Source organism: Lolium perenne, chromosome 3 (genome assembly GCF_019359855.2).
Source record: "Lolium perenne isolate Kyuss_39 chromosome 3, Kyuss_2.0, whole genome shotgun sequence".
In the NCBI taxonomy this organism is placed as follows: domain Eukaryota; kingdom Viridiplantae; phylum Streptophyta; class Magnoliopsida; order Poales; family Poaceae; genus Lolium; species Lolium perenne.
In genome coordinates, this window is record NC_067246.2 from 125,956,336 (window position 1) to 126,028,424 (window position 72,089).

Below are 72,089 nucleotides of genomic sequence, written 5' to 3' on the forward strand. Positions count from 1 at the left end.
GAGATCAAGACACGCTGCAAGGGGAGTCTCCACATCCCAATCTCTTTACTTTGTTTTTGTCTTGCTTAGTTTTATTTACTACTTTGTTTGCTGCACTAAATCAAAATACAAAAAAAAATTAGTTGCTAGTTTTACTTTATTTGCTATCTTGTTTGCTATATCAAAAACACAAAAAAATTAGTTACTTGTTTTACTTTACTTAATATCATGCATGTTTTTATTTCACTAGTTAAGCATAATGGAAAACAACAAAAATATGAGAGATCTTTATGAACTTTATCTTGAATTAGGACATGATGTGTTTGAAGAGAGAATTAAAAAACCCATGGAACTTTATATGCATGCTAATGGGAATGTTATTACTACGGATGTTTTGAACACCATTGTTGCTAATGCTATGGAAAATTCTAAGCTTGGGGAAGCTGGCTCTGATGAGCATGATCTTTTTAGTCCCCCAAGCATTGAGGAGAAAATTTTCTTTTATGATTACAATATGCCTCCTATATATGATGATAGCCACTTTGTTGAATTTGCTCCCACTACAACTAATAAAATTGATTATGCTTACGTGGAGAGTAATAATTTTATGCATGAGACTCATGATAAGAATGCTTTATGTGATAGTTACATTGTTGAGTTTGCTCATGATGCTACTGAAAATTATTATGAGAGAGGAAAATATGGTTGTAGAAATTTTCATGTTACTAAAACACCTCTCTATGTGCTAAATTTTTTGAAGCTACACTTGTTTTATCTTCCTATGCTTGTTACTTTGCTCTTCATGAACTTGTTTATTTACAAGATTCCTATGCATAGGAAGCATTTTAGACTTAAATGTGTTTTGAATTTGCCTCTTGATGTTCTCTTTTGCTCCAAATACTATTTCTTGCGAGTGCATCATTAAAACTGCTGAGCCCATCTTAATGGCTATAAAGAAAGAACTTCTTGGGAGATAACCCATGTGTTATTTTGCTACAGTACTTTGTTTTTATTTTGTGTCTTGGAAGTTGTTTACTACTGTAGCAACCTCTCCTTATCTTAGTTTAGTATTTTATTGTGCCAAGTAAAGTCGTTGATAGAAAAGTTCATACTAGATTTGGATTACTGCGCAGAAACAGATTTCTTTGCTGTCACGAATCTGGGCTGTTTTCTCTGTAGGTAACTCAGAAAATTATGCCAATTTACGTGAGTGATCCTCAGATATGTACGCAACTTTCATTCAATTTGAGAATTTTTATTTGAGCAAGTCTGGCGCCTCGATAAAATTCGTCAATACGAACTGTTCTGTTTTAACAGATTCTGTCTTTTATTTCGCATTGCCTCTTTTGCTATGTTGGATGAATTTCTTTGATCCATTAATGTCCAGTAGCTTTATGCAATGTCCAGAAGTGTTAAGAATGATTGTGTCACCTCTGAACATGTTAATTTTTATTGTCGCTAACCCTCTAATGAGTTGTTCTAAGTTTGGTGTGGAGGAAGTTTTCAAGGATCAAGAGAGGAGTATGATGCAACATGATCAAGGAGAGTGAAAGCTCTAAGCTTGGGGATGCCCCGGTGGTTCACCCCTGCATATATCAAGAAGACTCAAGCGTCTAAGCTTGGGGATGCCCAAGGCATCCCCTTCTTCATCGACAACATTATCAGGTTCCTCCCCTGAAACTATATTTTTATTCCATCACTTCTTATGTGCTTTGCTTGGAGCGTCGGTTTGTTTTTGTTTTTTGTTTTGTTTGAATAAAATGGATCCTAGCATTCACTTTATGGGAGAGAGACACGCTCCGCTGTAGCATATGGACAAGTATGTCCTTAGTTTCTACTCATAGTATTCATGGCGAAGTTTCTCCTTCGTTAAATTGTTATATGGTTGGAATTGGAAAATGATACATGTAGTAATTGCTATAAATGTCTTGGGTAATGTGATACTTGGCAATTGTTGTGCTCATGATTAAGCTCTTGCATCATATGCTTTGCACCCATTAATGAAGAAATACATAGAGCATGCTAAAATTTGGTTTGCATATTTGGTTTCTCTAAGGTCTAGATAATATCTAGTATTGAGTTTGAACAACAAGGATGACGGTGTAGAGTCTTATAATGTTTTCAATATGTCTTTTATGTGAGTTTTGCTGCACCGGTTCATCCTTGTGTTTGTTTCAAATAAGCCTTGCTAGCCTAAACCTTGTATCGAGAGGGAATACTTCTCATGCATCCAAAATACTTGAGCCAACCACTATGCCATTTGTGTCCACCATACCTACCTACTACATGGTATTTTCCGCCATTCCAAAGTAAATTGCTTGAGTGCTACCTTTAAAATTCCATCATTCACCTTTGCAATATATAGCTCATGGGACAAATAGCTTAAAAACTATTGTGGTATTGAATATGTAATTATGCACTTTATCTCTTATTAAGTTGCTTGTTGTGCGATAACCATGTTCACTGGGGACGCCATCAACTACTCTTTGTTGAATTTCATGTGAGTTGCTATGCATGTTCGTCTTGTCTGAAGTAAGAGAGATCTACCACCTTATGGTTAAGCATGCATATTGTTAGAGAAGAACATTGGGCCGCTAACTAAAGCCATGATCCATGGTGGAAGTTTCAGTTTTGGACATATATCCTCAATCTCATATGAGAAAATTATTAATTGTTGTTACATGCTTATGCATAAAAGAGGAGTCTATTATCTGTTGTCTATGTTGTCCCGTCTAAGTTGAGAATAATCAATAGCGAGAAATCCAATGCGAGCTTTCTCCTTAGACCTTTGTACAGGCGGCATAGAGGTACCCCTTTGTGACACTTGGTTAAAACATGTGCATTGTGATGATCCGGTAGTCCAAGCTAATTAGGACAAGGTGCGGGCACTATTAGTATACTATGCATGAGGCTTGCAACTTGTAAGATATAATTTACATGATACATATGCTTTATTACTACCGTTGACAAAATTGTTTCATGTTTTCAAAATCAAAGCTCTAGCACAAATATAGCAATCGATGCTTTTCCTCTATGGAGGACCATTCTTTTACTTTCAATGTTGAGTCAGTTCACCTATTTCTCTCCACCTCAAGAAGCAAACACTTGTGTGAACTGTGCATTGATTCCTACATATTTGCTTATTGCACTTATTATATTACTCTATGTTGACAATATCCATGAGATATACATGTTACAAGTTGAAAGCAACCGCTGAAACTTAATCTTCCTTTGTGTTGCTTCAATGCTTTTACTATGAATTATTGCTTTATGAGTTAACTCTTATACAAGACTTATTGATGCTTGTCTTGAAGTGCTATTCATGAAAAGTCTTTGCTTTATGATTCACTTGTTTACTCATGTCATATACATTGTTTTGATCGCTGCATTCACTACATATGCTTTACAAATAGTATGATCAAGGTTATGATGGCATATCACTCCAGAAATTATCTGTGTTATCGTTTTACCTGCTCGGGACGAGCAGAACTAAGCTTGGGGATGCTGATACGTCTCCGACGTATCGATAATTTCTTATGTTCCATGCCACATTATTGATGTTATCTACATGTTTTATGCACACTTTATGTCATATTTGTGCATTTTCTGGAACTAACCTATTAACAAGATGCCGAAGTGCCAGTTGCTGTTTTCTGCTGTTTTTGGTTTCAGAAATCCTAGTAACGAAATATTCTCGGAATTGGACGAAATCAACGCCCAGGGTCCTATTTTGCCACGAAGCTTCCAGAAGTCCGAAGAGGAGACGAAGTGGGGCCACGAGGTGGCCACACCCTAGGGCGGCGCGGCCCCCCTGGCCGCGCGGCCCTGTGGTGTGGGGCCCTCGTGCCGCCTCCTGACCTGCCCTTCCGCCTACTTAAAGCCTCCGTTGCGAAACCCCCAGTACCGAGAGCCACGATACGGAAAACCTTCCAGGGACGCCGCCGCCGCTGATCCCATCTCGGGGGATCCAGGAGATCGCCTCCGGCACCCTGCCGGAGAGGGGATTCATCACCCGGAGGACTCTACGCCGCCATGGTCGCCTCCGGAGTGATGTGTGAGTAGTCTACCCCTGGACTATGGGTCCATAGCAGTAGCTAGATGGTTGTCTTCTCCCCATTGTGCTTCATTGTCGGATCTTGTGAGCTGCCTAACATGATCAAGATCATCTATCTGTAATTCTATATGTTGCGTTTGTTGGGATCCGATGAATAGAGAATACTTGTTATGTTGATTATCAATTCATGTCTATGTGTTGTTTATGATCTTGCATGCTCTCCGTTATTAGTAGATGCTCTGGCCAAGTTGATGCTAGTAACTCCAAGAGGGAGTATTTATGCTCGATAGTGGGTTCATGTCTCCGTGAATCTGGAGGGGTGACAAGAACCTCTAAGGTTATGGATGTGCTGTTGCCACTAGGGATAAAACATTGGTGCTATGTTCAAGGATGTAGTCACTAATTACATTACGCGCAATACTTAATGCAATTGTCTGTTGTTAGCAACTTAATACTGGAGGGGGTTCGGATGATAACCTGAAGGTGGACTTTTTAGGCATAGATGCATGCTGGATGGCGGTCTATGTACTTTGTCGTAATGCCCAATTAAATCTCACTATACTCATCATAATATGTATGTGCATGGTCATGCCCTCTTTATTTGTCAATTGCCCAACTGTAATTTGTTCACCCAACATGCTGTTTATCTTATGGGAGAGACACCTCTAGTGAACTGTGGACCCCGGTCCAATTCTCTATACTGAAATACAATCATCTTGCAATCTTTGTTCTCGTTTTTACGCAAACAATCATCTTCCACACAATACGGTTAATCCTTTGTTACAGCAAGCCGGTGAGATTGACAACCTCACTGTTTCGTTGGGGCAAAGTACTTTGGTTGTGTTGTGCAGGTTCCACGTTGGCGCCGGAATCTCTGGTGTTGCGCCGCACTACATCCCGCCGCCATCAACCTTCAACGTGCTTCTTGACTCCTACTGGTTCGATTAAACCTTGGTTTCTTACTGAGGGAAACTTGCCGCTGTGCGCATCACACCTTCCTCTTGGGGTTCCCAACAGACGTGTCAACTACACGCATCAACTTCCCATCGATGTTCATAAATTTCCCAAGCAAATTGTCACATATGTTTTTCTCGATGTGCATTACATCCAGATTGTGCCTCAACTTCAGATCTGCCCAGCATGGGAGGTCCCACAGAATAGACCTCCGGTCCCAACATTGACCTTCCTCCCGCTTCCTTTTCTTTTGATTCTTTCCTGGTCTGACATCTTTCACCTTGTCAAGTTGCTGCTTGAGCTCTTCTTTAGTAAACTCCGCCGGAGGGTCACGTGTTTCAGTATCGCCATTGAACTCTTTGCTTTTTCGCCAACGATGGTTCCGAGGAAGAAAACGGTGGTTCCCTATCCAGCATAACTTGTGTCTTATTCTCTTGGAGCACGGGTCCTTGTCACAACGCACACATGCGTGATAACCAGCCGTGAGCCTACCCGACAAAGTGTGCAGCGCCGGGAAATCATGGATGCACCATATAACCGCAGCATGCAGATTGAACTTATCGGGACTCAGGGCATCATAGGTCTGCACACCATTCCATAGCTTGAAAAAATCTTCAACGAGGGGCTCCATAAAGATATCAAAATCCTTTCCTGGAGAATCTGGACCCGGGATCAACAAAGCCATCATGAAGTTGGACTGATCCATACATGCCCATGGTGGCAGGTTGTACGGCATGATGAATACTGGCCACATGCTGCACTTCCTGCTCATGCCAAAGGGGTTAAAGCCATCTGTGGCAAGGCCGAGTCTTATGTTCCTCGCATCAGCGGGAAAGTCTTTATGTTGACTGTCAAAGTCTTTCCATGCCTTTTCGTCAGGTGGATGGCTAAGCTCATTATTCACAGGTTTCCGCTTCAGCTTGTGCCATTGTACTTCTTCAGATTGTTTCTTTGAAATAAACATTCTTTGCAGCCTTGGAATAATTGGAAAGTGCCTCAATACCTTCTCCGGTATATGCTTCCTGCCATCCCCATCTTTCCACCTAGAGGCATCACATTTAGGCACTTGTCAAGCTTGGCATATGTCTTCCGAAACAAGACACAGTTGCTTGGGCAGATGTAATATCCCAGGTTTAGAGACGATCAAGGGGTAGAATTTAGAAAGGGTTGTGCATTGCATCGTAAAATCTGGGGAAATTTCGCGCTTTTAAAGAAAAACTGCATCAAAGGGGGACAAGTTTCTCTCTCGGCACCTTACAGGGTTAGGGTTTCGAGAGTGCGATAAACTTGGACCTCAATTAACTCAATTAGGGATTTCGAGAAGAGAGGGAAACATATGTCATCTCAATTTAAGTTGCATGATTGAATTATAACATTATGTGTTTGAATTTCAAAATTCAAACATTAAACAAGAATATAATAATCCAATTATGGATAATTCACTCAACAATTAAATAAATAAGATATTGGAACAATGGAAATTATAATTTAAGCTCATTAGAGAAAACCTTGAACTTTATTGATAATCACATAAGATACATTGTCATTTACATTATCCAAATTGAATTATGAATATTACAACACATTTCTGAAATTGAATAAACGAAAAATAAAATGAAAATTACAAAGATATATAAGTGGCTAAACCACTAGCTAAATTCTTCAAGAATTCTTGGTCAACACTTGCTTAATCTCCATTTGATCATCCATTTGATCCTTGCAAACAAAACATCAAAAATGAACAAACCTTAGGCCAAGTGGCAAAGCCACTTGGCAGGTTAGTGTAAAAATGATCACATTGTGAGGATAATATCAACACTGCCGGGGAGGCCAAGCCAAAGGACCAAGTCCCAACATGTGAAGCACACATGCAGCTCACAGGGTGTGCTGCATGTCTCACAGCACACACAACCAGGGGTGAAGTACCCAGGAAATGGAGTGTTGTCGACCAGGGGAGCAAGGGGAGGCAGTATATAAACTTTTCACAGCCAAACCCTAGAAATCCATCAACAGGATCTCCAAGGGTAAGCACAGCCAGAGCCTTAGAACATGAAGAACAGGAAGAACACCAAAGCTCTTCCATCCAACCAAAAATCATCAAACCATCCAGAACAGTTCCAACGGGAACTGTGCTGTTGAGCAAGTCACCAGAAGTAGCATCACAAGCCAGCGGGAGGAGCAGGGCAAGCCTCACAAACCAACCAGAAGCAAATCCTCTACATCAGCAACTTATCTAGGAGCTGGAGTGAGGTATACACATAATAACCTGAGCAAACACATGTTTTGCTCATCAATAAGCATACACATGCATCACAGAAGCAAAAAGGGTAGGAAACCCTGGTTGTATCATCACTTGGTTGCAAAACCATTTGGTGCCAGCAAATAAAAGAAAGGCTAGCATGAAAACAACCAAGGGAACACTGGTTGTGTCAACATAGTGACACAACTAGAGAAATCCAGCAAGGATTTAATCCTATTTAGCCACCCAAAGTCACCAAGCACCTAACAGTTTAGCTACACCATCAGAATGGCAGAAATATAAGTTTTCTGCAAGTATTGTCAACATCAAAAAGCTTCTGGCAATCAAACATGATCAGCCAGAGAGCATTTGTCTATACATAGCAAGCCACCTGAGGTGGGAGCTACCAAAACAGCAAGGAATTGCTGTTGAGGCCACCTCAACCACAAAATCATCAAGCCAAATAGCATATCATTACCCATAAGGGTTCAAAGGGAGCTAGGGTCCCCAATAAATGATTGGCATCCCTTTAGCTCTATTAAATCCACTTATATGATCATTACTGCAAAGCAGTTCACATCATTTATCCACTAAATCAAATAAGGCAACACAAATAAAAGATATCAACAAGTAAACCATGCACCAGGCTTTGCAGATGATCCAATAGATCATTGCAAGCAATAGCAGTGGCTTGAGCAAGCACAAGCATACATCAGCACAGGCCAGTGTGTCACACAGACACAAGGAAGAGCATCAGTGAGACACAAGCATGGAACAGCAGCCAATTACCAAGCAACCGATGATCATATGATCATCAGGGCTTGACAGAGCATGCTAGAGCCAAGCGTAGCACCAACACATTAACCGTATTAATTAAATAGCCACAAAACCTGAACAATTGCATCACAGATAATCAAATAAGTTATATATAATTGTATCCAGAAGCACACCATCAAGGGATGGAGATGTCTAGCCAACAACCATGCTCAATGGAGCCTTTCCATGAATTAGAGCACAATGAACAAACACACCAGGGGCACTGGCACTTGCTAAACGCAAGAACTACTCACAGTAGTGAGCCAGGAGGGCTAGAGCAATGACATATAGCACAAGAATTAAGCAACAACAATGGCTAGGACTGGTCAGGTGAGCATCTAGATAGACAGTAGCATGCACAACCACATGAATGACAGAGACAACAAGCCAGGGCATAGAACATGCAACAGAAGGGCATAGGACAGGGCAAGTAGAGCAGCAGCAGCTAGCACACCATGGCAGCAATAGAAGTAGCACGGCACAGAGCACATAGGCGCAGGAGCAGCAGCAGCACAACAACCTAGACACCAAGGCATCCAGTGGAGGAGGAGGAGGAAGAACAGACAAAAGAGAGAGTGGAGCACATACCAGGGCGAGCAGACAGAACTCGCGGCCATGGCGGCCACGGCGGCACACGCCGGGTGCACGGCAGCCAGGCCAGGCCAAGCCACGCCACGCCTCGACCAGCGCTGCAGCACCCAGCACCACTTCGGCGAGGCCCATGGCGGCGCAATAGCGCCAGGAACGCCAGCGAGCACCGAGATCGTCGCGGATCCCGTAACCCTAGCCATAGAGAGGGGGTCAGGGACGAGCGGGGGCCACGCTAGCTCCAGATCTATGCGGAGGAACGTGACCGGCGTCATGGGGCGGTTTGATTGCGCCCCATGGCGAGGGCCAAGACCGCCGGAGTCCGCCAGAATCGGCCGGCGACGGCGGAGGCGACGCGGGTCGCCAGAGCGTGAGGGGAATTAGGGTTCGTCGAGGCAACGCGGAGGGAAGAGGTGTGAGCGACCGGAAGGGTCGGTTGGACCCGAGTGGGTCTAACCCAACCCTTTGGGCTCCACTGACAGGTGGGCCCAAGGGCAAAAATGTCTTTTCACAATTTTGAGAAATACACAAACTTTAAAAAAAGATAGAAAATGGATAAAAACTCTAAAAAAATAATAAAAATCTGAAAACTACTCAGAATCAAATTCTCTATCATAATAAAATATGAATAGGAATTTTGGAGACAATTAAAGATGATTAATATTTAAATACAAATAATTAATCATTAAAAATCAAATCTTATATTTTTAATGATAAAAATAAGTCCATAAATACTTTTGGACTTTAAAAACACCTTGACAACATTTCAAGGTAGTATTTTACCCTAAACAGAGTATCCCTAAATTATTCTTAGTAATTACCTCTTACATGAAATAATAAAGCATCGGGAAGGGGGGAACAAACCCTAAAAGCTAAACCATGCATAATTGCTTCTTTAACCATTGCCCTTATCGGACAATGATGCTATTTTTCAGCAACAGAGGACAAGGGTCAGTCCACACCATCGAACTGCAACACTTTGCAGTCTTCAGGCAAGTTCATCGCTTGCTCATGTCATTTGAGTATTTTTACCAAATTACTTGCAGAGTACTATACTTATCACTCTTGCATGAAAAGCAAAAGTATTACTTTCATAACTATGAATATGACTATGTGGTTGGCAATGGAACCATGGAATGTGTTGACATGGTGGAGGTTCCATTGCAATGGGTTTATATCCATCTAGGATTAAACAACAAATGTCGTCCAATGATTCCTGTGCCGTAAAACTCGTGTTAACCATAAGATCTGGAGTGGGATGGAGTAGTCAATTGTATTTCCACCTCTCGTACATAAACGGATGCGCTTACCGTAGACACTTGATCCAGTTAAGAACAAGCGGTGTGGTTGGGGAACCCTAAGTCCCCACGGTAATGCGGTCTATGATGGGTTGCATCTACCGACGAAGGAGTTTATGGTAGTTGGCCCAGAACTGTCGTCGTGGTCGGGGGCCATCCTTAATTGGTATAAGTACACCGGCGTGGACCTAGGGTCGGGGATTGCAACAAAGGGTGGGTGTGCGAGGTAGCGGAGGAATATGATTGGCTAAGACCTTATACCGGGCCTCACACCAAAGGAAGTGTGGACGGGAAAGCTGCCCGGTTGGCACCATGGTTAAGATCTCTTATGGGTAAAGCAACACACCTCTGCAGAGTGTAATGAATCGTGACCTGTCACTCCCTGTTCCGGGTTTGGAACTGCGAACGCTGCCAAAAAGGAACTCCATGAAGTTCTAGTAAACCGGTGAAGGCTGACGGACATAGTTCTTCCAAATAAAAGCAACCTCTTGAAGAAATGAGTATCAAAACCTGCATTGGTATTAGACTTTCTGGTCTGATATCATAGCTAGTGCATTAAACATCTCTTTTCTATAATGAACTTGTTGAGTACGCTCGTACTCATATCACTCTTAAATCCCCTGCTTAGATTGCCCGAATCGTCTTGAGGAGGACAATGACAACCAAGAAGGAGCAGAAGAAATCTGCTATGAAGAGTCAGACCTCTCCGGAGGTGTAGAAGGTGTAGACTATCTCATAGTCTACGGAGCCGGGAACGGTTCCGAAGGAGAACAAGCTTAGGATAGTGATGTAGTAGTAGTAACCGAGCAGTCTGAACACTTAGTACTTAGCTGCTCGAGGAGAGTAAATGTGTAACCTGCTAAGACTTATATATTGTAAGCTAAGTTGGGTTCACCTCGAACCCAGGAGTATCCATCTCTGGACCCAGGAGGAACTCCGTGATGATATGTACATATGGTTTGTAATAATAAATGAATGAGTTATGGACCTTCTATGTTCTATTGTACTACTCTGAGGGATGTAATATTTGCGGATTGGTACTTCGTGAATGTTATATCAACGACTGGCATACTACAACATGCAGTGGTATGCAGGGTCACCACAGCAGACATGGATTGATTCATAACCAAGCCCCAATCTGCCGATAATACTCAATGCTTCATCGTAATTTTTGGGAATTGAGCTTTTGGGGTATTGGATGGCCAAGAGATGGAGTATTCCGTTCAAGGCGGCGTTGCTCATCCGGTAGAAGGACTTGACATGGAGTAACTTCACGGTGAAAGAAAATCTGGACATTGTCCCACCATCACTAGCTGACCGCTTTGCTTCCTCTATTAGCTCGGCATAGATTGTATTCTGTCCATCACCTTGTGGTTCAGACTCGTAGATCCTTAAACAGGTCAGGGATTCTGTCATCCTCATCCCCATCCTCCTCCACCAAATTAAAAGAATTCTCTAGCAGAACATGATCATCTTCTAGATGCTCGCCGCCTTCATCAGCATGGTGTGCATCAGGTTGAAGTCCAGGTTCAGCTCCAGGTTCAGCTCCAGGTTCAGCTCCAGGTTCAACATATAAAGGCTCCCCATGATGGATCCACCAATCTTAGGTGGCTGCCATCCCACACAACAACAGATGAGACTGTACATCTTGTAGAGTTTGTCGAGTACTGTTATTACAGTTGGGGCAAGGGCAAAGAATTTCAGCAGCCCCCACAACATTTCTGTGAGCAAACACTATGAACTCATCCACTCCCCTTAGGTGTTCATAGGAAAGCCTTCTAACTCCTTTTGTAATCCAGCTTCTGTCCATCTGCATGCAAAGGACCAGAAAATTGTTAGGATTCAATCGAAGATACTAAGAATCAAACCAAACCCGTAGCTAAGCTTGCACTGACATGGTAGTATAATTTTAATTGCTCACAGACTGGCACCACAACCAGCAAACATGAGTATAATTCATCTATGCAACTTCCCAAAATAACCTGCAGCTCCTACCAAACAAGCTAGCTAGGCCACTAAACTAAAGAACATGGGCTGAAATCTAAACAATGGGGTAGTGAAGAAACCTGACAATTAAATCTACATAAATCTTATAGTACCTAAAATATTCTTGTAACAACTAAATCATAACATCTCCATGCAGTTCCATGGTTCCCGATCCAAAAATGCACATTTTTTTTCATGTCCAGGAGAGGGGCGAGAGGAGAGAGGAGATGACAGGAGAGGGGTGCAGACCTCGAGGGGTAGTCGTCTTGGCCGAGGAGAACGACGAAGAGGAGTCCTTGCTGTGGCCGAGGCAAACGATGACGAGGAGTCCTTCCCGTGGTCGTGACCGCCGCTGGCTCATGCCGTCGCTGAGGCGAACGACGACGCGCGCCTTGCTCGACCACGGCGGCGGAAGTACCACCGGCATCCCCTCCGCCGGCCGACACCACGACCACCTCTGCCGCCCGATGCCACGCCCACCGCCGCCGCCCCCGCAGGTCGTGGGTCTAGATGGGGATTTGAATTTCTTCCTCCTCGTTACATGTCACAGGAAGCCTCGGGGGTACATGTTAGAAGGCAATCAGATAGAAAGAACCCTATATTATCCCTACCTTACGCGGAGACATCAAACGCACATTACTGTCGCAGTCGTAGGACTACACAACACCATGCGCCAAGTCGTGGGTTCGAGTCCCCGCTCCGCACAAAGTTTTTGCGAAATAAAATCTCACATGCCACCATGTCTGTCAGGTCGTGGGCTGGCCCATTCCACCCTCCCTATGCTGTTATGTATGGGCTGGCCCATTCGGTTGAGGATAATGTCAGCCCAGAAAATAATCAGTGAAAAAAACATTGGCCCAATAAGTAGGTATAGCCTGTCAATAGGTCCCACATGTCAGTGGGTTCAAAGCAAGTCTATATGGTGACACGTAAGGAAAAAAAAGACACATTGGCAGTGACACATAGGCGAGATTGCTGAGGTGTCTGCTTAGTCATGGAAACACATTACAATTTAAGACATTATTATTGGATCATGCGGTCATGACCAATTAAATTGGTTACAATAGTCTGAAATTAAGGTCGTGGATTACTTGTGTATATGTTATGACCAATTGGTCTAGTCAAATTATGTCCTTCCCGATAGAGAAGGTCATAATGCTGCAGGGATTGGACTCTCCCATATGGCTTATCACCAACTGGCTGGAGATGGTCGTAAATATATGACCAAGACTATCATGGTCCTTAAGATAAAGGTCATTAGTTAGCATATTTCTTGTAGTGGTTGTGGATTTGCTCCAAGAAAAAGTTTGTGAGTGTTTGAATGCTATAACTTAAAGTCTACCACGAGTGAGCGAGCTATTCCTTCGTGGGATAGGTCCGGAGAAGATGGCGAGCCTTCGTGGTGTTGGGACGCCTTTCGTGGGATCCCACACCTCTCCAACTTGACGTACATTTTCCCCAAGGAAGAAAACACGAGAATATATATCTTCGTCTTTGCGGGCTTTGCCTAACTGATCTCTTCATCTAGGTCTCATCGCCTAGTTTTCATTAGTCTTACTTACTGTTCCACGAAGCCTAAAATTGCAAAAGAAATTAAAGAAATTTTGTAGAAAATAGTTTACCTCATCTAGGTTACCATCTCTATCCTTTCACTAGCACCCCCTCATGCCGGAAGGCATGGACGAGAAGGAAGCGGTGAGGCTGGCCTTGAGCGCCTCGCAGGAGCAGCCGCCTCCGCCGCAAGTGCCACCGCGCTATGCCGTGACGATCATGCATCCTGGCCTTTTCGAGGAGGAGGCCCTGAGGGTGGCCATGGAGGCCTCGTGTATGCCACCACCTCCATCGCGATGGGACCAATGGTTGGCATCGGCCGAGGCCTACCCTCCGCCTCCACTACGGCGTATCCGTAGCCGTCCTAGGCACCCAACTGCCCCTGGGCGTAGCCGCCGCCGGCTGCACCGACCATCCCTCCTCCTCTACCGCTGGTCACTAGTGGAAAACAGGGCTTTTGTGGCGGGTGGTAAGGGCCTTTTGTTGCGGGTGGCCGTCCGCGACAAGGAAGGCGCGATAAAAGGTATCTTTTTGTCGCGGGTCGCTTACCACCCGCGACATATAGTCCACCACGTGGCAGGCACGGGGCGTGTAGGGGACAGGCCCTTTTATCGCGGGCGGTATTACCACCCGCGACAAAAGGCCCTCTACGTGGCGCGCGCACAACGCTGCTGCTTTAGGGTTTGAGGGGTGCAGCACCCCCCCACCACCGACCGCCTGTTATTTCATTTTTTTCATTCGAAAATAAAAGTTGCATATTTTTGTACGCTACTAGAAGTGGTACACGTTCATTCATTATATATATATAGATCGATCAAACAAATATTGGAAGCAAAAGTCGATTCCCCTTACATATATATATACATGGAGCTCACGATCGACAAGCGGTACTAACGACCGTCTATTTGGAGGTAGAGCATCTATTTGGACTAAACAAGCCTTTGTTGTTTAATACTTCTCTAACCAAAAGTCCCGCCAGTTCCTCCGCAATTCCTAGTAGGTGTTCCTTTGGTTGGAGTCTGTCCCGCATGAAGTCGACCTATATACGAAAATGAGATGAGTATGACTATATCAATCTTGATAACAAAATATTGATGATAATAAATAAAGTTGTGAATGTTATTGCTTACGTTGAATTTATTTTTGTTCTGCTTCTCAGTGGTTAACATGCGAATGGACTCGCAAACGTAGTATCCACATAGATTCGTCCCTTGTGGCTGCTGGGGGCACGGTACATGAGTAAATGTTAGCCTCTCTGCCCAGGTACCTTTATGATGTTTCTTGAAAGCTATCCAAGCCCTGCCAGGCAAAAGAATGATTGAATGAGTGGATAATTAATTGATATCTCACGAAAGATATAGCGCGGCGATGAAGGAAATTACACTTGGAGCAACTTCTGCAAGTCGCGGAACCCGTCCACGCCTCTACTCAGTGGGTCTCTTACTTCAACTATTCCCTTATCAGCTTGAATGTCTAGTAGAATCCAGTGGAAGCTGCACATGTTATGTATATACGTCAGGAATTACACTTAACATCGAGTAAGAAAAATTGAATGTGCATAAAAGATCATTAAGACTCTCACTCGTAGTTGTAAGGAAACAATATTGAATCACAGAAATATTGCTCCCCCAAAAACCTTAGTAGGTTTCCCCCCGTTTCTGAGCCTTTATGCTTTACCGTTTTAACATGTACTTTATCTGGGTCAACAAACTCAATATTGATAATATTATTACTTTTGCATTCACTGATCTTCAGTCTGCATAAGAGAACACATAAGATATAATGAGTATATGCAATGAAAACGAACATGAACTGAATGAAAATGAACTTATATGTAGTTAACAACTTACAAGCAATAGCAACTCATGAGAGATTTGTCGAGGGCTTCTAAATTGAATAACTGCCAGAGTTCATTCATCTCAATATGGATCTCCTCCTTTCGGTAGTAATATTCAAATGGTATATTCACCACGATGTACCTTATGTTCTCCTTGCATGCATCAAGGTACCACTGATGCAAATTCCGCATATGTGTTGGCAGTTTATGCAGTTGCTCTCTGCTGACCAAGTCAGCCCCGTAGACAAATTTAGGAGCTATATCAGCAGTGGGTAGTGCAGCATCTGTTGCAGACAGCAATTCCTCCACGGTAACTGAACAGGCAGCCGCTAGCTTTGCAGCTTCTTCCATATCGAAACCACCATGTTCCTGGTACACCTTGGGAACATTAAACACTTTGAGTGCTGGGATCGATTGTTTGGGCTGATCTCCGAGCAGGGGAACTTCCTTTCTTTTTTTGCCTTTTGTCGTTTGCTTGGCTTTGAGGGGTGCACTTGTTGAACTTGACTTCTTCTCGGCTGCACTTCTAGCTGATGATTTGCTTGTGCTAGCAATATCCTTCTCCTTAGCCTTGTCATCCTTCTTGTTCTTAGCCTTTTCATCCTTCTTCTCGTCAATTACCCTCGCAAGGTGGCGTGTATAGTCATCCTTCTTCTCGTGTAAGTCATACTGCGATGGTGTGTTCAGAAAACTAACAACATATTCTTTTTTGCTTCTCTGTGTATGGCTCTGGCGCTGGAGGTTTTGGCTTATGAAAATGATCATACGTGTGTTTCGCAACAATGGCCGCATTTTCCTCGACAGTACGATCGTAAGGACGGTGGGGGGAGGAACCTTTGGTACTTTTGGGAGGGGCGACATCTTGCGGACAGGACTCTTGAAACGCTTCCGGCTGGGTGCATTCCGAGTCTTAGTGGGCGGAGGTGGCGGCGCTGGAGATGGAGATGGACTACAGATGTCGTGGTCGATGTCGTACCCATGGGGTGATGGTGGCGACATGTGATCAGTAGGAGGAGGTGATGGTGGCATGCGATCACCTGGAGGAGGTGATGGTGACCTGCTGGGACGACTGGTACTAGGGGCTACCCAGCCTGGCAGCCTGATGTTCTTCTTTTCCCAAAGAATGATTTCTCCCAGCACCTCTCTGAGTGTAACCCCCCATCACCTCCAGGGATTTCGAGCTCCAATGTCTCCCACGACGGTACAACTGAATCCACCCCGACACGAGCATAGCCAGCTGGAATCTGATTGCCATGCCATGTTGCCGGCTCACCTTCAGGTCCAAATGCAGGTAAGATATAGCCGACCGCCACCTTAACAGACATGTTCCTGAACACCTCATGGAGATCACAAGGTGTTTGCTCCTTGATTCCATCCAAGGGGTCGCTAGGACCGGCATCTATCATCCGTGTAGGCAGGGCCTCCGAGTCGGCCACGCTGCTATCTCGCCGCTGAGATATGCCGGTATTATCTGGCTAGCGATGTCCTTTAAGTTCATTAATCTCCCGATGCTGCTGCTGAATCTCCCGCTTCTGCTGGTCTAGTTGCCGTTGGAACTCAGCCATCCGGTCATTTTGCACCTCCAGCTCACGTTGTTTTGCTCTCGCTCGGCTTCTATAAGTCTCCGCGTCATTCGGAAACCCAAGCGCCCACGGAACACTAGGGTCGTAGCCTCTTGTTCGTCCTCCCTTTTCAGGATTACCGAGGACAAGCGTCAGCAAGTCTTTCTCTCTATCGGGAGCAAACTTTAGTTTTCCCGCTTTAATATCAGCCGTCACTTCAATCCATTTTTTCCTGGGAACCCTAACCTTGCTGTCACTTTCAACAAGGTTCCCTGTCTTCATGTCATACTCACAGCCATGCCCAAGGAACCAATTTCAAGCCCTAGTGTCCCATCCTTCTCGCTCTGGTTCTGGAGTGATCCCATTCAGCTTCATCTCAACCTCTTGTGCATCCCACTTAGGCATGGCTACTTCGTAGCCCCCTCGGCCCGTATGACGGTGATATTTCTTTTCGCTTGCATTCTTCTTGTTTTTCTTTGACAGGTTCACAGCCTCCTCTGATTCTTTGTACTGCACAAATTCTTCCCAATTACGCTCCTGCTTCGCTAGATAGTTTTTGAATAATGGAGGCTTCTTCTCGGCCTTATAAGCTGACCATAACCGGTTCTTATACGCTCGGAAAAGTTCCCCCATCTTCTTAAGAGCCCATTTCTTCACTAGCGCCCTCTGCTTGGCATTCTCAGACTCCGATCCCAAATTTGGCAAAGTGAAATGTGCCATGAGGTCATCAAAAAGTGTGTTTTTGTACCTATCGGCAACCTGATCTTCAGACACATTCTTGGTCTTGTTCCATTCTCTAATAGTGATCGGGAGATGATCTCTAACCAGAACTCCGCACTGATTCTCAAATGTCACTCTGACACTCGCGGGTGCCACCGGTTGGCCTTTCGGTGATATAGCTTCAATTGTGAAGTGGTCTTTTTTGCCCAATTTCTTTGCCGGGCCTCGTTTCTCCAACTTATCTTTGGAGGCCTAAGAGAATAAAAATCAGTTAATTTATATACATATGTACATATAGAATTCCATTAATGCCTCAACTGATCGTATACCTCGTCATGACCGGAGCCGTCGGCTTCTCCATCACCGGAGCCGTCGGCTTCTCCATCACCGAAGTCGTCGGCTTCTCCATCACCGGAGCCACGGTCTTCTCCAGCTCCAGAGCCGTCGGCTTGTACATTACCGGAGTCGTGCTCTTCTCGGTCGTCTTCTGGACCATCGCGGATTATGTCCTCGAAAAAGTCTTCCTGTTCCAAGTCTCGATGGATTTCGAATGGATCCATTGTTTCTGCAAAAAATTAAATCAATAAGTACATGGTCTAACCCTAACCAAACCCTAACCCTAATGGAGACGCGTGTTTAATTACGAGAGGGAGAGGGTGTCAGCGACGCGTGTTTGCGAGAGGGAGAGGGTGTCGGCGACACGTGTTTGCGAGAGGGAGAGGGTGTCGGCGACGCGTGTTTGCGAGAGGGAGAGGGTGTCAGAGACGCGTGTTTACGAGAGGGAGAGGGTGTCGGCGACGTGTGTTTGCGAGAGGGAGAGGGTGTCGGAGACGCGTGTTTGCGAGAGGGAGAGGGTGTCGGAGATGCGTGTTTACGAGAGGGAGAGGGTGTCGGCGACGCGTGTTTGCGAGAGGGAGAGGGTGTCGGCGATGCGTGTTTGCAAGAGGGAGAGGGGTGTCGGCGACGGGTGTTTGCAAGAGGGAGAGGGGTGTCGGCGTCGGGTATATCTATCTTATCGGAATTGAAAAACTAAATACATACATAAACTAATTAACAAACTAAATACATACATATACTAACTAACTAAATACATACATATACTAATTAACTTAATACATACTAACTAAACCTAAAACTAATTTAAACTATACTAACTAAACCTAAAACTATAATAACTAAATCTAAAACTAAAACTATAGTAACTAACTAAAACTATACTAACTAATTAAACCTAAAACTAAAACTATACTAACTAACTAAACTATACTAATCAATTAACTATAAAAAAACTGAAAAATCAAAAAAAAAAGGCAACGGCCGAGGCGCGGCGGCGCTACCTTGCAGCGGCCGAGGCGGCGGCCCGAGGCGCGGCGGTGCAGACGGCGGCGCCGGAGTAGGCGAGAGAGGAGCCCGAGGCGGAGCAGCGGCGGCCCGAGGAGCGCGTAGGCGGCAGCCCGAGGCGCGCAGAGGGCGTCGGCGGCGATGGCCCGAGGCGCGCAGAGGGCGGCGGCGATGGCCCGAGGCGGAGCTTGCGCGTGCGGCTGAGGGCGTCGGCGGCGGCGGTGGTGAAATCCGGCAGCCTGGCGGCGCTATTTTGCGTTAGGGTTGGCCTCCAGTGTCGCGGGTCGCGGGTCGCGGCTCCGCCCGCGACGCCCACCTTTTATACCTACCCCCTTTTGTCGCGGGTGGTGGCACGACCCGTGACAAAGGCCTTTTGTCGCGGGTCGTGCCACCACCCGCGACAAAAGGGGGGTCTTTTGTCGCGGGTCGAGCCACCACCCGCGACAAAAGGGGGTATGAGCTGATCCGTGGGAACTGCATCCAACGGCTCCGGCCGTTTGAATCCAACGGCCTAGAGCCGTTGGACGCGGATCAGCCCTTTTCCTCTCAGACCCTTTTCTGTTTTCTATTTCAAATTAATAAAACTACTATTTTAATAACTTTTGAATGGTAACTCAAATACAAATGTTTTATATATGAATATTGATCAGAAAAAGCTAATGAACATGAATATGACATCCATATACCTATTTGCATCTCGCATCATATGAAACGTTGATAGTCGTGTATGTTTCACCCCTGTGCACCGCCGCCGTGCCACACGTGTCGCTTCCCCGTGCCATGTGTCGCGCCCCGTCGACGCCATCGTGCGACGTGTAGCCACCGCTTCCACGTGCCTCGCCCCGCCGATGCCGTCGTGCGACGTGTAGCCACCGCTTCCACGTGCCTCGCCCCGCCGACGCCGGCGTGCGACGTGTGTAGCCGTGGCTTACACGTGCCATGCCCCGCGTGCGCTATATAGAGCGACGAGTGCGGGCGCAACCACACGTTGCCACCGCCTCCGCTCATTCATCTCCGGGATGCCTCCACGTCGTCGAGGGGCATCCGGTTTCCGTGGCGTTCGAGTGCGTCCGAGCGGTAGGTTCTACGCCGAGATACGCGTCGGTGGCTTCCGCCTCACCCTCGGCACGTACAACACGCCGGAGCTGGCGGCGCGCGCTTACGACGCGGCGGCGTGGCACTTTCGGCGGCCATGGCGCGACATGAACTTCCCGGATGTTGAATCGCTAGAGGAGGCGGAGTTCCTCGCGCCACCGCCGTGCCTCGTCGACGACGAGGACCGTCGCCGGCACCGCCAGGTGCAGCGCAGGATCGCCATCGCCGAGCGCGACGAGCAGTTGATGCGCCAGTGGAGGGCGCAGTTCCCCAACAACGTCAACAACACCGACGCATTCTTTGCTAACCTTAGGGCACAACGCAGGTCCAATAGGCGCCACTGTCGGGCCGTCGCCACCTTCGAGCTCGAGAACCCGAATACAACTTGGACCGAAAACGACCCTCGGTGGGATGACATTTGGACGGAGACAACCTCCGACGACGAGTAGAGACTAGACTAGTAATTTATCTATTTTATTGTAATTTAAATAAAGTCGTTGTCGGTTCTGTTAGTTTAAATTTAGTTTATAAAGTCGTTGTCGGTTGTTTTTGTTCAATAAAGTGGTTGACACGAAATTTATTACGATTGAACTGAAATTAAAGTACAGAGCTCAACTGAAACTTAAGATACATGGCCAGATTCGAATGTTGGAGCCATTCAATCATAGTCGTGCCTAGCCCTATAATAGTCGCCACTGTAGTCATCATAGTCGCCGACGTCATCGTCGCTAGCATCGAGGTCGCGGTTGTCGAACCTCGGCGGGTGAGCACGCGTGGGCTAGGATTGAGGGTAGCGCAGGCGGGGGCCACGATAGGCCATGACGCTCTGGAGAGTCCGGCCGCGCCACCACATCCGACGGCCGGCCTCGTTGAAGTTCGAAGGAGGCGGGCCGTCCTCCGCCCTCTCGCGTGGCACACCTAGAGGGATAGGAGGGACCGGTACGCCTCCGACGCTCAGCAACCAGCCGGTCGGGACGCGGTAGCCGGGCGGGCAGGGGTAGTTCGAGGCGCAAAGCGCCTCCGCCTCCCGGGGTGTTAGACATACGATGGAAGCCATGGGAGAGAGTGATGAGGTTTGCAGATATGAGTCCAAGCCTACATATATATAGTGGAAAAATGGCGGGAATACGGGAAGAAAATAGGCGGGAACGAACTGGCGCGCGAAACTTTCATCCCGGGTGGAGGCTCCAACCGGGACAAAAGACTGGGGGAGACTTATCTAGGAGGGCCTTATCTGGGGGGCTGATGTGCGGGTAACCTTTTGTCACGGCTGGTGGGTGCAACCGGGACTAAAGCTGTCGGCAGGATAAGGATGTGTTGGTAACCTTTTGTCACGGTTGGTGGCTGCAACCGGGACTAAAGCTGTCGGCAGGATAAGGACGCGTGGGTGGACGCACTACTCGATGAGATAAAGCATGTAGCGCACGACGCCCTGTCGAAGGAACAAAACAAGGTAGAAGCGGTGTTGTGCCTATAAAAGGAGCATCGATACGCCTTGCCAAGCAGATCAACAAGCCAAGCACAGTTTCATTCGCATGGATGAAGGAAAGGGTTGGGAAATCTCCCGTGGCGCAGCTTCTCGAAGATGTCGTTGGTGCACACGCCCTACGGCACCTTCGGAAGCTGCTCCTCGGAAAAATTTCCCTGCAATCCCGTGAAAGACTACGTCTCCTCTAACAGTGTTGGGGAAAGGGTTCTTATTATTACATAAATGTAGAGATTGTCTTGGGAACTATATATGAAGAATACATTCTTACATCGCCATCTACTATTGTGATCTTCTACGCCGTAGCCATGGAGAATCTTCATCATTTAGGAAGATGCTTGGGTCAATTTTCACCGTGAAGGGCGGAATTTCTTTAAACTTATTATAATCTTTTGACATGTATGTCTTGTCATCCACTCCCACTATGTTTCTTTTCCCAGAAAGAACTATGTGGTGCTTTGGCTCCTCCGTTGATGTATTCTTTTGTTGATTTCTTTTTCTCGATTTGCTAGACATGTCCTTCACGTAGAAAACTTGAGCCACCTCGTTGGCTAGGACAAATGGCTCGTCCAGGTACGCAAGATTGTTGGGATTCACTGTTGTCATACTGTACTTATCGTCTATATGTACACCGCTGAGCTTCACCCATTTGCACCGAAACAAAGGGACCTTAAAAGTGGGTCCATAGTCAAGTTCCCATATCTCCTCTATGTATCCATAATATGTGGTGGTCTGCCCATTCTCGTCTTTTGCATCGAAGCGGACACCACTATTTTGGTTGGTGCTCTTTTTATCTTGGTCGATCGTGTAAAATGTATTCCCATTTACCTCGTACCCTTGGAATGTACATATGTTCGAAGATGGTAACCTGGCCAACAAGTACAGCTGCTCTACAACAGTGGTGTCCACTTCGATGGAAAAGATGAGATGTCTTTGCAACCAACTGCCGAAGGTATTCATGTGTTCACGTGTAATCCATGAATGGGGCTTGCCCGGGTTTATTTCTCGTAAAACATTCTAATGTTTCTCGATGTACGGAGCCACCAAGCTGGAATTGTATAGAACTGTGTAGTGTGCTTGATTGAAAGAAATCTTGTCCCTGCACACCGTTGCTTTCCTTCCTAGTGTGCCTTGTCCAGTCAGCCTCCCCTCATACCGAGATTCAGGAACACCAATCGGCTTAAGGTCAGGAATAAAGTCAACACAAAACTCAATGACCTCCTCAGTTCCGTAGCCCTTTGAGATACTTCCTTCCGGCCTAGCTCGATTATGAACATATTTCTTTAAAACTCCCATGAACCTCTCGAAGGGGAACATATTGTGTAGAAATACAGGACCGAGAATTCTAATCTCTTCAACTAGGTGAACGAGGAGGTGCGTCATAATATTGAAGAAGGATGGTGGGAACAACTCGAAGCTGACAAGACATTCGACCACATCTTCCTGTAATCCTGACAAAGTTTCTGATCCATTACCTTCTGAGAAATTGCGTTGAGGAATGCACATATCTTCACAATGGCTAGTCGAACATTTTCTGGTAGAAGTCCCCTCAATGCAACCGGAAGCAATTGTGTCATAAGCACGTGGCAGTCATGGGACTTTAGGTTCTGGAATTTTTTCTCCTTCATATTTACTATTCCCTTTATATTCGACGAGAAACCAGAAGAAACCTTGATACTGAATAGGGCTTCAAAAAAGATCTCCTTCTCTTGATTGGTAAGAGCGTAGCTGGCAGGCCCTTCAAACTTCCCTGGATGATTGTTGTTTCGTCCTTTATGATGTTCCTGGTCCTCCCGTGCTTCTGTTGTATCTTTTGTCTTCCCATACACGCCCAGGAAACCTAGAATATTCACACAAAGATTCTTGGTCAGGTGCATCACGTTGATTGCAGAGCGGACTTCCGGGACTTTCCAATATTCTAGCTCCCAAAAAATAGATTTCTTCTTCCACATGGGCGCGTGTCCGTCAGCGTCTTTCGGAACAGGTCGACTACCTGGACCCTTTCCAAAGATAACATTTAAATCCTTGACCATGTCAAATATATCAGCACCACTACGGGGAACAGGCTTCGGACGGTTGTCTGCCTCGCCATCAAAATGCTTGCCTTTTTTCCTTAAGGGATGCTTGCGCGGAAGGAAACGGCGATTGTACGGGTACACAACTTTTTTGCTTTTTTCCAAATATTTACCTTCAGTCTCATCTAAACAGTGTGTGCATGCGTTGTATCCTTTGTTCGTCTGTCCTGAAATGTTACTAAGAGCAGGCCAATCATTGATGGTTACGAATAGCAACGCTCGTAGATCAAATTCTTGCTCGGTGTGCTCATCCCACACACGTACACCTGGTTTGGCCCACAACTCCAAAAGTTCATCAACTAATGGCCTTAGGTACACACAAATGTCGTTGCCGGGTTGCTTTGGGCCTTGGATATGCACTGGCATCATAATGAACTTCCGCTTCATGCACAACCAAGGAGGAAGGTTGTAGATACATAACGTCACGGGCCAGGTGATGTGACTGCAGCTCTGCTCCCCAAAAGGATTCATGCCATCTGTACTTAGAGCAAACCATAAGTTCCTTGCCTCACCTGCAAAATCCGGGAACTCTCTCCCGATGTTCCTCAACTGCCGACCATCAGCGGGGTGCCTCAACATCGCGTCTTTCTTACGTTCTTCCATGTGTCATCGCAACAACTTGGCATGCTCTTTGTTTCTAAACAAACGTTTCAACCATGGTATTATTGGAGCATACCACATCACCTTCGCAGGAATCCTCTTCCTGGGTGGCTCGCCCTCAACATCACCAGGGTCATCTTTTCTGATCTTATACCGCAATGCACCACATATCGGACATTTATTCAAATTCTCGTACTTCTCACCGCGGTAGAGGATACAGTCATTAATGCATGCATGTATCTTCTGCACATCTAATCCTAGAGGGCAAACAAGCTTCTGTGCTTCATATGTACTGATGGGCAATTCATTATTTCTTGGAAACAGCTTCTTTAATATTATCATCAATTTCTCAAATCCCGAGTCAGTCACACCGACCTCTGCCTTCCATTTCAGCAATTCAAATATGCTACCCAGCTTTCTCTGCCCATCTTCACAACCTGGGTACAACAATTTGTGGTGGTCCTCTAACATCTTGTCGAACTGCAACCTCTCCTTATCCGTGCCTCGGTCTCTTCTTGCATCAGAAATGGCCTGACGAAGATCATCATCAACAGGATCATCTGATGCCTGTTCTTCACCTCCTTCTTCTTCATTGTCGTCCATTGCGGTATCATCGCATTCAGAGAACATAGATCGGTACTGGTCATCATTATCTTCTTCTTCATCGCCGTCTTCCATCATAACCCCTTCTTCTCCATGCTTGGTCCAAACATTATAGCTGGACATGAATCCAAACCGAAGCAGGTGGCTCTTAATGTCTCTTGAGCAAGAGTAATCCTTCTCGTTTTTACATTTTAGACATGGACAGCACATAAAACCTTACTTCGACTTGTTGGCCTCGGCCACAAGCAGGAAAGAATTCACGCCCTCTCTGAAAGCGGGAGCACATCGCTTACCGTACATCCATGGATGACTCATCTGCATCATAAGTACAATTATATATGTATCAGATGCAATCACCTTGCTAAAATTAGTATTGTACGGACTATGTACATATATACGAGAAAATAGTTGCTAACCTTTTAGGATCAAAAAGAGGAGAAATCTTATCAAATAAAATCAAGTGGCATCCCTCTCACAAGCATTCCATCAAACACCTCTTGTGCACATGTAGAAAAAATGAGGTGGGGGGACTGGCTGCGTGTCTATATATAGGCATGGCATTACGACCCGCGACAAAAGGGGTGCCGACAGGAGGCGCCAGCCCTCGGACCCCTTTTGTCGCGGGTCGTAATACGGCCCGCGACAAAAGGGCGCGACAAAAGGTCCTGCCCGCTCCAAATCGCTTCGGAGCGACGTGGCCACCCCATTTGTCGCGGGTGCAGGCGCGCCCGCGACAAAAGGCTCCCACGAAAGCCCTATTTTCCACTAGTGGGTCCTGCCAGCGCTAGGATCGAACTGGCCGTGGAGGATGCCGGAGTTCGTGGACCTCATAGAGGACGAAGAAGAAGACCAGAAGTATAGACCTCGGTCTCGGCCCATTATTTTAAATATTTTTTCTCTTTCTTTAAGCTATGTAAATTACCTCTCCTATCAATGAAAATATTCAAAAAATCCGTTGGGCCGTTGGGGCAGGTCCTGATCCATTTTGTGTCCACGATCACGGACCAAAATAGATACTTTTCATGTTCGAAATGTATCCGGACCGCTAGAGATACCCTAAGACTCAAAAGTCATAGCAAAACTTGTGCTCCATAAGAAAATTAGTAAACCCATAAGTAGCAAAAAAGAGAGGAAATGAGATAGCATGTAAACATGCAGTACATCCAAGCCACACGAATCCTATCCGGGCGGTGTCGCTAGTATGCAGCAGAAGGAAGGAGAACCTACACGCACGCATGCGCCGTAGCCAATGGACCTACCACTCCTACCAGCCGCAGAGAGCGGCTTGGCTTCGCTGGTCACACTCACACCACGGATCATACATTGTCCGTACGTTGCACACCCGACTAGCCGAGACTCCGAGAGAGCCAGCTGAGGCCTGAGGATAGCAGTGGCGCGCGCGCACGCACACGTGACGGTTACCGTGTTCGTCGACCAAGGATCACATGCTGAGGCTGCTGCGCGTCGTTGCTCCGCTCCTCGTCGCGGCGGCCGTGGGATCGGCGGCGAGGAGCGGTGAGATCAGCAGAGACGACTTCCCCAGGAGCTTCGTCTTCGGGGCCAGCACATCGGCTTATCAAGTGAGTTTGCAAGACGACGACGACGAGCAATGCTTGCTACATCGATCACTGACAATCGTCCGCGGCCGGTTTCGGCAATTTCTTTCAGTGGGAAGGCGCGGCGGCGGAGGACGGCCGGACTCCCAGCGTCTGGGACACCTTTGCTCACGCTCACTCCGGTTCCGGTACGCAAGAACAAACACGTTTCGGAACGAACAAAACATGTCGGATTTTTTCTCGGGTGTGCCTACGTCTCAGAAAAGTGCAACTACAGTTTAAAAAAAAGTGCAACTAGATTCAGTTGCACATTTCTGTCAGAAAAGTGCAATTGCACTTTTTTAACAGAAAAGTGCAACTCAAAGCACATTTTTGTAAGTGACTTAGACTTAAGAAAATCTCCGTTGACTGAGACATAGCAAAACCGTTTTTTCTCTACCCATTTTCATATGAACAAACAAGTTGCCTGGCCCCACCGAGCCTCCTCCCGATGTCGCGGCGGCGGCCTAAGTCCTCCACGGGCCACCGGCGAGGCGGCGACAGATCTCTTGTCTTGCCCCTCCTCGCCGTCGTGCTCTCCTCCGCGCAACGCAACTTCACTACGTCACAGTGCGGTCTACCCCAGCCTCCGATGGCGCCGCCCGACCCCCACCATCCATTCTCAGTTTCCCACCCCACCCACACATCCACACCGCAGCGCCAAGGGCTCGACCATGGAAGCCGCAGCTTCCACCTGGTCTCGTCAGGCGGACACGAGCTGTTACGGTAAGCGCGCTTTGTACTGCCTGATTCTCAAACATTTGTTGAACTGGGGATTGCTCCCGGTGATAGCAGGTTAGCAACTACCGCTACAGTGCTCTCCATTGCTTTGCCCAAGATAGAATAAGAATTGGCATGCTCAGCTGTTACAGCTTGTTGCAAATGAGGCATATCACATACTTACTGTTATAATCGAGATGCACAATAAACGAAGAACGAAAAATAAAACACTGCAGGGGACACGAGATTTTAACGTGGAAAACCCTTGCAACACACAAGGGAAAAAACCACGGGCGCCAGCCAGCAAAACTTCACTATTTCGGTGGTGTTTACAAACGCCGTGGGTGTACAATGATGCGACGAAACCCTAGCGGCGGCTTACAGGGAATATATATAGACGGTGGCAACGATCCGTACCGCGGGGGGCGGCAGGCGTCCCTGTAGGGCACGACGTATGGGCTAACTTCTGACTACGCTACGCTTCGGCCCAAGCCTCGCTCCGCTCGTCAGAAGTTAGCCTCCCTTTAGTATATGAATTTGGATCACAATATAACACTTACTATTACCTCCGTTCGGAAATATAACCGTTTAGCTTTCTAAAAAAGGCTTATATTTTCGAACGGAGCTTTCTAAAAAGATTTATATCTTGGAACGGAGGTAGTACATATTATAGAAAACTTAGAGAGGGTTGCAGCTCAGCATCATTCTTGTAAATTTCCTGTGGCCCCAAATCATAGTTGCTCTAGTCGCCATACACAACCGTGAATCTCCTAGGGTATTCGCCGAACCTAGATATGTTCAGGTTTTGGGTTAATTTGGGTTCACGGTGGAAATCGAAATAAGTGGATTGTGCATATAACCTACGAATCACTCAGTGCTCACAAGTTCTTCAATACAGGTGATGATCATGTGAGGTGCGATGTGGCAGCTGACGGCTACCATAAATACAAGGTGCGGTAATTTATGTTATTCAGTTCTGCCACCCTTAATTGGCTTCTGTACTCAAATGCTCATGTAGTTTCTAAGCAGAACTGTGCATAACAGGCTATCAGAGAGAGAGGTTGCCTTAGTATGGTCCATTTTTAGATGGAGTGGGTAGTTGGTGGCATGCCCCCTTGGGGAGAGATGGGAGGGTACTTTGTAGGTACTGACTCCAAGAAAATGGTAGTTATAGTAAATATTTGCTTGGGGAAAATTTGGATGATATAAAAATCATTCGCTAACAAGGCATGGCAAAAATTAACCAATCCTGGTAAAATGTTGTATGCTGGCTGGTGTATCATTTCTCATGTTTGTTACAGGAGGATATCAAATTGATGAAGGAGACTGGGTTGGATGCTTATAGGTTCTCTATCTCTTGGCCAAGAGTTATTCCCAGTATGTTTTTCACAAGCTCGTGTCAAAGTTTCATTGTTTAGTTGGTTTCTTAAAAGATATAATTCTGATTACCTTTCACATGTCCATAGATGGCAGAGGAGAAGTCAATCCAAAAGGAGTAGAATACTACAATAATCTCATCAATGAACTTCTTAATCATGGTAAATCTTGCATTCAAAGTTGTTTATGTTCCAAATAAATCTAATAATCATGGGGACTGCATAGCACTCCCTCTGTGGCTCTGTTCACAAACTAATGTCATTTTTGTATGCATGTTGCATGCAGTAAAAGTAGTTAGGCCAGTATGTTACCAGTAGGTTTTTTAGCAGGGCTCTACAGCCCTGAATTTCTTGAGGACTAATATGATAGGCCACAGCTTGGATCAGGGCATAAACCCAGGAATGCCTGGACTGCCAATGAACACGTCTAGTTTAAGTTACTTATCCTGTATTTATCAGTATAATTGTATTTATCCGTGTTTTAATGGTAAAAAGGATGTAAAATGTACGTGGAGGGTTATGTTGTATTTCTGATATTGAGTTAGATTGATAATAAGTTGTATTAATGAGATTGTGTTGAAGAACATCATGTACGGCAATACTTAGTATGTCTAGTATCTTGCAGGAATTCAGCCACATGTAACAATTTTCCAATATGATCTTCCTCAAATCCTTGAAGATGAATATGATGGATGGTTAAGTCCACAAATCATGTATGTATTATATTTTCATGCCTTTCATGTTTTGTCTTCATTTTTGAAAAATATCATGTGTTGGTTGATAGTATTCATTATAAAGTGTGTGTTATGCATGGTTGTGAAAAAAAATGAAAATTACAGAAAATAATTGCAGGCGTAAAAACATGCATTATAGGTCTATATTGTACAAAAACCGGATTGCTTTGCCATGCCTGTAGTTTTTATCACATGTAAATGCGTAGAATATAAGCACACTTTTGACCCCATTTTCTGTTTCCAGTGATGATTTCACAGCATATGCAGATGTGTGCTTTAGGGAATTTGGGGATAGAGTTACCTACTGGACAACTCTAAATGAACCTAATGCTTTAGTTTCGCTTGGTTATGATGCTGGTATTGGGCCACCAGGGAGATGTTCTAAACCATTTGGACTTGGTGATTGTTCCCGTGGGAATTCTGTAAACGAGCCATACATTGTAGCCCACAATTGCTTGTTGGCTCATAGCTCAGCTGTGTCATTATACAGGAGAAAGTATCAGGTACTATCTTTTCGCTAATAAATTGGTACTAAGGTATTTCTTAAGTGCTTTCTTAACAGATTGATCAACAATTTTATTCTGAATAATCAACCTACTAGTCTCTGTGGTGTAATTGTCGAGTTATTTGGGATTAAGATAAATTATTGTTTTGAATAATTGTTGTGGTCCGAAAAAGTCGGAATGCTATCTTTGTTGCTAATATTCTATGCTAAATCCTGAAAGTTACAATATTCATATTTCCCTTGGACTTTAAATATAGGTGAACTAGTTTTCCTAAACTACACCACGGACTTGATGTGATATTGAGAAATATGTAACCTATGATTTCTTATAATTCAATTTCGTCTGAACTATTAGGTAGGTCCTAAAAATCATCATGTTTCATGTGAAAGAGAAATTTGTTATATCCATGGATAAAAATGTTCTTTGTCCTGCAGACAAAGAAAAATGGACTTATTGGCATGAATATATTTATAAATAATATTGTACCTTTTACAAAATCAACGGAAGATATAGCTGCAGCGAAAAGAGCGCAGGCCTTCTTCACAGGCTGGTAGGTTGATCAGTCTGCCCTTTTTTACCTTCACAATGCCAGCACTTATTTCATACTAGTTAGATATCATATCATTTTCCTTGACGAACAAGATTCTGCTAAAGCCATGAACACCAAAGGATAAGCATTTTAGCAGCCTGCCCCAACAAGGATACATTTTGAATTTGTTCCAAACTGCCAATGAAATCTGCTTTTGAACTATGCGTAGGATAGGTAACATGTTGAGAGATGGAAATGCACTTTTGATCTCAGGTGCATATGCTCCCCTTTACCCAAACAAACAAGTTTCAAAATATTAAAAAAATCGGAATGCTTTTTTGGCCCATATATCATAGAATTGTTAGGTCTTCAATAGGCTTGTAGACCTACTTTGATACCACACAACTGTTGCATGGTATTGAAATTACAACTAATCCAATAAGCTTTTTAGTGGACGCCTTTCTGTATACTGTATATGTAAATACATGATTCCTGGAAATCTTTTCATGTCAGATTTCCAAATTTTGCAGGTAATAGCCTTGTTTGGTAATAGCCTTGTTTGTGGCCCTTCCTGCCATGGTTTCTAGTTTAAGCGTTATCTTAGTTCATTTTTCTCTTTTTACTGCTCTCAGTATATTTGTTGTGCTCACTATTTAACTTTAAAGAAAAACACTGGAAGAAGCAGCTCTGCAAGTGTGACCACTATCTTTATAATATTTATGCTTGTTAAATAAAGCGCATTATTTTGTAAAATATTATGAAAGTATGCTTACAATGTGTGTTGTTTTATTACTCCACGTGATGTGCATACCTACTGTATTGTAAATACTTGTATCGAATACAAACATGTCTCAAATTGAGTTGATTAATTGAATGGTATTTATCCAATACACATGCTTGCATTGCTATCAAGATTTACACATATTGACGTTTTTCATTGTATTTGTACAAGATATATGGTGCACATTGGTTTTGTAGCCTTTTGTGTTCTGGTCTTTTCTATTTGTTGCACTGATAGAAAATTTCTCGTTCTAATTTCCATTGCTGCGTGGAGAGTAAGCTAAATATGAAGGTTCTTGGTAGGCTCACTTTCACTGAGATAATTAGTACAATCTATTAAGCTGCATGACATTTGATGGAAGTACTTACCATTATCATAGTATTTAAGTAATCTATCAGGTTTTTAGCAGAAATCTATCAGTGTTTCTGTTGGTAGTGTAGTGGTGTATACATGTATGTTTTCTATTTACGCAACGGTAGGACACTTTTCATTTTTCTAGGGCAAACTTATCAAGCTGTGAAGTCGAATTTAGTAATTATAAATGTTGCCATGCATTGCACTGAAATGCTGAACAAACTTTGGCCCTTCTCTGAATTATATTATTTCTCTACATTAGGTTCTTGAACCCTCTTTATTATGGTGACTACCCGCTTGTAATGAAGGAGAACACTGGCTCCAAGTTGCCAGTTTTTTCTCGAAACCAATCTGAACAACTAATCAACTCTATGGACTTTCTTGGTATCAATTACTACACGATATTGCATGTGAAGGATCATCCACACGATGCTCCTAGCGATGAAAGAGATTTCATGGCTGATATGTCTGCTAAATCAATATGTGAGTGTCATATGTGCTGTATTCTGGTGACTCAATCATCGTTCAAAATTGTTAAATTCTTTACTTTAGTGTGGTTGTTCACTTCACGATTTCTCTCTTTGCAGTTACAAGCAATTCTACCACTGGGGTAAGATAAACTTGAAGTAAGTCTAGTTTTACATATATTAATGTATAATGACAAAGTGCTGATGATAGTGCTCCTCAGTTCTATGTGCCGGGTTATGGTCTCCAGCAAGTGCTTGAACATTTGAAGCAATCTTATGGCAATCCTCCTATCTATATCCATGAGAATGGTAAGTATTTTGTAACTGTCTGGTAATAATAAATAAGCCAGTTGATCTGCCAACTTTGTGTATCTTTTGTATGCATCCTGCTTATATGATCTCTAGTCGCAATTCAGATGCAACATTAGCCAATATTACAAGACTGTTTCTTCTTTCCCTAAAACATTCTTCTGTGCTACAGGAAATGTATTTATTGTGTCGACATATTCTATCCTGACTTACCAATGCCTACATATATTAATATTATTATTTAATAAACACATTGAGCACGACTTACAAAAAGTTCAACTCTAGGGTATCCGATGCATCAAGAAGTGGTATTTGATGATGGCCCTAGGTTGGAATTTTTGAGTGAGCATCTTAGAAGCCTACTTATTTCTCTAAGGTATTCCCCTTTCCCCCCTGGTGGCCATGCATTAGATTTGTCTTTTAATGATTCAACAGTTGTCCTTGTTTGATGTTATGAATCTTCAAACATTTAAGAGCCCTAACTGGATAAGTTGCTCTTTATATGAATCATAAAGCACGGAGTAATTGTATCACATAGATGCATTCGATAATCTGATATTAGTGTAATTGTAGTTCAGCACCATGTTTCCTTTGCTAAAAAAGAAAAGGAATATGTGTGGTTAGTCACAGCAGAAGATTATACAGTGGGAAATTTGCAAGCAAACTTGAGGGTCCATCTTTGGTAACTTGTAAGCGTCCCACAACGAACGTAGTGCATACTGAGCTGTTATGAAGCATGCAATCGTCATTTATTTTCACCAAAGTTCATCTATTTTTCGAATAATGCAAATTGTGTGTTTTAGGCAATGGCAGATTGGTTGACATGACAGTAGCCTGAAGAGTAACATTTTTGTTCTCACACAGGAATGGTTCGAATACAAGAGGTTACTTTGTCTGGTCGCTGATGGATTTATATGAACTACTCAGTCTCGGAGACACGTATGGGCTCTATTACGTGGATTTTGCTGACAAGGATCTGAAGAGGTACCCAAGGAGATCTGCAATTTGGTATGCAGATTTTCTTAAGGGGAGAAAAGGGTTGAGGCGCACTGAGAGATTTTCAGATCACTAGATGTCTGTGAACTGGTTGTCTATTTTCAGAACAACTAGCTGTCGATGTCTGGTGTTTAGACTGCACTGGCAGCGTTGTTTCCTTTAACACGTGAGCTAGACTCACTGATTCTTGGGACATTCTATGTAATCCCACGCACACATACACTCCTTCCAAGTTAGGGCATGTATAACAGTGATATCATAGCAATGCCACGTAAAATAAATGTTTAGGTGGAGAAAAGAGAGATTTTAAAAAAGGTGCATCTTCTCTTAATTAAGATGATCTCTTAGCACAACATCTTTCACCATATATTTAGAATGTGTTGGTTAGTAGAGATAAGACGAAAAATTACCCATTGTATTATCATGTTTTATTGTCAAATTTTTGTGGCACGTAAAGATAAGACGGGTCTTAGGGCATCTCCAACCGGCCGACCCAAACGGACGCGCTGGACCGTCCGTTTTGGGCCGTTTGTGTGGCCGTCCGGACACGCGGACAGCGCCCCGCGTCCGCGTGTCCGTTTGGGTCGCACGCGGCGCCCAACGCGGCGACCCAAAGAGACGCCACGTGGTTCGTCTTCGTTGCGCGGCACTGAAATGCTGTCCCGTCGAGGCCTGCCATGGCGGGCGGTGGAACGCGCGGGAAAGATCCCGCGCGCACCAAGGTTCCCGTGCGCGCGAAAACACCATTGGCGCGCGCTCGCGCCCAAGTTTCCCGCCAGACCGCTGATGGCGTGTAACTCACACGTTCGTTGGGAACCCCAAGAGGAAGGTATGATGCGCACAGCAGCAAGTTTTCCCTCAGAAAGAAACCAAGGTTTATCGAACCAGGAGGAGCCAAGAAGCACGTTGAAGGTTGATGGCGGCGGGATGTAGTGCGGCGCAACACCAGAGATTCCGGCGCCAACGTGGAACCTGCACAACACAACCAAAGTACTTTGCCCCAACGAAACAGTGAGGTTGTCAATCTCACCGGCTTGCTGTAACAAAGGATTAACCGTATTGTGTGGAAGATGATTGTTTGCAGAAAACAGTAGAACAGTATTGCAGTAGATTGTATTTCAGTAAAGAGAATTGGACCGGGGTCCACAGTTCACTAGAGGTGTCTCTCCCATAAGACAAACAGCATGTTGGGTGAACAAATTACAGTTGGGCAATTGACAAATAAAGAGAGCATGACCATGCACATACATATCATGATGAGTATAGTGAGATTTAATTGGGCATTACGACAAAGTACATAGACCGTCATCCAACTGCATCTATGCCTAAAAAGTCCACCTTCAGGTTATCATCCGAACCCCCTCCAGTATTAAGTTGCTAACAACAGACAATTGCATTAAGTATTGCGCGTAATGTAACTAGTGACTACATCCTTGAACATAGCACTAATGTTTTATCCCTAGTGGCAACAGCACATCCATAACCTTAGTGGTTCTTGTCACTCCTCCAGATTCACAGAGGCATGAACCCACTATCGAGCATAAATACTCCCTCTTGGAGTTACTAGCATCAACTTGGCCAGAGCATCTACTAATAACGGAGAGCATGCAAGATCATAAACAACACATAAGCATAGCTTTGATAATCAACATAACAAGTATTCTCTATTCATCGGATCCCAACAAACGCAACATATAGAATTACAGATAGATGATCTTGATCATGTTAGGCAGCTCACAAGATCCGACAATGATAGCACAATGGGGAGAAGACAACCATCTAGCTACTGCTATGTACCCATAGTCCAGGGGTAGACTACTCACACATCACACCGGAGGCGACCATGGCGGCGTAGAGTCCTCCGGGGAGATGATTCACCCTCTCGGCAGGGTGCCGGAGGCGATCTCCTGGATCCCCCGAGATGGGATCGGCGTTGGCGGCGTCTCTGGAAGGTTTTCCGTATCGTGGCTCTCGGTACTGGGGGTTTCGTCACGGAGGCTTTAAGTAGGCGGAAGGGCAAGTCAAGAGGCGGCTCGGGGAGCCCAAACCACAGGCCGGCGCGGCCAGGGGTGGGGCCGCGCCGCCCTAGGGTTTGGCCACCCCGTGGCCCCTCTTCGTTTCGTCTTCGGACTTCTGGAAGCTTCGTGGAAAAATAGGCCCCTGGGCTTTGATTTCGTCCAATTCCGAGAATATTTCCTTACTAGGATTTCTGAAACCAAAAACAGCAGAAAACAAAGAATCGGCACTTCGGCATCTTGTTAATAGGTTAGTTCCAGAAAATGCACGAATATGACATAAAGTGTGCATAAAACATGTAGATAACATCAATAATGTGGCATGGAACATAAGAAATTATCGATAAGTCAGAGACGTATCAGCATCCCCAAGCTTAGTTCTGCTCGTCCCGAGCAGGTAAAACGATAACACAGATAATTTCTGGAGTGACATGCCATCATAACCTTGATCATACTATTTGTAAAGCATATGTAGTGAATGCAGCGATCAAAACAATGTATATGACATGAGTAAACAAGTGAATCATAAAGCAAAGACTTTTTATGAATAGCACTTCAAGACAAGCATCATTAAGTCTTGCATAAGAGTTAACTCATAAAGCAATAATTCAAAGTAAAGGTATTGAAGCAACACAAAAGAAGATTAAGTTTCAGCGGTTGCTTTCAACTTGTAACATGTATATCTCATGGATATTGTCAACATAGAGTAATATAATAAGTGCAATAAGCAAGTATGTAGGAATCAATGCATAGTTCACACAAGTGTTTGCTTCTTGAGGTGGAGAGAAATAGGTGAACTGACTCAACATTGAAAGTAAAAGAATGGTCCTCCATAGAGGAAAAGCATCGATTGCTATATTTGTGCTAGAGCTTTGATTTTGAAAACATGAAACAATTTTGTCAACGGTAGTAATAAAGCATATGTATCATGTAAATTATATCTTACAAGTTGCAAGCCTCATGCATAGTATACTAATAGTGCCCGCACCTTGTCCTAATTAGCTTGGACTACCGGATCATCACAATGCATTGTTTTTACCAAGTGTCACAAAGGGGTACCTCTATGCCGCCTGTACAAAGGTCTAAGGAGAAAGCTCGCATTGGATTTCTCGCTATTGATTATTCTTCAACTTAGACATCCATACCGGGACAACATAGACAACAGATAATGGACTCCTCTTTTATGCATAAGCATATAACAACAATTAATAATTTTCTCATTTGAGATTTGAGGATTGTTGTCCAAAACTGAAACTTCCACCATGGAACATGGCTTTAGTTAGCGGCCCAATGTTCTTCTCTAACATATGCATGCTTAACCCTATGGTGGTAGATCTCTCTTACTTCAGACAAGACGAACATGCATAGCAACTCACATGAAATTCAACAAAGAGTAGTTGATGGCGTCCCCAGTAAACATGGTTATCGCACAACAAGCAACTTAATAAGAGATAAAGTGCATAATTACATATTCAATACCACAATAGTTTAAAGCTATTTGTCCCATGAGCTATATATTGCAAAGGTGAATGATGGAATTTTAAAGGTAGCACTCAAGAAATTTACTTTGGAATGGCGGAAAATACCATGTAGTAGGTAGGTATGGTGGACACAAATGGCATAGTGGTTGGCTCAAGTATTTTGGATGCATGAGAAGTATTCCCTCTCGATACAAGGTTTAGGCTAGCAAGGCTTATTTGAAACAAACACAAGGATGAACCGGTGCAGCAAAACTCACATAAAAGACATATTGAAAACATTATAAGACTCTACACCGTCTTCCTTGTTGTTCAAACTCAGTACTAGAAATTATCTAGACCTTAGAGAAACCAAATATGCAAACCAAATTTTAGCATGCTCTATGTATTTCTTCATTAATGGGTGCAAAGCATATGATGCAAGAGCTTAATCATGAGCACAACAATTGCCAAGTATCACATTACCCAAGACATTTATAGCAATTACTACATGTATCATTTTCCAATTCCAACCATATAACAATTTAACGAAGGAGAAACTTCGCCATGAATACTATGAGTAGAAACCAAGGACATACTTGTCCATATGCTACAGCGGAGCGTGTATCTCTCCCATAAAGTGAATGGTAGGATCCATTTTATTCAAACAAAACAAAAAACAAACCGACGCTCCAAGAAAAAGCACATAAGATGTGATGGAATAAAAATATAGTTTCAGGGGAGGAACCTGATAATGTTGTCGATGAAGAAGGGGATGCCTTGGGCATCCCCAAGCTTAGACGCTTGAGTCTTCTTGATATATGCAGGGGTGAACCACCGGGTGCATCCCCAAGCTTAGAGCTTTCACTCTCCTTGATCATGTTGCATCATACTCCTCTCTTGATCCTTGAAAACTTCCTCCACACCAAACTCGAAACAACTCATTAGAGGGTTAGTGCACATTATAAATTGACATATTCAGAGGTGACACAATCATTCTTAACACTTCTGGACATTGCATAATGCTACTGGACATTAGTGGATCAAAGAAATTCATCCAACATAGCGAAAGAGGCAATGCGAAATAAAAGGCAGAATCTGTCAAAACAGAACAGTTCGTATTGACGAATTTTAAAATGGCACCAGACTTGCTCAAATGAAAATGCTCAAATTGAATGAAAGTTGCGTACATATCTGAGGATCATGCACGTAAATTGGCTTAATTTTCTGAGTTACCTACAGGGAGGTGGACCCAGATTCGTGACAGCAAAGAAATCTGGAACTGTGCAGTAATCCAAATCTAGTACTTACTTTTCTATCAACGGCTTAACTTGGCACAACAAAACACAAAACTAAGATAAGGAGAGGTTGCTACAGTAGTAAACAACTTCCAAGATACAAAATAAAAATAAAGTACTGTAGGTAAAAACATGGGTTGTCTCCCATAAGCGCTTTTCTTTAACGCCTTTCAGCTAGGCGCAGAAAGTGTGTATCAAGTATTATCAAGAGATGAAGTGTCAACATCATAATTTGTTCTCATAATAGAATCAAAAGGTACCTTCATTCTCTTTCTAGGGAAGTGTTCCATACCTTTCTTGAGAGGAAATTGATATTTTATATTACCTTCCTTCATATCAATGATAGCACCAACAGTTCGAAGAAAAGGTCTTCCCAATATAATGGGGCAAGATGCATTGTATTCAATATCCAAGACAACAAAATCAACGGGAACCAGGTTATTGTTAATGGTAATGCGAACATTATCAACTTTACCCAAAGGTTTCTTTGTAGAATGATCAGCAAGATTAACATCCAAATAACAATTTTTCAGCGGTGGCAAGTCAAGCATATTATAAATTTTCTTAGGCATAACAGAGATACTTGCACCAAGATCACATAAAGCATTACAATCAAAATCTTTAATCTTCATCTTAATGATGGGCTCCCAACCATCCTCTAGCTTTTTAGGAATAGAGGCTTCACGCTCTAGTTTCTCTTCTCTAGCTTTTATAAGAGCATTTGTAATATGATGTGTAAAAGCCAAATTTATAGCACTAGCATTAGGACTTTTAGCAAGTTTTTGCAAGAACTTTATAACTTCAGAGATGTGGCAATCATCAAAATTCAAACCATTATAATCTAAAGCAATGGGATCATCATCCCCAATGTTGGAAAAAATTTCAGCAGCTTTATCACAGGCAGTTTAGTTTTAGCGCTTTGAGGCAGTTTTTCGCGCTTTGCATTCGAAGTGGAAACATTGCTAACACCAATTCTTTTATTAGTATGAGTAGGAGGTGCAGCAACATGTGTAGCATTAGCATTACTAGTGGTGGTAATAGTCCAAACTTTAGCTATATTCTTCTCTTTAGCTAGTTTTTCATTTTCTTCTCTATCCCACCTAGCACGCAGTTCAGCCATTAATCTTATATTCTCATTAATTCTAACTTGAATGGCATTTGCTGTAGTAGTAATTTTATTATGATGATTCTCATTAGTCATAACTTTCGATTTCAAAAGATCAACATCAAAGACAAGACTATCAACTTTAGAAGCAAGTATATCAATTTTCCCAAGCTTTTCTTCAACAGATTTGTTAAAAGCAGTTTGTGTACTAATAAATTCCTTAAGCATGGCTTCAAGTCCAGGGTGAACTCCTATTATTGTTGTAAGAATTCCCATAAGAATTACCATAGCCGTTGCCATTATTATAAGGATATGGCCTATAGTTGTTACTAGAATTGTTAGGTAAGCATTGTTGTTGAAATTATTATTTTTAATGAAGTTTACATCAACATGTTCTTCTTGTGCAACCAATGAAGCTAATGGAACATTATTAGGATCAATATTAGTCCTATCATTCACAAGCATAGACATAATAGCATCGATCTTATCACTCAAGGAAGAGGTTTCTTCGATGAATTTACCTTCTTACCTTGTGGAGCTCTTTCCGTGTGCCATTCAGAGTAGTTGATCATCATATTATCAAGAAGCTTTGTTGCTTCACCAAGAGTGATGGACATAAAGGTACCTCCAGCAGCTGAATCCAATAAATTCCGTGAAGAAAAATTTAGTCCTGCATAGAAGGTTTGGATGATCATCCAAGTAGTCGAGTCCATGGGTTGGGCAATTTTTAACCAGAGATTTCATTCTTTCCCAAGCTTGAGCAACATGTTCAGTATCTAATTGTTTAAAATTCATTATGCTACTCCTCAAAGATATAATTTTAGCGGGGGTAATATCTACCAATAAAAGCATCCTTGCATTTAGTCCATGAATCGATACTATTCTTAGGCAGAGATAGCAACCAATCTTTAGCTCTTCCTCTTAATGAGAAAGGGAACAATTTTAGTTTAATAATATCACCATCTACATCTTTATATTTTTGCATTTCACATAGTTCAACAAAATTATTAAGATGGGCAGCAGCATCATCGTAACTAACACGAGAAAATTGCTCTCGCATAACAAGATTCATAAAGCAGGTTTAATTTCAAAGAATTCTGCTGTAGTAGCAGGTGGAGCAATAGGTGTGCATAAGAAATCATTATTATTTGTGGTTGTGAAGTCACACAACTTAGTGTTTTCAGCGTTGGCCATTTTAGCAACAGTAAATAAAGCAAACTAGATAAAGTAAATGCAAGTAAACTAATTTTTTTGTGTTTTTGATATAGCAAACAAGATAACAAGTAAAGTAAAACTAGCAACTAATTTTTTGTATTTTGATTTAGTGCAGCAAACAAAGTAGTAAATAAAACTAAGCAAGACAAAAACAAAGTAAAGAGATTGAGAAGTGGAGACTCCCTTGCAGCGTGTCTTGATCTCCCCGCAACGGCGCCAGAAAATATGCTTGATGGCGTGTAACTCACACGTTCGTTGGGAACCCCAAGAGGAAGGTATGATGCGCACAGCGAGTTTTCCTCGAGAAAGAAACCAAGGTTTATCGAACCAGGAGGAGCCAAGAAGCACGTTGAAGGTTGATGGCGGCGGGATGTAGTGCGGCGCAACACCGAGAGATTCCGGCGCCAACGTGGAACCTGCACAACACAACCAAAGTACTTTGCCCCAACGAAACAGTGAGGTTGTCAATCTCACCAGCTTGTTGTAACAAAGGATTAACCGTATTGTGTGGAAGATGATTGTTTGCGTAAAAACAAGAGAACAGTATTGCAAAGAGATTGTATTTCAAGAAAGAGAATTGGACCGGGGTCCACGGTTCACTAGAGGTGTCTCTCCCATAAGACAAACAGCATGTTGGGTGAACAAATTACAGTTGGGCAATTGACAAATAAAGAGAGCATGACCATGCACATACATATCATGATGAGTATAGTGAGATTTAATTGGGCATTACGACAAAGTACATAGACCGTCATCCAACTGCATCTATGCCTAAAAAGTCCACCTTCAGGTTATCATCCGAACCCCTCCGGTATTAAGTTGCTAACAACAGACAATTGCATTAAGTATTGCGCGTAATGTAACTAGTGACTACATCCTTGAACATAGCACTAATGTTTTATCCCTAGTGGCAACAAAGCACATCCATAACCTTAGTGGTTCTTGTCACTCCTCCGCATTCACAGAGGCATGAACCCACTATCGAGCATAAATACTCCCTCTTGGAGTTACTAGCATCAACTTGGCCAGAGCATCTACTAATAACGGAGAGCATGCAAGATCATAAACAACACATAAGCATAGCTTTGATAATCAACATAACAAGTATTCTCTATTCATCGGATCCCAACAAACGCAACATATAGAATTACAGATAGATGATCTTGATCATGTTAGGCAGCTCACAAGATCCGACAATGATAGCACAATGGGGAGAAGATAACCATCTAGCTACTGCTATGTACCCATAGTCCAGGGGTAGACTACTCACACATCACACCGGAGGCGACCATGGCGGCGTAGAGTCCTCCGGGAGATAATTCCCCTCTCCGGCAGGGTGCCGGAGGCGATCTCCTGGATCCCCCGAGATGGGATCGGCGGCGGCGGCGTCTCTGGAAGGTTTTCCGTCTCGTGGTTCTCGGTACTGGGGTTTTCGTCACGGAGACTTTTTATAGGCGAAAGGGCAGGTCAAGAGGCGGCACGGGGCCCCACACCACAGGCCGCGCGGCCAAGGGGGGCCGCGCCGCCTATAGTGTGGCCCCTCCGTGGCCCCTCTTCGTCTCTCCTTCGGACTTACGGAAGCTTCGTGAGAAAATAGGCCCCTGGGCTTTGATTTCGTCCAATTCCGAGAATATTTCCTTACTAGGATTTCTGAACCAAAAACAGCAGAAAACAAAGAATCGGCACTTCGGCATCTTGTTAATAGGTTAGTTCCAGAAAATGCACGAATATGACATAAAGTGTGCATAAAACATGTAGATAACATCAATAATGTGGCATGGAACATAAGAAATTATCGATACGTCGGAGACGTATCAACCGCCGGCTATAAAAGACGGCGGCGGTCTCACACAGACCGCATCTCACCTTCCTCTCCCACTTCACCTTCTCCGGCGGCCACTCCACCTTCTCCGTCACCATGCCGCGCACCCTGCAGTCCACGTGGGCCAAGCTCTCCCTCGCCGCCCGGGCCAGGTTCCCGCGGACGGAGGAGGAGGAGCGCGCGGACTCGCGGTGGGTCGCCGACGACGATGCGCTCCGCGTCGCTGCCGAGGCGGCGGAAAAGAAGGCAGCCGACGCCGAGATTGTGGAGGCGGCCGCGGACGGCTGGCACGAGACCGCGGACGGCTGGTACGAGGCCGCGGAGGAGGGCGGCCGCCGCGGAGGAGCCCGTCGACGAGGGGGACCTCGCGCCGGCGAACATCAACGCCGCCATCGAGGAGTGTCTCGCCGATCTCACGCGCGTGACGAGGGAGCACGAGGCCACCAGGCGCGCCGGCCGCCGCCGATTAGGCGACCTCCTCGGCCAGAAGAACGAGCTGCTCGCTATGCGAGCAGCCCGTCACCTCATCCAGATGCCCTCGCCCGAGCGGCGCGCCCGGGAGGATGCTGCGTCGGCGGAGCGCGGCCGGCAAGAGCGCATGCGCCGGCGGCAGGAGAATCACGAGGCCCAGGCCCCCGCGCGCGTTCGCCTGGAGGCGCGCACCGCTGTGGAACGCGCCGCCCTGCAGGAGCTTGAGGTATGCGGGAGGCGGATGGTTCCGCCGCAGGAGGCATGCTGCTTGAGGTATGCGCGGGCGGAAAGGAGGAGGATGAAGGCCTCCGCCGAAGCCGCCGAAGCCGCCGCCGAAGACGCCGCCGAAGACGCCGCCGCCGCGCCACCCAGCTGGTAAGCTGGAGTCGAATCCTCACGCGTACAGGCCTCCCGCGTCGAGTGAAATCCACGGCCCCGACGGCGAGTCGGCGAGGAGACGCCGGCGAGGCCGCCGGCCCCGTACGTAGTAGGATAGAAGTAGTAGTTAAAAAAAATTGTAATGATTTCTTTCTAATGAAAACAAATATTTATGTCTATAACACGCGGGCCAGGGGCGGACAAGGGGCGGACGCGAGCGACCAGCCTTTCGCGTCCGCGGCCACGCAAAGCCGGCCCAGATTTGGGTCGGGTTTGCGTCGTTCCGGACGCCGCGGCCATCCGTTTTAGGGATGGGTCCGCGCGCTGGGCCGGGTTTTTGTCCGTCTGGACCCATCCGAACGCGCGGGCGCGGGATGGGTCGCCCCGTTGGAGATGCCCTTATCAACCAAATTTCTGCTGTGCTGCCAGATTTTCATCATTCAGTAAAAGAATGTTTCAGTATAGTTCTTGGCTAATATTTTTTAAATAATACATCTTTTATTAATTTCTACAAATAATACGTGAATCTAGGGATTTTTGAAAATAATACGGCCTCAGCCATGGCGATACCGACTAGAACCTATCGGCCACGGGTAAGCCAAGCATGCCCTTGTCGGCGTAGATGTGGCCGACAAGCCTGTCGATCGGTAGTGATGTCTCGTCGGCTGACAAGTAAGTCGGTGCAGAGGACGTCTATAGTGTTATCGGCATATGCATGGTCAACCAGGCATTTCGGCACAGGCGTGGCCAATAGGTTCCAGCCGGCCGGTAAGGCCGAAGTTGCATGATTAATGCGTTACATCCATGGTTACCTAAGTTTTTTTTGAAACATTTTCTATATATATGGACAACAGACCACCTCATTAAAAACCTTCAAACCCCCTTCGTATCCTGGAAGGAAAATAGTGCGTCTAGAATCTGCTACCCCTCAACACAAAACAGTTACATCGTTTACGAGCTTGCTGAGTATGAAACTAGGAGTTCATCGATCCAAGTACAAGAACTACCATAACTAAAAAAAAACTCTAGCAAGTTCATGTGCTACCTGGTTAGCCTCCCTATTACAAAACTCAATAAACACATTGCCGAAACCACTCCCGTGTTAGCTAAGTTAATCCGTAGTAAGCGCACTAAAACCCGCCTCGTCAAACTTTCTCCCACCACCACCTCCACTTCACTTTTCACTTCCCTAACTAGGATCATACCCACCTCGCCTTCAGGTGAAGAGAGCTCCTTCCCCACGGGAAAAAGTAAAACGACGGGATGAGTGACCCTGAGAGGTCTGATTTATCAGACTCAATTGCCAGAAAATTGTCAACCAATCCTTTAACTTATTTGTTAACCAATTCAAAAACTGCAACTCACTAAGATCAACTCCCATATGATTTGTTACCAAAACCATAGTGAACAAAAAATTACACTAACTCTGAACACTGTTGTGCTAGCCTAGAAAAATTTACACACGTCAAATACTACGCAGAAAAGACACAGCTGAGATAAACAAAAATTACTACCCAAACTGCTAAATAATAATACCACACAACCGGTTGCTAACTACAAAATCTAACCAATGCGGTAAAAATAAATTCACACGGCTAGCTAGCCATACCAGCGTACACAAATTACCAACATATAGTAAACTATCATTAGCGAGGAATTAGGGTTTAACCTTAAAGCCTGCAAAGCACCTACGTCCACCATCCAATCAACACTGCACCACCAAATCACATAGACCAGCTAACCCATCGGTAGATCAGGGTTCTCCTTGGCCCTACTAGCTCTAGGATGAAATTTGGTGAAAAATAGGCACAACCTCTACGCTACTGCTTGAAACACACCTATTCCTTACTCATGATCGAAAAATGTGGTCATTCTCTCACAAGAAACAGCCAAACGGTGACAAGTCATGCTAAGTACGCCATTACCCATTTCAACAGAAAATACCAACACGTCCAAACAGAACAAAATACCAACACGTCCAAACAGAATGCATCTGCATCAGGAGTCTATGATCTTTGAGCGCCTGATCATCTAACTGCACATGATACGTGACCTGAGCTGTCAACCTAGGTCAAGCCATAAAATTTGTAACAGAATCTACACCTGAGAGCACAAAAGGATTCTCAACAACCGACAAACATAAAATAAACTGCGCTGGAACTTTGCAAATGAACATTTTGAGTTATACGCACAATACCAGTACCCCAGACCAGGTATGAAGTAAATCATTTGGAAGAACAGAGACAGCTCGATAGCCGACTCTTCCACGGTAACTTCGGACCACACAAACCGTTTGGCATACCACAAAACCCACCAAAGTTCCGCAGTCTTTCATGTCCTAAGCAATCTATGCAACACAACTACAGGCCTTAAAATGCGGCAATCTTGCACCTGAGGATCTTTCTCACCCACGGCCACGACCTGCCATTAAGTAGAACATGTCAGTACGTTGCCAGGAACACACTAAGAGCATACACTGCTGGTCTCACTGAAAGTACGGAACATACCCCTATTCCCACCTTTGCTTCCGATTCCACCCCTTCCACGGCCACCACCCTTCCCATCATCTTGGCCACGTCCGATGCCTCTGCCTCCAGGTTTGGTGCCTATATCCCCTCTTCCTCTTCCGCGGCCGACACCTGGTGGCTTCCTATCTGCAGTTACAATAGCGACATAATTCAGAACAGCACCGAACCTCTCAACAGCTCTAAGAAAAGGTCAAGTCTACAGGTATTTGCTAACAGTAAGTAAATTTGTGTATGTGTGCCCTGGCATTCCTACCAACACATGGCCCACTCTAAGAAGACAACTACCGATGCATTTAGAAATGGAGTCGATGCAAGATCTAATTAGTGCCAGCAGATTGGCATAAAAGTGATCCACAGCACTGCATATGCATCCATCATGATTAATTTTGAAGATGCTATGAACAATTGAACACTATGTTTAAAAAATAAATAATAGGAGATTTCCTCCTACGCAGATACATGAATTGCATTCACCATGCTTAATTTTGAAGATGATCACTAGGTTTGCAAGATGAATAACCTATGAAAATAGACTCGGATATCTAAAACTGAACTCAGGCTCATCTGATCCTGGAGAACGCAGCCAATCAAATGACTTGGCGTGCAGTTGGGGATATGTATTTGCCTATGTGTAGTTCACGTATTTCTATTTGGATGTACAAATATCAACTGACATGTGACTGCATTGGTCGGTCCAGTCGTCGGTTCAGTTCCAAAGTACAACAGTACAATGGCTGAGGCGATGACATCTCGGCAGCAGAGAGTGCCTATGCAATTGATACAGTGGACTAAGGAGCAAAAGATGATGGGTATGCAGTCTCTGTTAGGCAGTAGACATTTAATACCTGACAGACCCATATGCATGTACCTTGTATCTCCTGTGTATAGTGATTCGTATGTCTAATGAAATAGGCTAAATACTGCACATCCCTAGGTAGCTGGATGGTACAGATAAAGAGAGCATATGTGCTCCAGAGAAGAAACGCCGTGTCCTAGACTCTTTTCACAACATATGTCAGAAACTGTGTATCTGGCTTTATGCAGCCAATCTTTAAAAAAAGACTTTAACCACGTAAATAAAACAACCCTTGCATGACAACAGGAAAAAGGACATCAGACTATTGATGGAGGATGCATTCACACTATTATAGGTGTACCATACTGTGATATGACTGAAATCAAGTTGTCTCTCAGAGGCCACACTGTCAAATTTTCCCAAATTATTATGAATCAGATTAATGAGCAGCTCACGATTAGCACAACCAATAAAATATTGCTTTACTTAAATATATTACTCATTTTATGCTTCTAAACATATATGTGTGTTCCAAGGGACAATCTACTGTTGATCCCATCAGCTGTAGACTTTAGATGCATAGTTGCATACCTGATCTACTCTTGGAAGTTTCCTCTTGAACCTTGTCAATTACCTGCAAGAAGATAATGCAATCAGGATAGAAAGGCCGGATAACTGCAGTACCAAAAGCTTCAGTACTGATGTATCATAGCACCATTTGAAACAGAAGGGCCATAATAAGACGAGATTTACTCATGTGATAATTCAGCGATTAAAGCCAAATAAATTCTTAACAGTCCTTGCAGATCACTAGCTACCCCTAACAACAAACTTTGGACACTGGGATAACTAGTTGATTGGGCTACTCCTGTAGACTATTTTGTCCAAAGATTACAGTGAACAGACTAGAGCTCAGTCTCAAGACTACAATCCACAGGCTAGAGCTCGGTGACAAGATTACAGTGCACAGCCTAGAGCTCACCATGCTATTGTGCAACACTGTACAAAATATTCCCTTGTTAATGTAGACCCCATGGGCTTTCATGGTCCCCGAGATACTTGTTTGACCACTAATTACATAATAGAGTACAACCTAGTTCATCCTCTAAAAAATACTAGAAACTAGTTAATAGAATAAGTTCGAATTTCGACAATTAATCTACCATCCACAAAATTATTCATGGATGTTTTTCGCCTAGTCTAGGTCATAAGAGTTTCATAACTTACAAGACCAAAATATAATTAAGAACTCCTTAAGATAGCAGGTCTGCTTATGCTGTATTCTAAGTGTACTTAATCAAATGCTTGATCCATACTGAAACCTAATCATTAATAATAAGAACAGGTCCATTGTCTGGCATTAAACATCATTGTCTTAGTTTCATCAAACAAAGAACAGCTAACAATACTCAGACTAAGCATATTGTGCAATTACATACACTACTGAGTCTACTTTTTTTTTTTTGAGGGGACTACTGAGTCTACTGACTCGCTCACAAAGTATCAACTTCTGCTGATTAAGCAACTGATATTGGTCTAAGCACCTATTAGCAATCATAGAAGCTTACACTAGAAGTTCATATAACACATAATAATGGTGTACAATCTATGAATAGAAACGCGCAGACTGATAATGCAATAGGGCAGGGGCAATTCTAGCGGCTTAGGCTCCATTAGGCTCTAACCTGTCCCCACTTTTGCAAAAGAATCATCAACCAATAGGTGTCAAGCCATAGATAATGGACCGAAGGTTTGTTCTATACAGCACAAGACATGCATGGAAGACGAATAACTGAAAGAGGAGTTATGCAGCACAAGGACAAACTAGGGCTCTGTAGTTCAGGGCATGGCCTAGCTATGGGGGAAAAAAACTACCTACCATTGCCCAGCTAAGAAACATAAATTCACAAATGCTAGTAATCATTTTCAGTTCACTCTGCAACGCAAAATTCTTAACCCTGGATGGCATCTGACTTGATGCTGGCACATAGACATCTATGTCATGAGATGCAATTTAAATTACCAGTGTAATACAGCGTATCTAGACAAATCTGAGTCACTTATTTGTGGGTGGAGTGAGTACTTTTTTTAGCACAGCTTCCTGAAAAATAATAACAAGATAGCACCATCTCCTAAGGTCACCTATGTTCTCCCACATGTTTGCAAGTTTATGCACATTTTGATATACTTAGAAGATATTTTTAAATTTTAAGGCAATATTTCTAGCGATCATGCTTTTGCGCCCTAAGCCAGATGTTACAATTACAGACACAACAAAGAGACATTGCATCTGAAACACATACCTCATCAGGAACCCGAAGGTACTTGATGGTGTTGCCACGGATATAGCACTCGGGCATCCTCCAAAACTTATCACCATCCTGCAAATCCAACCATAGAACATAAGAAACAGCATTGCACAGTCGAATCGAGTAAGACGAAAAGGACTGAATGCCTTGGAACACCCGACATTCTGAGCATCAATTTTACAGTTACTTGCATATTTCGTTACAGAAATAAAGGGTGCCTCCCAGTTTCGCGTTAATCAAACAATTCCCTTAACCAATCCTGTGCTCGATAGAACCAATTAGAGGAGGGAAGATGGGGAGCGCGAGATTCACCTTTGAGGTGCAAATAACCTCCCGGAGGTGGATGTTCATCCACGTGTCGCAGTTAACCAAGTGGCCATTGTAAGTCTCGCCGTTCTTGAGCTCCACGAGCTAAAACAACACAAAAGAGACAGAATAGAACCGTAACCTGATTATAGCAAATAGCGGAAGGGCTAAGCCAGGAACGAAGGCGAATCCAGCCGATGCGATCTTACCATGGGATGCCCCTGGGCGGTCTTGAGGAGGGAGAGGGGAAGCTGCGCAAGGACACAAAGTACGAATTAGACACGGCCGCATCTACAGCTTTGGGGATCGAGAGGGGAGGGGGAAGAGGAGAAACGCACCATCTTGAACGAGATCCGGAGATTTTTTAAAAAAATAGGCCGGATCGCGGAGAGGAGGACGGGGAGCTGGATCGCCGCCGGCGCGGGATCAAAGCGGCGGCTTCCGAGGGAGATCGCGGGAGCAAAACCCTAGTTGCCGCCGGGTTCGTGTGGGTAGGAAGGGAGGTGGGACGAGGCAGTACTCGCGAACCCTAGCAAGCACAAGCACAAGCACAGGCAGGACCTCAATCTAATACTCAACGGGCTCTCGTTTAGCTTCTTTTTCTGGAGGGGTTATTTTAGCATAAGGTTTCCTTTTTTCCATGTTATAAATCGGTCTCGTCTCTACCGAAAATCTTCCACAATCCATAAAAAGAAAACTTCGACAAAAAAATATACGAATTTTATTAAAATAAATGCAAAACATAGTAAAAACATAGACTCTCACGGTATGAATGTATCTAAAGGTATAAACGATGCCCCCCATAGGGGGTCTCACAGCGATCTGCGCTTCTGGGCCATCGGATCACTCCATCTGTGCTTCTCAGCCGTTCATTCTTGACAGGAAGCAACCACACTGATTGGCTCTCGCGCGTGGGCGTTTTCTTTTTGCTCCTCCTGCTAGCTAAAGGCATGCAACGGCCGTTTCGTACCCGCTTCCCTCTGCACGTGGGTCCCACCTTCGGTAGGGTCCAACCGTCGGTGACTGCGGGTGGGTTTGGTTTGGTTGGAAAAGATCTCCGTCCGTAGGGGTAGATTGGGTATTTCCTCGCGTGTCGATGGGATGAGACAAAATTGCGGCCCGTGGTCCAGAGCCCTAGCCATTCATGCGGCTCGTTTTCTCCTCCCCCAGTCTCCTCGTTCTACCGCCGCCGCCTCCCCAGGTCTCGCTCCCCGCCGCGGCCGACCTCCTCTCAGGCGAGCCGCCACCGCCATGGAGGCGCTCTAGCGTCTTTCCTCTCAGCAGGAGGTTCATGGGCTGCTGCTCGAGCCTCTCCTCCTGCCGCTAGTGTTGAGCGCTGGGAGGAAGGGTAAAAGAGGAGATGTGGAGAAGCGGCGCATGACGAGGAGCAAGAAAGATCCCGGCGGATCTGGGCTTCTCCTAGCAGCTTCCATCCATGGCCTCTCTTCGTCTCCCGCGCGATCGGCGGCGGACATGGCTCTGCCCCTCCTCCCCGACCCTTCTTTCCTGTATGGAGGCTCGAGGAGGGGCTTCGGAGGTGCAGGACCGAACTCTCCCTATGTATTTCCATCCTCTCTTTTCTCTCTCTCTCTCTCTCTCTCAAGAATAAGGCATGGTACGGTGATGGTTTGTGGATAGGAGGTTGCAGCGGTGACGCAGCTACTCTCTGGTATGTAGGTAATCCAGACCTGCTCAAGAAGTTCCAGTGTAATAATTGAATCTGCATATTCGATTTCATTTGGCACAATTGGTGTGCTCATCTGATTGTCTCACATGGCCAGCGAGCTTGTTGTTCCAGATCTCATAAGGAGGAGGTGGTTGGGGTCATCTCCAATGGTGTGGAGCTCCATCCTTTGCCTTGTTTCAGCAACCTATAACACCGGCTGAGGTTTGTCTAATATTACCATCCATATTCTTTACATGTCTTTTTGGTTGTTGGAGAATCCTAAAGGAAGAAGCTATGTGTATACATTAATGCATTTACCACGAGTAATATGGGAAAATAAAATCTGAATATCGTTTGAACTATTTCATGTAATTAGGGAGTAAATCTGAAAGATTTGTTTAAGGCAAAAGAGAGAGCTCCGGAATAATTAAGTTAGGAACATATGTTATCTTATGTTTGGTTTCCAATATTATTTAGCTGATTTACAATTTTCCATTGATGATTCTACAGGTTGAATCATTTTACTTTTGTTCTCTGCATGTGTTCATGGATAGTATGTCATGGATCGTCTTGGTATTTGTTATATGCAAAAGTGGGTATATATGTTCTCTATCGCAAATAAAATTGCAAATTTACACATGTTATTAATTTGGCACACATGGTTTCTTATATGGTGCCAATATTGTGAAAGTAACACCAAGTTGAAATATTGTAGCTGCCTCCTCATTTAAATCTTAACTTAGGTTTACCTTTAACCATTGCACTTGGAATTTCTCGCATTGGTTCTGGAGATGCACTCTCTCTCTCTCTCTCTCTCTCTCTCTCTCTCTCTCTCTCTCTCTCTCTCTCTCTCTCTCTCTCTCTCTCTCTCTCTCTCTCTCTCTCTCTCTCTGTGTCATGGGAATTACTATGGTGATCTATCATTTATATGATTGTAAAGAGCAGCAAATGTATGGTTTTCAAAAAGGTAAACAATAATTATGCATTCTAATTTTGGCTGCTACCTTTTGAGCTGTTATGTAAAGCCAGATCATATAGCCATTTTTTGGAACCCGGGTCAAAATGGACATATATAAGAAAGTAGGACATATCACATTTTTAGTGCACTTATGACTAAGACCATCTACATTGGTTATTTGTTCATAGTCATGTTGTAGAACAAGCAATATTTTGCATGTTAAAAGATTGAGGTCCTTACTGATGCAATATTGTGGGATTTTTAGTTATTTTTGTATATAAATGGTCCCTGCAGTATTTTATCATTTTGAGTTTTTAGCATGCTTGCATTCTTCAGTTTTGGATTTCTTTCTTTGCAGTCCTTCTCCTTTTTTATCATGCTTTTCTTCAGGTTTGTATTTATTTCCTCTTAGTTTTTAGGTTTTCTGCAATAACTCATTTCCTTTATACTTAATTAATTGATCTTCTGTTGTAGGGAAATCTGCCATGTCACTCTATTTTTCTTATCTGATCTAGGCGGTGTCGAATTTTTTAGGTTTTATATATTGTGTCAATGGACAATGGAAATGGAGTTTTGGTTTTATGATGATATGGTTGGAGCCTTGGGAGTCAAGTTGACTCCGACGTACAAAATAAACAAGGAGCAGAGGTAGGCCAAGGTAAATCTGCCCGGAAGCTTGAGTTCATCTCAATTGCTCACTTTTTATTTTATCGATGTGATCTAGGTAGTTAATAATGGGTAAGAAACTAACTAATGGAGGGCAAGAGATAAATTATAGCTGTAGTTACATAACCAAATGAGGATGATTGCCTAGAAATGTAGTATATATTTTGTTAGTTTATTGCAACAAGAAAATTATGATATTATGAATAAATATATTCAAGGAAGACATTCTGGATTATGTAGCTATTTATCTCACTAGGTGTGCTTATTTCGAACTTGATTTTTTCAGGTATTGGTTCTTCAGTTAACATCAGTTTGTTCCTTATATATCTATTCAAAGGAGTGAGAGAGTTCATAGTGCAGAAAGAAGAGGTGAAGCGGAAGATTGCCTCCTGGAAGACCCGCCCCATCATCCTCCAGCACGAGGCAAAAAGGTTGTCCTTGACATGTGAGCCTGGCAAGGGCACCGGCCACTGCCTACATTACTATGAAAGATTATGTATATATAGTTATCCAGGAACCATACAAAGGTAAGGAATCACATACGTTCTGCATTCCATTCGGTTTTCGTGTGCTTTAAAGTTGGTAAGGCATCATAAAAAATACAATAGTAATCACTCTGGTTTGTGAGAATTGCCATTTGAAATTCAGGTTGACCTGGTTGAGCCACCACCCGCGCTCCTTCCCTGCGTGGTCTGCTCTCTCCCTCCCAGCGTCCCTTCCCTCGGTGGATTGATGCGGGGGATCGTCTAGAAGCACAGTCTCTGGTGGCGCTGCTTTTACTGCTGCACGACGGCTCTCCCTCGACACGCTGCTGCTGCTCCTCTCTGACCCGCTTAGCTGCAACTTCATCCACCAACAGCCAGGTCCCCCTCTCTCCTTCTCTTTCTTTGTTTGTGTGGATCCCCTTATTTCTGCAGTAGATCGCCATGGTACCGATGCCTTCTCCTCACTGTTTAGTTTTTTGCTTGCTTTGCAGCACGATATGATGATTCTCATGAATCGATTTGTCTTCCTGGAGTAGATCGGGATGAACATGTAAGGCTTCGTCCCCTTCTTGGACTTTAGTTTATTTCATTTCTCGAGTGATGCAAGAATGGCGTGATGGTATCTAAATCCTACAATGTTAGATCAAGTCACATGAATGAGATAAACAATTATTTGTGTTGCTAATTTCTTGTCTGGTTGTGTGTACTGTGTAGATTATTCATTTGCCTACTTTGCGTATTTGTATGTATGATGAACATAAAATCATTTCTCTAGCTGGATTTTATTTGGGATTGGAAGGCCAAGGAGAACGAGAAGGAAGGTGCCGATGTGGATGCAACAATGAAAAATGATGCCGACACCGGTGATGAGGAACTCCAAAAATAGGTAAATTTCTTCATCTACTATATACTAGCAACATCAGCTGAACATATAATCAGTCATCTTATTTACACTAGGAGCCTTTTGCTTACAGGTACATGATCTAGGATTATTTATCTCTATCTAGCAGTAGTGCCATGTTAGTATTTGTGTCTCAACTAAAATTGAGTTTGTTACTTAGCAAGGATATGCATAGTTTGGTAGGTATTTTTACCGAGCAGAAGTTGGCGCCTTCATCCTTGAGGTCAAGCCGGTGCTGATGCGTGGATCCCTGCGATGCTGAATCTGGTGGTAAACAAGGTTGTCACTATTGTCCTTGTCCATGCCGTTCTCCCTATTATTTATCCTCGATAAAAACCCCGATTGCTTAACTCTGTTATTATGATTTTGCCCATTTGTGATTGCCTTCTCTTTCCTGAAAGAATTACAACATTCTAGAATAAGTTATTTCTGAACTTATGATATTCTGCATGTTTTGATCATATCGTAGGTTCCCTGTTGCATGGGTGTTTCTTCAAGGATAGCACAAATGGCTATATTCATGCAGAACATCTCTGTTATTGTAAAGATACTTCTGCAACATAAATTGGTCATACATGCCAATATTTTATGTAGAAAATTGTTCATGGCATTTTGATTTAACTCCGTGATTTTCATTATTCAAGAAAACATCAAGAAAGCATACTGACTTTTCCCTTTGGCCCTGGATTTTTCGATGAGGTAACATGGCCGTGGACAACCATGCCACTTGTGGAACGATGGTCCAAGCCATAGGTAGAAATAGTATCTTCATTTCTCATTTATGTTAGATGAATTATTACTTGCTTTTGCTTTTGGTTAGGATTTGGCTCGAATTAGCAATTGCCCAAAAGTTAAATTACCTTTGAGTTATTTATTTTGGGTTCTATGCTCTGTAGGTAAACATATACAGACGCTTAGTACTATAATCATGTTATATAAATTATTAACCTATATAATTTTGTGCTTTAACATTTTATGGACCACAATTAAATGTTTCTTATGATAAGTATATAATTGTAAGACCGAAGTTTAGTTTTTCAAATCAAAATTTAGTGTTGGTGTCGAACATTGTGTGCTCTGGTTCTGTTTTACACTTGTAATAATCCAACCATTTTGGCATTCAAAGTGTTGGCATCTGGTGTTTCTTTTTAGCTTATAAAACTTCATAGTATTGCATCCACCGGACAGTAGCTTGTGGTGCTACTGCAATCAAATCATGTAGTCTTTGCCTATTTGTATCATTACTATTGTAGCATTTTTATGAGCAAGGTTGATGTTTTAGATGCCTTTTCTTTTCTTCTCTGCATAGCGAGCCTATGCTATAAATTTTTCGTGAGCTCCATAGTTTGGTTGCTTCTGTTTTTTCAATGGCTATCCCAGTTTAACTAATTTGTCTTGTACTAAATCAAAATTTCAGATCAGCAAGGCTTCATAATTTTTTCCCAAATATCTTCTATTGCTATCTTGTTTTTTAAATACATATTTGTTGATGAATTCTATAAAAAATGACACCTACCTATTGTGAGGACAGTGATAAAATATGAGGATTTTCCACACCGAGTCCAGCGAGCCACATGAGTGTCAGGAGATGTTTCTTTGTTGGAAGAGGTGACCATTTTTTTCCTTTAGTATCTTAGTTGTTAGTCATCACTGAGATAGACTTACACATACAGTTTGTTGTGTTTTGGAATATACACATCAGATTTACTAAAATTCTCTATTGAGTTAACAATAACGATCATTTAATAATTAGTGTTTTAGATGTTGATTCATGGCAATGTGGATATTACTCTCTTTGTGACTGGTTTCTATTTTCTAATATTATTTATCAGAACATGATGTTTCAGATTCGAGAAAATGATAAGAGGTAGAATTCAATGGAAGAGTTTGTGATGGACATGGTGATTGCCCCTCTCTCTCCCTCTCTCTATTGCTTGAATAGTCAATATTCACCACGAATTTTCATTTTTGCTACTTCAGATGTTAACTTGAAGCATTGATGTTCTCTCATGCTAGCTGTTCAGACTGCATCCATTTGTTTGTGCAATACAATACACTTATGGTGAAATTTGGTAAGGCCTGTACTATTTTACCTGTCAGTATGGTTCAGATGCTTTATCAAGGGAATTCAATTTTCTTTTTGGCTGAAATCAGCACATATGGCACCATTTTTTTTTACTGTGTGCTAGGCAGGTTATTGTATCACGGGCTAATTGACTCCTCTCCTTTTCTTCCACCACCGTATTTTCCCAATCCTCCTCATATCTTACTTTAGCAACGAAAAGTCCGTGTATATGCTTTCTACAACGGTAGTGGTCTGATGATTGATGTGATTTTCACAACAAATGTTTTCTGTTGTGTTGATTTCAGTGATATGGAATGTGAGAAGCCTACAATCACAATTTCTTACGATGAAAACAATTAGGTGCTTTCTTATGACAAGTATGTTTAATTTACGTGAACCTGGATTTTTTTTTTAATTTGATTGTGAAAGTACATGTATGACAATACGAGTTGATTATCACATAAACATAATAGTTCTAAGGTTCTAGCTTCTCATATAATTTATACTCTCATACTGTAGTTGATCTATGTATAACAGCTGGTCGTTTGAGTTTGATAATATTTCAACTTGAAAAAAGTTAATGGGAACTACTGCTTATTTTATTGTTATTCTAGGTTTTAAATCAGATTCTTCTATTGTGGATTGTTGATGTTATGCTGCTTATTTTCCAGCATGTGCTTTAAATACCATTTTGTGGTAAAAAAAGAGTTCCTGACATATTTGTGTGTGCTTGGAAAGTTACTCAGCAGTTCGGGCTTTGAGTAGAAAAACCAATTAGAAGTTTCACTCGAACTACAAGAATTTCAGCAATCCGGGCTCGGTTTGGGTTGGGTTAGCATGCTTGGGTTAGTATAGGGTGCAGGTCGAAGTTTTTTTCTACTTGTGCAGAACTGCAGCGGTTCTTCTGGTATGCATGTACAAACTTGTGTATATAGAATCAATTCTAACACTTAAAGCTATATTTACTATTGTAGGATACTCCAAACGTAGTTGGTACTGTTGATAAAATATTATTCGACCTTATGATACAAAAGCTTGGTGTTTGTAAGGCTGAGTGCCATCTTGAATTATGTGACAATGTAAAATTTGTGTGACTGCTTTTTAACAACTTTATACAGCTCACATGCTCTCGTGTACATGTGGATGTTTGAAATCAGATCAAAATATTATAAAGGTGTGTCTATTATGAAATAGAAGAAGACTGCATGTACCCATGCAATTTTGCACCTTATTTTTACGTTGTTACACAAAATGTAAACTGATGCGGATTTTACGGGATCGTGCGCCAAGGCGCACATCTAAATCTAGTGAATATACGCTCATCCCTAAGACCCTAAGAATGCACACACGTCCCCGAAAAAAAATGCACACACACACACAACATATCCCTAGAAACACCTCCAAAAAACTGAGTCTAATAAACTGCAACGGGGCTTAAAATTAACGAAGTTATCGTATGCGTCTCGTTATTGATGGAAACGTCGCCCCTGCTGCAGAAAAATCTTTTGTTATGAGACACCTTCCTAATGGGTTGGAAGTGCCACTAGCCTTATAATCATCCAACCACAAATGGGTTCTCATTACTATTTCACTAACTACAAATTATACTACCTCCATCCCAAAGCTTAAAACTTATACTACCTCCGATTCAAGGAATAAGGCGCCCTCGTTTTACGTGCTTTTCGTTTGACTAAGAATTACTTCAAATATATAAAAAAAATGTATAAAATTAACATCATTATAAAGTGTTTTTCAATACGAATCTAACGATACTAATTACATATAATATAACCAAGATTTTGTTGCTCAATTTTCATGGTCAAAGTTCACCTTGGAATACGCGTGCGCCTTAGAGCATCCCCACTCGTTGGCGCTCCCCACACCCAAATCCGGCGAAATTTTCGTCCGGATTGGATCAATTTTTGGCATGGGGGGCAGTATATTTCCAGTCGTGTGCTCCCCAAGCGGCGTTTCTCGGGGAAAAAGAGGATGGCCCGGGGAGTTCGGACGAAAGAGGAGACACGTGGGCGTGGGCGGTTGGTTCTGCTCCATCCGGAGTCCCCGAGCGCTCCCCGGGGGGCCGGGGATGGCGTGGGATCGCCGGATGAATTTAGGCCCAAATCCGGAGGAAATCTCCACTCGTCTCCCCGAGAAGCCCCCCACGAGCCGTTTTATTCCTTGGGACTAGTGGAGATGCTCTTATTCCTTGGGACGGAGGTAGTATTATTTTTTGAAAGTCAAACTATGTCAAGTTTAACCAAAAAAATTTACCAAAAATCATTAACATGCAAAATATAAAATTAATACATTAGATAGATAATAAAATATGTTTTTCATATGGTATCTACAAAATATCATATTTGTTGATAGATTCTTCTAAAAACTTAGTTAAACTTTATTTATGTTGACTTTTTTTTAAAAAAGCCTTAAGCTTTGAAATGGAGATAGTATAAAAAATCCACTAGTCTAAATATAGGACCTGGGAAAACAAACTGGAGTAACTGAGTTGAGAGAAAATTTAATACTCCCACTCCGTTGCAGATGTAATTCTCTCATAGCTTCTGTAAGGCAGGTTGACAATGTCTTAATGTGTTCGGAGCGGCTCTTGATAAGCGAAGACGCTGTCCTACAGAGCGATCTTTGAAGAACACACCTATATGAGTGACACTACTGGTCGTAGTGTGGGAGATTTGGGTGAATCTCTAGTAAGCTCATGAAGGGTCGAGGAGTATAACTTATAAGCTTCACCCGAGGGAAATGCTATGGTAGCCTAGTACCGTGTCGACATTGAGTGAAACTTGCTGCGCAAAGACTGACAATTGAAGGCATAGTACATTGTTCAGTTGTAGTCAAGTGTAACTCCTTGTCTAGGTGGAAGTTCAACTTAACAGTCTCCACTGAAGTGCAGGTATATTAAACAGTGAATGGAACTAATGTGTCATCTGATGTGCATATGAGATTTGGTGGGGTATTGTTGAATGTAGATGGGCTGCAGCCCAATAAGGCAGCTCATGTAGTCTACAATTCCTGAAATCTCAAGGTCCATCATGTTGGCAGCTTGAGACAACCTTGGGGACAAAGTTTAGTCCCACATTGCTAGTTCGGAGTGAGTTGGAGTGGTATATAAGGGCTGTTGTTCTAGTCCTTCCAAGTGAGTGAGAATAGAAGGAGCCCTCGCACACTCCTCCTCCTCCGCCCATCCCGCATCGGCTCGGCATGTCACGCACGCAGGTCGCGTTTCGTGACTCGAGTTCGAGTTCGATACACACTCAATGAAGCCTAAATTTTTGCTTGGTGCACCAACTGAGTTGGGTACGTATCGGCCTGCATGTGCATGCTCGCCGCGTGTCCTTGGCTTCCTACGCGTGGCAACGCGGTCGGGTCGGCTCTCGTCCCAAGCTATACAAGGAGAACAGATCAGATCTGGAATATGGAGCTCTGAGAACTCTCTATTCCGTCTCTCTCGTGAAGTTCCTTTTGTTGCGCTACTCTCTAGTCTTCCACATCCCGGTGACTGCGTGCACAGCAGTCCGGGAGAGCAGGCCTCCGAAACCCCCTCCGTTGAGATCCTGCACCGGGAGACGGGCGATAAGGTTTTTAGGGAGCATCTCGGCATGAATGGGACATTTGAGCATTAGTGACTTCAATCTCCCCCATGCTTGGGAAATACTCTCTCCATCACGAGGATAAAAGTTATAAATGTAATTCCTATCAATATACACTTCATGAGGAGGATAAAATTTAGAATAAAAGAGAGGTACAATTTCCTCCCAACCAAGAGATCGACCATTCTTCAGCATCTTATACCATTCCTCAGCTCTGCCCTTCAGAGATATAGAGAATAGCTTCCTCTTAACTTGGTCTTTTGAAATATCTGCACTCTCGAACAACTCGCATAATTCATGTATAAAGAGTAAATGATCACTAGGATGGACAGTCTCATCTCCAAGATAGCAATTGTTCATAGCAAGTTCAACAATTTTCATAGGTATCTTGAAAGGAATACTTTCAGCAGGTGGATTTAAAATATCACAAGCATCATTAGAGTTATCGCATATGGGAGATAAAGTATTATCAGAGCAAAATTTCTTCCCTAAAGCTGGGAAGCTAAAAAAATCATAAGAACTAGCTTCCCCAAGCTTAGACTTTTCCATAGCATTAGCAGTAATTGCGTTCATACTAATAACATTGCTACTAGCATGCAAATAAGGTTCCATAGGTTTAATTTTCGCATCAGATAATTCATGTCTTAACTCAGGAAATAGATTAAAAAGCTCCCTGTTGTTTTCCATTATGCCTAACTAGTGAAAATAAAAACAAGAAACAAAAAGATATAATTGCAGGATCTAAAGGAAATAGCTTCGAGCACTCACACACCGGCAACAGTGCTAGGAAATAGCTTAGTAGTCGGAGGATGTGAATACCTTTTACCTTACCTCCCCGGCAACGGCGCCAGAAAATAGCTTGATGTCTACGCACGCTTCTATTCCTGTAGACAGTGTTGGGCCTCCAAGAGCAGAGGTTTGTAGAACAGCAGCAAGTTTCCCTTAAGTGAATCACCCAAGGTTTATCGAACTCAGGGAGGTAGAGGTCGAAGATATCCCTCTCAAGCAACCCTGCAATTAAGATACAAGAAGTCTCTTGTGTCCCCAACACACCTAATACACTTGTCAGATGTATAGGTGCACTAGTTCGGCGAAGAGATAGTGAAATACAAGTAATATGGATGATTATAAGTAGTAATTGCAATCTGAAATAAAAATGACAGCAAGCAAATATGTAGCAGAACTTGTTGGAAACGGTGTTTCAATACTTAGAAACAAGGCCTAGGGATCATACTTTCACTAATGGACACTCTCAACAATGATCACATAACTGGATAAATAAATGCTACTCTTAAACACTCTCTTGTTGGATAACAAACACCATTCATTGTGTAGGGCTACAAAAGCACACCTCAAGCCGGAGTAAACAAGCTCCACAACTTCCGGAGTTCATATTAAAGTAACCTCTAGAGTGCATAATAGACCGTTGCAATTTAGACCGTGTACTAACATAGCATACACACTATCACCAATAGCTATGAAAGGGGGAATAGATCACATCAATACTATCATATTAATAGTTAACTTCATAATCTACAAGAGATTACAATCATAACCTACGCCAAGTACTACATGATGCACACACTGTCAACTTTACATCATGGAGGAGGAATAGACTACTTTAATAACATCACTAGAGTAGCTCATAGATTAATAGTGATACAAAGGTCATGATCACATAAAGATCACACCATGGGAGAGAGAGATGAACCACATAGCTACCGGTAGAGCCCTCAGCCTCGGGGGAGAACTACTCCCTCCTCATCATGGGAGACAGCAATGGCGATGAAGATGGCGGTGGTGTCGATGGAGATGACTCCGGGGGCAATTCCCCGTCCCGGCGGCGTGCCGGAACAGAGACTTCTGTCCCCCGAAACTTGTCTTCGTGATGGCGGCGGCTACGGAACTCTTCGTGGAATATCGTCGATCGTGTTAGGGTTTTTGCAGACGGAAGAATATATAGGCGAAGGGGCGATGTCGGTGGAGTCCCGAGGTGGGCTCCCCACCAGGTGGCGCGGCAGAGGGGTGGCTCGCGCCCCCTATGGTGTGGGCTCTGATGACCCACAAGTATAGGGGATCGCAACAGTCTTCGAGGGAAGTAAAACCCAATTTATTGATTCGACACAAGGGGAGACAAAGAACACTTGGAAGCCTTAACAGCGGAGTTGTCAATTCAGCTGCACCTGGAAACAGACTTGCTCGCAAGAGTTTATCAGTAGTAACAGTTTTATAGCGGTAGCAGTAGTGAAATAACCGCAGCAGAGTAACAAAGACAGCAGTAGTGATTTTAGTAAACAGCAGGATTAAAATACTGTAGGCACGGGGACGGATGAACGGGCGTTGCATGGATGAGAGAAACTCATGTAACAATCATAGCAGGGCATTTGCAGATAATAATAAAACGGTGTCCAAGTACAAAGCAATCAATAGGCATGTGTTCCATTTATAGTCGTGCGTGCTCGCAATGAGAAACTTGCACAACATCTTTTGTCCTACCAGCCGGTGGCAGCCGGGCCTCAAGGGAAACTACTGGATATTAAGGTACTCCTTTTAATAGAGTACCGGAGCAAAGCATTAACACTCCGTGAACACATGTGATCCTCACATCGCTACCATTCCCTCCGGTTGTCCCGATTTCTGTCACTTCGGGGCCATCGGTTCCGGACAGCGACATGTGTATACAACTTATAGGTAAGACCATAAACAATGAATATCTTGATGAAGCAATAACATGTTCAGATCTGAGATCATGGCACTCGGGCCCTAGTGACAAGCATTAAGCATAACAAGTTGCAACAATATCATCAAAGTACCAATTACGGACACTAGGCACTATGCCCTAACAATCTTATGCTATTACATGACCAATCTCATCCAATCCCTACCATCCCCTTCGGCCTACAGCGGGGGAATTACTCACACATGGATGGGGGAAACATGGCTGGTTGATGTAGAGGCGTTGGCGGTGATGGCGGTGATGATCTCCTCCAATTCCCCGTCCCGGCGGAGTGCCAGAACGGAGACTTCTGGCTCCCGCGACGGAGTTTCGCGATGTGGCGGCGTTCTGGAGGGTTTCTGGCGACTTTGACTTCTCTCTAGGCGTTTTTAGGTCGAGGCGAATAAGTAGTCCGAAGGAGGGCGTCGGAGGCCGGCCGAGGGGGCCACACCACAGGGCCGCGCGGGCCCCCCCTGGGCCGCGCCGCCCTATGGTGTGGGGCCCTCGGACCTCCACCTTACTTGACCTTCTGGCTCCGTCATTATTCTGGGAAAATAGGGCCTTCTGCATAAATTCTGAGGATTTTCCCGAAAGTTGGATTTCTGCACAAAAACGAGAGACCAGAGCAGTTCTGCTGAAAACAGCGTTAGTCCGTGTTAGTTGCATCCAAAATACACAAATTAGAGGCAAAACAATAGCAAAAGTGTTCGGGAAAGTAGATACGTTTTGGACGTATCAACTCCCCCCAAGCTTAGCTTATTGCTTGTCCTCAAGCAATTCAGTTAACAACTGAGCGATAAAAGAACTTTAACGAACACATTTGCTCATATGTTGTATATATTCTCATGCTATGGCTAATACTTAAGCAATTCATAATGGGATACATGCAAACAAGATCATCTAACAGCCATGTCAATCATGGAGAGGCACCAACAATTAATAGTAGGCATCATAAATCATGTATATAAGCAGGATTGCAATGTTCATAAGAGAGTATGATAAAGTGGTATCTCGCTTGCCTGTATTTGATTGGCAAAACATAAATGTCCGGGCACCTCTAGAGTTCATAGAAAGACTAGAAGTAGTGATTGTCAAAAGATAAATGCATCAAAGTTATACCACAATTCATCATACTTTGAGACAAGCATATTATACTAAGAATGACAGTTGTGCTCTCAAGATAGTGCTCAAAGAAATAATGGAGACACAACATAAAAGTAAAAGATTGACCCTTCGCAGAGGGAAGCAGGGATTAACATGCGCTAGAGCTTTTCATTTTTATAAAGATAGGAGTAAAATTATTTTGAGAGGTGTTTGTTGTTGTCAACGAATGGTAATGGGTACACCAACTACCTCGCCAACCGGACTTTCAAGAGCGGCTCCCATGAATTATTGCATATTTATTTGGCACTCCTTCCAACCTTTCTTGCACAAACCATGGCTAACCGAATCCTCGGGTGCCTGCCAACAATCTCATACCATGAAGGAGTGCATTTTTATTTTATTTTTATTATGATGATGACACTCCCCCCAACCTTTGCTTACACAAGCCATGGCTAACCGAATCTTCGGGTGCCGTCCAACAATCACAAACCATGGAGGAGTGTCTATTTAAGTTAATTAATTTGGGACTGGGAATCCCATTGCCAGCTCTTTTTGCAAAGTTATTGGATAAGCGGATGTGCCACTAGTCCATATGAGAGTCCGTCAAAAGTAAATGACAAGGTTGAAAGCTAAACACCACATACTTCCTCATGAGCTATGAAACATAAACACAAATTGAGAAGCATTTTGAAGGTTTTAAAGGTAGCGCATGAGAATTTACTTGGAATGGTTTGAAATGCCATGCATAGGTATTTATAGTGGACACTTTTGGAACAACTTAGTTTTCAGGTGTTTGGAAGCACGAGCAGCGTTCCCGCTCAGTACAAGTGAAGGCTAGCAATAGACTAGGGAGCGACAAATCAAGAGAGCAGTAACTGTCATAATCATGCTTGCGGCAAAATAAATTAACGGAGGCATAAAAGTGATACAAGAACTCTGAAGCAATATAGATCATCGAGGCTTAATTGACTTTTTGTTCAGTCATATGCATGCGTGACCATGTGCCAAGTCGATATGAATGAATTATTCAGAGGAGGATACCACACTACCATACTTACTTATGAATAAAACAATGCAAGCAAACATCCATGACATGCTACTCATATTAATAAATTGGTGCTAAACATGAGAGATCATGAACTACTAGACTTTCTCAAATAACATATACCTCACATGAACCAACTAAGCATGCTCACATGGATGAGTATATGTACAAAAATGAAAACAAATAGAGTTCATACCAGCCTCTCACCACAATCAGATTGTCGTAGATCGTCATTATTGCCCTTTCACTTGTGTATCTTGGATAATATGAAATGAAAACCACGCTCCAGCCACCGAAGACCATTGAACTCATAAAGAACTTTACAAACCAAAGAAGAACAGCAAATATTTTTGGTGTTTTCAAATTAGAAACAAGAACAAGAGGAAACAAGCAAACAAAGCAAAATCTTTTTGGGTTTTCTTATAGCAAACTAGCAATAGCAAATAAAGTGAAACAAATGCAAGAAACCAAAGCAAACAAATGGTGAAGAGAAACAACAGAAATATTTTTGGTCTTTTTGCGTTTTGGGGAAGAAACAAAGCAAAAACAAGAAATAGCAAACTAAAAGAAACGCAGAAAAGCGAGATGGTAGAAATCTGCCAAAACCTGACAGCAGTACAGAAATCGATTTTTACAAAAATCTTACGTTGCTCAGATCGAAAAGTGTTCAACTAATGAAAGTTATATAACAACCTGGGGAACCTGCACAAAAATTGGCAGCTCAAAATGACGCTCTGGCTATTTTTGAGAATTTTTACGGTAACGTTCCAGAATCTGTTTTCAGGCAGCACTTCCCAAAATATCATCTTCCTCTCATTAGAAAACCACTCAAACGAACAAAACAAGTATGTACAAGTATCCAGCAACCATAATATGCAAAGAATGAGTGATGCCGGTATACCTCCCCCCAAGCTTAGGCTTTTGGCCTAAGTGGAGCTCAATCCCATCGATCCCATGAGGTAGTGTCTCCGTAGTATGACGAAGATGGATCGTATTCCGGGTATGTGCTAGAAGAAGCACCCGGATATGTCACGGTGTGGTCGTAGGAGGCCCCAGCGTCCTCGGAGTCATGTTGCTGGTGGAAGTCTTTTATCTTCAAATGCTCATCCACTTCCTCCTTAGTGCACGACCATGATTGCCTGTCAATACTTAACAAACCTAGTTGGGGAAGAGGAATTTCTTTCTCATCCCCGTCAGAAAACAACATTCTATACACCATATTATCTAAAGTAGAGTCAGTGGTAACAAAATGATGACTCTTCATAGCAGTAATGTCGAGTCTCCTAGGGGCCAATGGCACATCATTAGGATCAATAGGAAGATTTAGATATGTTAAAACACGCAGTGCAATAGTTCCTCCAAAAATAGGCCCCCTGGTAGTCAGGCGGCGAGCAATAAGAGCACCAAGGTGATAAGATGTCTGACCAGTAAGTGCAATATTCAAGAAAGCAAGATGGTAACTAGAAATGTTGCTAGTGTTCTCCCTACCAAGAATGCTAGTAGCAATATAGTATGCAAAATACTTAATGGCGGGGAGTTGAATGTTCCTTATCTTGCCCCGCTGAATGGTGCGACAATCATCATCGGTGATCCCTCGGTAGAGCTCCAACAAGTCCCGGGGGTTGTCATCAATCCTACTTGCTGTACCTACAGGGGCAATATCCAATGCACGACAAAAATCCTTCAATTGCATAGTAACAGTATTACCATAGATCCTGAATGCAACCGTCGGCTCATATTGTTTGTTGTTGAACTGGAAACTCTCGACGAAGATCTTGGTGAGCATGTAGTATTGCTCCCTTTCATCGCCCACATAGGTGGTTAACCCTGCCCTGTTGACAAGGGTGAAGAAATCCTCCAATATCCCTGCATTCCTAAGAAAATCATAGCATGGAAAAGACGAAGCATTAGGAGCCCCGTTGTCCTCTTCAGGCGCGAAGCTAGGCGCGAGGATGTCTTCATTGTATGATCGCCTAATCCGGGTGGCGGCCCTAGAAGGCCTCCCGGTGCTGGTTGTCCCTTTCTTGAACAACTCTCCAAAGTTGAACTTCTTCATAGCTTCTCTGAAATTTTCAACAAGTGATATAAAATTTGGTTTGGTGACATATAATCAAGGGAAACTACCATAGGAACTTGCTAGAGTACTAATCATGCATCAAAACAAGTTTAATTAACTTAGAACAAGCATGCAAGCTCACTAAACATGTTACCTACAGCAGCAAAATATTCAAGATATGCTCAACCAAACAAAATTCTACTTGGATGGGTGGAGGAGTCACATACCGAAGAGCAAATGTGCCAAATTTCAGCAGGAAATCTGGGCTGAGCAAAGAGATCGAGAAATCTGGAGTTCTTGAGCAAAAACGCGAGTGAGAGGAACTTGGTACGAGTTTTTTCGGGAGAGAGAAGGTGCTGGGAGAAAGAGATGACAAAGTGGGGCAAAGGGGAGCCCACACCACATGGTGGCGCGCCCACCACCTTGGCCGCGCCGGCCTGTGGTGTGGCACCCTCTGGTGCCCCACAGGTCATCCTCTGGTGCTCCCAGGTGCCTCGTCGAAAAATAGGACCAACAGCATAATTTTTGTGAATTTTTGAAAACTTTGAAAAATGCACATTTCTGGGTATTTAGTTTATTATTACTAGCCAGGAAAATTTTTGAAATCTTCAATTAACTAAGGAACTTTGCAAATTAAAAATGCTACAGCAACTAGAGCAAGTGGAGGAAGAAAGATATGTTGTTTACCTCCTCTATGCATATAAAAAGTATCCGTTAACAAGGTTGATCAAGTCTTGTCACCAAATAACTTTTTCATAGCATAAGAAGAAATAAACCTCAGATCAATCATGTTACCTTGAATTGTATTGATATGGATCCAATCACGAGAGTTTGATATTCTTCTTTAGGCTCATATATAGGACAATCAATAGTTCCCACTTTGATACTTCTCACATTAGTAATAGTATTGACTCCACATACTTTATCAGTCTTCTTGGGGAAATAGACGGTATGCTCCTTATCATCAACATTAAAAGTAACCTTTCCTTTATTGCAATCAATAACAGCCCCTGCGGTGTTAAGAAAAGGTCTCCCAAGAATAATAGACATATTATCATCTTCAGGCATTTCCAACACAACAAAATCAGTTAATATCAAGCAGTTAGTAGTAACTTGAACAGGAACATTCTCACATATACCAACAGGAATAGCAGTAGATTTATCAGCCATTTGCAAAGATATATCAGTAGGTATTAACTTATCTAAGTAAAGTCTCTTATAAAGAGAAAAAGGCATAACACTAACACCGGCTCCCAAGTCACATAGAGCAGTCTTAACATAATTATTCTTGATAGAACAAGGAATAGTAGGTATACCTGGGTCGCCCAACTTCTTTGGAACTTTGCCATTGAAAGAGTAATTAGCAAGCATAGTGGAAATTTCCTCATTGGGGATTTTCCTCTTGTTAGTAACAATATCTTTCATATACTTCGAATAAGGTGGCAATTTAATAGCATCAGTCAAAGGGATTTGCAAGAATAAAGGTTTCATCCAATCACAAAATTTATTATAGTGTTCTTCTTCCTTTGATTTTAGTTTCTTAGCAGGAAAAGGCATTTGCTTTTGCACCCAAGGTTCTCTTTCATTACCATGTTTCTCAGCAATAAAATCTTCTTTAGTGTACTTTTTATTTTTAACATGCTTTTCAGGTTCTTCTTCTACCTCTTCTTTATCAGGAGTATCATTCTTATCATTATCTTTATCATGTTCATTACCACTTTCAGTTTCAGCATCAGAAATAGAAATACTATTAGGATCATTAACAGGTTCAGAGGATTCTACAACATTCTTATGTTTCTTTTTCTTTTTCTTCTTAGAATGAGCACTAGGTTCAATGCGTTGAGAATCTTGTTCAATTCTTTTGGGATGCCCTTCAGGATATAGAGGATCCTGGGTAGAGACACCACCTCTAGTTGTTACTTCATAAGCATGTTTCTCTTTAGAATTATTCCCTAACAAGTCATTTTGCACTTTAGTGAGTTGATCGATTTGAGTTTGAATCATATGAAAATGTTTAACAAGCATCTTAACATCATTGGAGGTTCTCTCCACAATACCATGCAATTCACTAATAGCTCGAGAATTTTCCATTAAATGATTCTCTACTCTCATATTAAAATTTTCTTGCTTAACAATATAATTATCAAACTCATCTAAGCATTGTGCAGGAGGTTTCGAATACGGAATATCTTCCCTAGTAAAGCGCTGAAGGGAGTTTACCTCAATCATGGATGAAGGGAGAATTATCTCACATATATCTTCTATAGGAGGTAGATTCTTCACATCTTCAGATTTAATACCTTTCTCCTTGAGAGACTTCTTGGCTTCCCTCATATCTTCATCATTCAATTTAATTAAACCCCTCTTCTTCAATATTGGCGTTGGAGTTGGTTCAGGCGTAGTCCAATCATCATGATTCCGGCTTATTTTAGCCAATAATTCTTCAGCGTCGTCTGGAGTTCTTTTCCTGAAAACACAACCAGCACAACTATCCAGGTATGCCCTAGACTCAATGGTTAGTCCACTATAAAATATATCAAGTAAATCATGCTTTTCCAGATCATGATCAGGCCGAGCTCTAATAAGAGAGCAAAATCTCGCCCAAGCCTCAGGCAATTTCTCTTCATCTCCCTGGTCAAAATTATAGATTCTCTGCAAAGCAATATGTTGAGCACTAGCAGGAAAGTATTTGCGGAAGAAAACATCAAGCAGTTCTTTTGGACTTTTAATACAATTAGGTGGCAAATTATTATACCAAGTTTTAGCGTCATCCTTTAATGAGAATGGAAATATTTTAGCAACAAAGTAAGTACGCATCTTGACATCATCAGAAAATAAGCTACTAAGAGTAGATAACTCAGTCATGTGTTCAACAGCACTCTCTTTTTCAGTACCACAAAAGGGTGTTTTCTCAACAATAGCTATATGAGATAGATCAAGAGAAAAATCATAATCTTTATCCCTAATGTTTATGGGAGATGTGGCAAACTTAGGATCAGGAGATAGTTTATATCTAACAGCATGTTCTGCAAGCAACTTTTTAATTTTTCTTGCATCAGTAGTAGCATTGCATTTTTTAATAAAATCATCATTAAGCTCCACATAATCTTCCTCAGGATCATCACTAAAATAATCAAGTTCAGGTGAACTAACAGGTGTAGTAGCATTAGGAGTTTCAGTATTTTCTATTTGTCTAGACCTAGCAATTGTAGCATCTAGAAAGGATCCCAATGAACCACTATCATCAAGCACAGCAGAAACATTATCAATATTATGAGAGTTTTCAGATTCAGCAGAAGTACCCGCATGTGAAGCATGCGGCGGTGAAACAAGTTTATCAATCACAGATGGTGAATCAAGAGCAGCAGAGGTATTCAGAATTGTACCTTTTCTTGTAGTGGATGGTAATATGGCGATCTTAGTATCGCGAGGTTTACCCATGATGGAGAATTTGCAGCGAACAATATTAATCCAAGTGAACTTCCAAATAAAGCTATGCTCCCCGGCAACGGCGCCAGAAAATAGTCTTGATGACCCACAAGTATAGGGGATCGCAACAGTCTTCGAGGGAAGTAAAACCCAATTTATTGATTCGACACAAGGGAGACAAAGAACACTTGGAAGCCTTAACGGCGGAGTTGTCAATTCAGCTGCACTGAAAGCAGACTTGCTCGCAAGAGTTTATCGAGGTAACAGTTTTATAGCGAGAGTAGTGAAATAACAGCAGCAGAGTAACAAAGACAGCAGTAGTGATTTTAGTAAACAACAGGATTAAAATACTGTAGGCACGGGGACGGATGAACGGGCGTTGCATGGATGAGAGAAACTCATGTAACAATCATAGCAGGGCATTTGCAGATAATAATAAAACGGTGTCCAAGTACAAAGCAATCAATAGGCATGTGTTCCATTTATAGTCGTGCGTGCTCGCAATGAGAAACTTGCACAACATCTTTTGTCCTACCAGCCGGTGGCAGCCGGGCCTCAAGGGAAACTACTGGATATTAAGGTACTCCTTTTAATAGAGTACCGGAGCAAAGCATTAACACTCCGTGAACACATGTGATCCTCACATCGCTACCATTCCCTCCGGTTGTCCCGATTTCTGTCACTTCGGGGCCATCGGTTCCGGACAGCGACATGTGTATACAACTTATAGGTAAGACCATAAACAATGAATATCTTGATGAAGCAATAACATGTTCAGATCTGAGATCATGGCACTCGGGCCCTAGTGACAAGCATTAAGCATAACAAGTTGCAACAATATCATCAAAGTACCAATTACGGACACTAGGCACTATGCCCTAACAATCTTATGCTATTACATGACCAATCTCATCCAATCCCTACCATCCCCTTCGGCCTACAGCGGGGGAATTACTCACACATGGATGGGGGAAACATGGCTGGTTGATGTAGAGGCGTTGGCGGTGATGGCGGTGATGATCTCCTCCAATTCCCCGTCCCGGCGGAGTGCCAGAACGGAGACTTCTGGCTCTCGCGACGGAGTTTCGCGATGTGGCGGCGTTCTGGAGGGTTTCTGGCGACTTTGACTTCTCTCTAGGCGTTTTTAGGTCGAGGCGAATAAGTAGTCCGAAGGAGGGCGTCGGAGGCCGGCCGAGGGGGCCACACCACAGGGCCGCGCGGGCCCCCCCTGGGCCGCGCCGCCCTATGGTGTGGGGCCCTCGGGCCTCCACCTTACTTGACCTTCTGGCTCCGTCATTATTCTGGGAAAATAGGGCCTTCTGCATAAATTCTGAGGATTTTCCCGAAAGTTGGATTTCTGCACAAAAACGAGACACCAGAGCAGTTCTGCTGAAAACAGCGTTAGTCCGTGTTAGTTGCATCCAAAATACACAAATTAGAGGCAAAACAATAGCAAAAGTGTTCGGGAAAGTAGATACGTTTTGGACGTATCAGGCTCCTCGTGGCCCCCCTTCGTCTCTCCTTCGGACTCCGTGAAGCCCCTGGAAAAATAGGAACGTGGCCTTTTGTTTCGTCCAATTCCGAGAATATTTCCTGTGTAGGATTTCTGAAACCAAAAACAGCAAAAAACAGGAACTGACACTTCGGCATCTTGTTAATAGGTTAGTACCGGAAAATGCATAAAAACGATATAAAGTGTATATTAAACATGTGAGTATTGTCATAAAACTAGCATGGAACATAAGAAATTATAGATACGTTTGAGACGTATCAAGCATCCCCAAGCTTAGTTCCTACTCGCCCTCGAGTAGGTAAACGATAACAAGGATAATTTCTGAAGTGACATGCTACTATCATAATCTTGATCAATACTATTGTAAAGCATATGAGATGAATGAAGTGATTCAAAGCAATGGTAAAGATAATGACTAATCAACTGAATCATATAGCAAAGACTTTTCATGAATAGTACTTTCAAGACAAGCATCAATAAGTTTTGCAAAAGAGTTAACTCATAAAGCAATAGATTCTTAATAGAAGGTTTTGAAACAACACAAAGGAAGATATAAGTTTCAGCAGTTGCTTTCAACTTCAACATGTATATCTCATGGATAATTGTCAACACAAAGTAATATGATGAGTGCAAATAAGCAAGTATGTAGGAATCAATGCACACAGTTGACACAAGTGTTTGCTTCTAAGATGGAAAGAAGTAGGTAAACTGACTCGACATAAAGTAAAAGAAAGGCCCTTCGCAGAGGGAAGCAGGGATTACTCATGTGCTAGAGCTTTTTTTTTGAAAACATGAAAACAATTTTGTCAACGGTAGTAATAATTCATATGTGTTATGCATAAAACATCCTATAGTTGCAAGCCTCATGCATCGAATACCAATAGTACTCGCACCTTGTCCTAATTAGCTCAGATTTCCATGGATTATCATTGCATTACATATGTTTCAACCAAGTGTCACAAAGGGGTACCTCTATGCCACCTGTACAAAGGTCCAAGGAGATAAATCGCATTTGATTTCTCGATTTTG

General features: G+C 43.3%; 2 protein-coding genes and 1 long non-coding RNA gene across 4 annotated transcripts; 2 read left to right on the forward strand and 1 right to left on the reverse strand.

The window, feature by feature from the left end:
• Positions 1-26,036: 26,036 nt before the first annotated feature.
• On the forward strand, positions 26,037-33,486 carry LOC127342326 (beta-glucosidase 22). The gene is made up of 13 exons (XM_051368260.2): positions 26,037-26,364; positions 26,453-26,528; positions 27,998-28,050; positions 28,401-28,476; positions 28,566-28,637; positions 29,101-29,188; positions 29,454-29,712; positions 30,150-30,265; positions 31,642-31,862; positions 31,967-31,989; positions 32,068-32,155; positions 32,441-32,531; positions 33,020-33,486. The coding sequence occupies exons 1-13, from the start codon at positions 26,230-26,232 to the stop codon at positions 33,225-33,227; spliced, it is 1,506 nt and encodes a 501-aa protein (XP_051224220.1). The 5' UTR covers positions 26,037-26,229; the 3' UTR covers positions 33,228-33,486.
• Positions 33,487-45,052: 11,566 nt separating this feature from the next.
• Positions 45,053-49,437, reverse strand: LOC127342327 (probable U6 snRNA-associated Sm-like protein LSm4). 2 transcript variants are annotated; one of them, XM_051368261.2, is made up of 7 exons: positions 49,190-49,437; positions 49,061-49,102; positions 48,858-48,956; positions 48,540-48,617; positions 46,828-46,870; positions 45,420-45,566; positions 45,053-45,333 (listed from the first exon to the last, which is right to left on the reverse strand). In XM_051368261.2, the coding sequence occupies exons 1-7, from the start codon at positions 49,190-49,192 to the stop codon at positions 45,317-45,319; spliced, it is 429 nt and encodes a 142-aa protein (XP_051224221.1). In that variant the 5' UTR covers positions 49,193-49,437; the 3' UTR covers positions 45,053-45,316. The 2 variants fall into 2 exon arrangements, with proteins under 2 accessions (XP_051224221.1, XP_051224222.1); XM_051368262.2 differs by having other exon boundaries at positions 45,432-45,566; positions 49,190-49,436.
• Positions 49,438-52,595: 3,158 nt separating this feature from the next.
• On the forward strand, positions 52,596-54,819 carry LOC127342328 (uncharacterized). Its single transcript, XR_007876555.2, has 4 exons — positions 52,596-53,004; positions 53,118-53,176; positions 53,402-53,512; positions 53,703-54,819. It is a non-coding gene; the product is annotated as an uncharacterized lncRNA (long non-coding RNA).
• The last annotated feature ends 17,270 nt before the right edge of the window (positions 54,820-72,089 follow it).

Excerpts from the sequence above, each read along its gene's own strand:
- LOC127342326 (XM_051368260.2), top strand. The coding sequence starts at position 26,230 with ATGCTGAGGCTGCTGCGCGTCGTTGCTCCGCTCCTCGTCGCGGCGGCC. Across the intron at positions 26,365-26,452 it reads CCAGCACATCGGCTTATCAA|TGGGAAGGCGCGGCGGCGGA; the intron begins GTGAGTTTGCAA and ends AATTTCTTTCAG. Across the intron at positions 31,863-31,966 it reads TATGTCTGCTAAATCAATAT|TTACAAGCAATTCTACCACT; the intron begins GTGAGTGTCATA and ends CTCTCTTTGCAG.
- LOC127342327 (XM_051368261.2), bottom strand. Across the intron at positions 48,957-49,060 it reads CCGCCCAGGGGCATCCCATG|CTCGTGGAGCTCAAGAACGG; the intron begins GTAAGATCGCAT and ends GTGTTGTTTTAG. Across the intron at positions 48,618-48,857 it reads AGGTTATTTGCACCTCAAAG|GATGGTGATAAGTTTTGGAG; the intron begins GTGAATCTCGCG and ends TTGGATTTGCAG.